The sequence below is a fragment of the Ceratotherium simum genome, chromosome 17, assembly GCF_057802395.1.
Source record: "Ceratotherium simum simum isolate JZ-2026a chromosome 17, ASM5780239v1, whole genome shotgun sequence".
NCBI lineage: Eukaryota > Metazoa > Chordata > Mammalia > Perissodactyla > Rhinocerotidae > Ceratotherium > Ceratotherium simum.
Window position 1 is genome coordinate 53,032,717 of NC_141916.1, and position 72,089 is coordinate 53,104,805.

The 72,089-nt window shown below is 37.2% G+C and overlaps 2 protein-coding genes across 4 annotated transcripts; one reads left to right on the plus strand and one right to left on the minus strand.

Annotated features, from left to right (window-relative positions):
- Window positions 1-2,488: 2,488 nt before the first annotated feature.
- On the plus strand, window positions 2,489-24,211 carry CLEC4D (C-type lectin domain family 4 member D). 3 transcript variants are annotated; one of them, XM_087442800.1, is made up of 7 exons: window positions 2,489-2,652; window positions 14,876-14,977; window positions 16,686-16,778; window positions 18,975-19,085; window positions 19,824-19,975; window positions 21,023-21,138; window positions 21,422-24,211. In XM_087442800.1, the coding sequence occupies exons 2-7, from the start codon at window positions 14,950-14,952 to the stop codon at window positions 21,567-21,569; spliced, it is 648 nt and encodes a 215-aa protein (XP_087298926.1). In that variant the 5' UTR covers window positions 2,489-2,652; window positions 14,876-14,949; the 3' UTR covers window positions 21,570-24,211. The 3 variants fall into 3 exon arrangements, with proteins under 3 accessions (XP_087298926.1, XP_087298927.1, XP_087298925.1); XM_087442801.1 differs by lacking the exon at window positions 2,489-2,652 and having other exon boundaries at window positions 14,746-14,977; window positions 16,689-16,778; XM_087442799.1 differs by lacking the exon at window positions 2,489-2,652 and having other exon boundaries at window positions 14,747-14,977.
- A 90-nt stretch (window positions 24,212-24,301) lies between these two features.
- CLEC4E (C-type lectin domain family 4 member E) lies at window positions 24,302-33,377 on the minus strand. The gene is made up of 6 exons (XM_004438826.3): window positions 32,780-33,377; window positions 31,840-31,932; window positions 30,725-30,814; window positions 29,602-29,753; window positions 28,849-28,964; window positions 24,302-27,609 (listed from the first exon to the last, which is right to left on the minus strand). The coding sequence occupies exons 1-6, from the start codon at window positions 32,814-32,816 to the stop codon at window positions 27,459-27,461; spliced, it is 639 nt and encodes a 212-aa protein (XP_004438883.1). The 5' UTR covers window positions 32,817-33,377; the 3' UTR covers window positions 24,302-27,458.
- Window positions 33,378-72,089: the final 38,712 nt, after the last annotated feature.

Below are 72,089 nucleotides of genomic sequence, written 5' to 3' on the forward strand. Positions count from 1 at the left end.
ATAATAAAACTTTTAAAATCATAAGCACATATGTCACCCTACTCAGGAGGAGAGGAAATTTGGATACACAGAGTTTAGAATAAAAAATATGACAATTTTGGACAGTGACTCTGCTGAACCCTGGCTCCACTCCTGATCAGTGACTTTTGAAATGCAATAATTCCAAGTGGAATAATTTTTACGTTGACCAGATGACCCCTGATGGCAGTGACCATTTGGTATTAATTTCTGTATCCCCAATGTTTGTCTTATAGCTGGGACTGAAAAATTTTTCTAAGTAAATGAATTATGTAAATATTTCTCCAAACTTTTGCTTTTGAATCTTGTGGAGAAACTCTTAATGTTCTCTGAAATGATCCCGATTTTATTGGCTTTCCATGAATGAGGCAAAATTTTTTTTTAAATCTAATTTTGTTTTTCTGCTTTCTGAAATTGAGATATTTCTGTAATTTAGTTGGTACTGATGAGGTCTAAAAGGGGGCATATTTAGGGTGCAAATAGCTGATTTTGTTTTTTGTTATCAATTGTAAAACAAGATTTATAAGGAAAAAGGCATAACGATTAAACTCAGAATCCTTAATTATCTAAACATTTTAATTGCCCTTGGCACAAAATGATCCAATCAGAAGATTCTGAGGTATTAATAACATAATGCCAAGGTGGGCATATATAGAAAACAATGTGTTTATCAAGATTTTTGTTTGTTTGTTTTCCTATAATTTGGTGTTTATGGTTGTAATTTAGAGGTTTTTTTTTAATTGAAGTGAATTATAAAGTTAAAATTGGACCACACTGCAATAAAATCCTAGACCACTCTGCAATAAAATCCAATAAAATAAAATTGTCATAAACTAAGGAGATGTATGATCCAGTGTTTAATTACTCCCTAAAAGACTTATGTTGTCCTTTGTCCAACTGGCTAATAATAAGAATGTGCAAAAGGTTAAGGTAAGCCTTCTTGGTTATATAATCAGTCTCTTCTTTTATAGGAAAATAAATTCTGAATATATAAATATGATATATGTTTATTGAATAATGAAAATAATTTTCTGCTTTATAATTTGTATATAAAACAATCATTATCTCCATAGTGCTTGTGAAGTGGGGGTGAAGTCAATTCCATTGTGGGTAGGAAATGGTAGCAGAGCCTCCAGCGTGTTAAGGGTGTTTCCCCAAACCGCTGCTTACCATAACAACTACATCTCCAGACACAAACACAATTTTTAATATTCATTCATGTTCAGTTGCTTCTTGTTACTTTTGGCCCACCTATCTAAGCTTTTGAGATTTTGATTCCTGACTCTGGTCATAGGAGGATTAACCTCTCCACTCCACTTTATGTCATCTCAAAAATATATCTATATCTAAGTGAGTGAGCTGATTATAACTTGTACTCATTTTCTAAGAAGATTTTTGCATAAGGAGAAACACTGGGATGAGATAGGGAGTTTAAGGCTATTCTCCCCAGTTCTCCACTATTTCATTTCTTTTGGGATTTGTCCCCAGAGAGTTTACTAATCACATTTATGATTACCTGACTCTATCCTCCTTTGGCTATACTTGGTCTAAGCTATAAAAATCAAATTCTCTCTCTCAGAGATTCTAAATATGAGCTGAGAGACATAGGGCCTGTGTTTTAGGAATCAACCTTGTTGATAGCAGAGCCCTAGGTTTAAGATCCAAATACGCTTGTGGCTGAGATTCTGCAAGCTACCTTGATTCAAACTCTTGGGGGAGGCTAGTTGTTCAGCAACCTCTTGGATTCTGTGAAATGCATGAACAGCCTTCTTATAAAGTTTTTTCTTTAGCAGGGTTTTTTTTTTTTTTTTTGGTGAGGAAGATTAGCCCTGAGCTAACATCCATTGCCAATCCTCCTCTTTTTGCTGAGGAAGATTGGCCTTGAGCTAACATCTGTGCCCATCTTCCTCTGTTTTATGTGGGACGCCTGCCACAGCATGGCTTGATGAGCAGTGCATAGGTCCATGCCTGGGATCTGAACTTGCAAACCCCAGGCTGCTGAAGCAGGGTGCTTGAACTCAACCACTACGCCACCGCCACTGGGCGGGCCCCTCTTTAGCAGTTTTAAGTGGGCTTATTTTTATTATTTGCAAATGAAAAGACTTACCACAATACACAGGTCATATGGAAAACAAGAAGCAGGACAATGACAACCTGAGAAGGATTAGAATGGAATCTAAAAATATATTGGTTTGGGGGAATAGCTACAACCTTAAAAGGAAAGTTAAGTATGTCCTTGACTATAAAAGCAATACAGATGTAAGTGTCTAATCTCTTGTTTCCCAAGGATTTCATCTTCTGTATATAAACCCAGTCAGTTGCCCAGAAGTATGGATGCTGTCTACCCTACTTGAAGAAAGTTCTTTGGTTAACGTCCTCTACTACAGTCTGGCCTCTAAGATGCGTCAGCAGCACTTACGAGAATAAAGGCAATTCTTTACTGTTGGTCTAGACACATTCACTTGTAAACATTTCTGGTTTACTCTGGCCTGTCTGACCTCTGAGAAGCATATAACCCCAGATGAGTATTTTTCACTTGCTCCACCAAAACAGGAAGCTGTGGGTCCCCACTGAGTCACTGGATTGCTGCTAGTTGTCATCCTGTTTGCCTGTGCTGGTTTCATCACCATCATGGTTAGTATACATCTTTCCTTTCTCTACTTCTTGCGCAGATTCCTTTTTTAGTGTACTCCAGTCATGATTTCCGTACTCGATATGTTCTTATTCCCTGTTAGTCTATGTTTTTAGTTCATCTGCCAGCTAGTGTTTATTTTGTCAGTTGCTTTTTACTTGATAAAATGTCCTTCTTTTCTCTGAGAACTATCACCTAGTGGTTAAGAGTATGGGCTTGAGTGCCGTGTTACCTAGATCTGAATTCCAGTTCTAGCACACTCTCTATGAGTGCTCAGGCAAGTTTTTAACTTTTCAAAGACTTGGATATGTTATTTGTAAAGGGGGGAAAAATGATAGTACTTACCTCATTTTATGAAGATTAAGCAAGTTAATTTCTGTTCAGTGCTTAGAATAGTGCCTGGCTTCTCAACAAATGTTAACTATTATTGCTTTAGAGGTATGTTTTTCATAATGCTCCCAGGTTATAGCTAGCATCAATTGGCACTCATTTTCTCCCAGGTGTATTGCTTAGGTTACTTGTATTATTTGTATTAACTTTTTTAGACCAAGGGGTATTGGGGGTGGGGCGGAAGACACACTAATGATCCAACAAAAGATGTGGATAATAAATCAAAGACAACCTGTAAGACCACCTTGTTAGGAATCAGTCTACAAAGCATCCATACTTGTCGGCCACTCACTTCTCCAGCATCTTCCAGCTGTATTCACCAATGTTAACCTACTGCAAACTCAGCCTGGCTTAGTCTTTGAGTTGAGCTGAGAAATCAGAAAGGATGTCAACTCCCCTCATTTGTAGGGCTGAAATTAATTTTGCTGCGGATAGACTTGATATCTACAGTGTGAAGTATTTGCATTGCCTATGAATTTTGAAATTCTTTACCCTATCATCATACTACCCCCCAAATACATCCATTTTTGACCCATTTAATATGATTAGGCTTCTGCCTCAGTTTTTCTGTCGATGACTCTGGTTTCTTGCTGAGTTTTGGACCCTAGGTTGAAACTGTTCAACTGACGCTCAATCCTATCCTTTCTGATCCCCTCCTCTGGCTGTTCTCTGTACCTAAAATCATCTAGTATGAAGACTGTCAGTGCTGTTACTCATCTGATTTCAAGCATGACCAATGGCTTGACCATTCTCCTGTGGCTGAGTCCTGACTCCAGAGTTTGACTTCCTCAGAGACTGACAATATGTTCAACCATGGCTGAGTTAGAAATGCTTTCTGGACGTTGTATAATTGATTGTTCATTCTTATCCCTGTGCTTTAATGCACTCAAAGGGTGCATTTTGCCATTGTAATTCTCTATTCACTTGTACTGACTTATATACTTTTGCCAATATTGGTAGTATGCAATAATAAAAAAGAATGCAAACTCTGAAATCATAAATGTCTATTGTCAAATAAAATGTGCACAAGAAGACAATTCAAACAGATAAAAGAGTTCATGACGAAAAGCAAGAATCTCTCACGTCATTGTTCCCTATCCTAACTCTATTGTGCAGAGGTAAATTGTTTTAGCTGTTTTTTGTTTTTTTTTAAGTTCTGGTCATTTCTTTCCCATGACTCTAAATAATGCTTGTATCTCTATTTCTGAACATTACAATCCCGTACTTCTTGCTCCACTAATTCTTTTTTACTCCCTCCTCTATTTTTACCTCTTCTGAATTTTATTATTTTTTTTGTGAGGAAGATCAGCCCTGAGCTAACATCCATGCCAATCCTCCTCTTTTTGCTGAGGAAGACAGGCTCTGAGTTAACATCTATTGCCAATCCTCCTCCTTTTTTTCCCTTTTTCTCCCCAAAGCCCCAGTAGATAGTTGTTTGTCATAGTTGCACATCCTTCTAGTTGTTGTATGTGGGACGTGGCCTCAGCATGGCCAGACAAGCGGTGTGTCGGTGCGTGCCCGGGATCCGAACCCGGGACGCCAGCAGCGGAGCGCGAGCACTTAACCACTAAGCCACGGGGCCGGCCCCGCCTCTTCTGAATTTTGATAATTAAATGATGATGATTATTACTTTTAGTTATTAATTTATTGATTACTTTTGTAACTGTAAATAATATTTTGTTCATTCATTTTTTTATATCTCTATTAAAATGAGGATGGCTGCCTCTGCACTCCCTTCACCTTTCTGCTCACTTTTACTTCCTACCTTTTGTCAGCCACACTTTTAATTTTACCTTGTCAAGGCTTTTGACACTTACATTCTCTACAACAGCCATGATCAGGTGCCCAGTTTTGTGGAAAGACTAACTCTAGCCAACGAACTTTTACATGACCATGACTCTTTGGGGCCAAGAAATTGTTGAAGATTATGTTTCCTTCTCTGTGGGTCCCATGTTTCAATTCTGATTTGTTAAGAGGAGATTGGTCCTATTACTAAGGTCAAACGGATTCTATTTTCTTAGATTCCATAAATTGTTTTAATTCAAACCACATTTTAATTTGCTTTCTAATTAGACCCTATTCTCTCATATAGCTTTTTTTCCCTGATATTGTTAATTATCTTTTCTTAAATAATCTGTTTCTGTTATATCCTTATTCTTCAATCCTTTCAATTTGTCTATTACATGGTGTTCAGCTTTAATCTGGTTTTCTCGAAGCCTTCCTTCTGCTGCTCCATACTGTACTCACTGCTCTCTAGGCCTGCTCACGGTTGTCAGACTCCCCATCCTGGCTCTCCAGGTTTGTAGCTACTGTTTCTTGTATCCTGCACCTTTCTCTTTGTTGCAGTGGGTATAACTCTTTGTCTACAAACTTGGGTGTGCAAAAAAATTCACATTTTTTTTAAGTAAAAAAAATATCTGATTCTAAGACTATTATGCCAGCCTGGTAGGAAAGCCCATCTCAGTCAACCTGGGGCTCCTTTCTCCTCATTGCAATTGCAGGAGAATCCAGGAAGCTTATGTGTTGTCTAGTGAAAGGAGGAAGGACTCTTAATCTTCAGTGCCTCAGGGTCACCAGTCATTGTCCCATCATTCAAGTCTATGTGGGATCTGGGAGGTGGATGGCATCAGATTTCCTGTGACGACAGTCCAGCTTCTCTAGGGGAACTGAACAGTTTTTCTTCTCTGAAGTCTATCCACTTTTGGGGACCTGTCAGGGTGCAGAGTACAAGTTCTTAGTATAATTGGAATGTGACAACTTTTGTTCACATCTAAGTCTTTGGAAAGCTCTCCTCTATCTCTTTATCTGCCCTCTAGCCTAATCAGCCCAAGAATCTCCATCTTCTGGAAAACAAAGGGGAGAAAGGGATACTGTTTGTTACAAGGAATTTTTCTTCTTGGCCCTGTGCCACAGGCCTTCTCTGAGGTGAGGAAACACAGGCCTGGTGGCCTATGAAAGTGTAATTTCATTTATTTCAAGTACCCAGTTACATTGGTAAGAAGTCAAATATCAATTTCATTTCTTTCTTTTGAGGAGATCTGTATTTTTTCTCTCGGGAAGAGTTTAGCATCCTTTCTTGATGCTCGGTCTTTTAAAATATTTTGAGTCTGTGAGCAATGGTTTGTCATTTTTATGTACTAACTTTTTCTAACATTATCTTAGAACAAAGATTGAAACGAATATCTTGTAAAATACTGAGACTCTCACATTTGAAAGGAACCCTGTTTCACCTAATTAGTGAGTCATTTACTAACTATGCAATCTTGAGCATTGTATTCCCTCTTTCTAAGTCTCCCAGCAGGTGGTAGGACATGGTGGGACATAGGGGGACAACTTCTACTTATCTTCTAGGTCATCCCTTCCTCCAGGAGGACTTCTTTCCTCCCTCTGCATCCCTACTCTATCCCCAGACTGGGTTATGTTCTCCCATTTTTCTTCACTATTACTTAGTAATTACTTCTGGGTAACCCTCATCAGTTATATAAGTATTCATTGAAAAATCAATTTTCCCTAATACAATATCAGCACCAAGAGGGCAGGTAATTTTTACCTATTTTGCCCACCGCCTTTTGCATAGTGCCTGGAAAAGTCCTGGCACATAAATAGGTACATTGTGGAATTGGTGCAAGACCATGTTCCCTGCTATTTTCCCACAACCTACATAGTCCTTTGCATATGATAGATGCTCACTAAATATTTGTGACTAATTAGTGATTAGTTTTTGTTTCCATCTCCTTCCTGGCCCTGGTTTCTTCATCAGGAATTTCCCTGTTATGTTTATTGTCTATATACATTACTCAGGTTCTATCATTAGGACAAGTCCCAAAACTCTGAAGGCAAAATTTGTTTCTTTGCTAAATTTTGACATAAGATTTCAGGCTGAAATGTTTCTTGCACTTCAAAGCAATAATTCACCTGTAAGATACTGTGGGAGAATCTTTGACAACGGCCATTAAAGGGAAAATGGCAAAAAACAGAAACTCATGGTGTGAAAGAGATTGCACAGCCAAAAAGAATGGGCAGCTTAGAATTTTTTTAACTAACAGACTTTGCAATGCATTGTGAGATTTTGAATAGCAGACTATCCATCTCTCTGGCAAACTTCTCTGGCTTACTTTCCATAGACTCATCTCCATTTCCGGGCTTGGTTGCTGCAAATTAGTTTGCGTATTTGGAAGAGTTGTCTGACCAATGTCTTAATGAATTTAGTAGGCTGATTTGATTTTCATGTCAATTTTTAAAAGGACATTTGTTTTTTTTTGTTCTTGTTTTTACTTCAAAGAAATAATATATTTTTTATCATGTAGGCATTTATTGCTATTAACTTCCTTCTTAGGACTGCTTTTGCTGCATCTTACAAGTTTTTGTATGCTGTGTTTCCATTTTCATTTGTCTCAAGGTATATTTTGATTTCTCTTTTTATTTCTTTTTTAACTCATTGATTATTCAGTAGCATGTTGTTTAATCAGCACATAATTCTGAACTTTCCAGTTTTCTTCTTGTAATTAATTTCTAGTTTCATACCGTTGTGGTCAAAAAAGATGCTTGATATGATTTCAATCTTCTTAGATTTATTAAGACTTGTTTTGTGGCCTAACATATATATGATCTAGCCTGGAGAATGTTCCATGCACCCTTGAGAAGCATGCATATTTTGTTGTTGGATGGAATGTTCTGTAAATATCTGTGAAGTCCATCTGGTCTAATATGTAGTTTAAGGCCAATGTTTCCGTATTGATTTTCTGTCTGGATGATCTATCCGTTGTTGAAAGTGGAGTACTGAAGTCCCCTAGTATAATCGTATCACTGTCTATTTCTCCCTTCAGGTCTATTGATATTTGCTTTATATATTTATGTGCTCCTATATTGGTTGCATAAATATTTGTAAATGTTATATTTTCTTGTTGGATTGACCAGATTCCCATTATTCAGATAATGACATTCTTTGTATTACAGTCTTTATCTTAAAGTCTAGTTTGTCTTATATAAGTATAGCTACCCCTGCTCTCTTGTAGTTTCCATTTGTGTAGAATATCTTTTTCCATCAATTTACTTTCAGTTTGTGTGTGTTCTTGAAGCTGAATTGAGTCTCTTATGGGGAGACTCAATTGGGTCTTGTTTTTTTAATCCATTTAGCCACTCCATGTCTTTTGATTAGAGAATTTAGTCCATTTTATTTAAAGTAATTATTGAGGGCCGGCCCCGTGGCTTAGCGGTTAAGTGCGTGCGCTCCGCTGCCGGCGGCCCGGGTTCGGATCCCGGGTGCGCACCGAGGCACCACTCCTCCAGCCATGCTGAGGCCGCGTCCCACATACAGCAACTAGAAGGATGTGCAGCTATGACAGACAACTATGTACTGGGGCTTTGGGGGAAAAATAAATAAATAAAATCTTTAAAGTAATTATTGATAGGTATGGACTTACTATTGCCATTTTGTTCACTGTTTTCCGGCTGTTTTGTAATTCCTTTGTTCCTTTGTGATCTGATGATTTTCTGTTTGGGTATGCTTAGATTCCTTTCTCTTTATCTTTTGTGTATCTACTATAGGTTTGTGCTTTGTGATTACCATGAGGCTTATATAAAACAACTTATACTTAGAACAGTCTATTTTAAGCTGATAACAACTGAAATTTGAACACATACTAAAGCTCTACATTTTTACCTGCCTCCCCACATTTTATGTTTTTGATGTCACAATTTACATCTGTTTACCTTTTTTATTCATTAAGAAATTATTGTAGTTATAGTTACTTTTAGTACTTTTGTCTTTTAACCTTCATACTAGATTTATAAGTGATTTACCCACCACCATTACAACATTAGAGTATTCTGAATTTAACTATATATTTACCTTTACCAGTGAGATTTATACATTCATATGTTTTCACGTTACTAATTAGTGTCCTTTCATTTTAGCTTGAAGAAGTTCTTTTAACCCTTCTTGTAAGTCCAGTCTGGTGATGTTGAACACCTTCAGTTTTTTCTTGTTTCGAAAACTCTTTATCTTTCCTTTAATTCTGAAGGGCAAGTTTCTAGGTAGGGTATTCTTGGTTGGCAGTTGTTCTCTTCCAGTGCTTTGAATATATCATGCCCCTCCCTTCTGACCTGCAAAGTTTCTGCTGAAAAATCTGCCGATAGTCTTATGGGGGTTCCCTTGTATGTCACAAGTTGTTTTTCTCTTGCCACTTTTAAGATTCACTCCTTGTCTTTAACTTTTGACAATTTAATTATAACGTGTATTGGTGGGAGTCTGTTTGGATTCATCTTGTGCAGAACTTTTTGGGCTTCCTGGATCTGATGTCAGTTTCCTTTCCAGATTAGGGAAATTTTCAGCCATTATTTATTCAAATGAGCTTTCTACCCCAATCTCTCTTTCTTCACCTTCTGGGACCCCTACAAAGGACAACTGTTGGTATCCTATAACTGCTTTAAACTATCTTCACACTTTTCATTCTTTTTTCTTTTTGCTCCTCTGATTGGATGAATTCCACTGCCCTGTCTTTGATTTCACTGAGCCTTTCTTCCACTTGATCTAGTCTGCTGTTGAGCCCCTATACTGAATTTTTTAGTTCAGTTATTGTATTATTCACCTCTGTGACTTCTGTTTGGTACTTTCTTATATTTTCTATCTCTTTGTGGAAATTCTCACTGTGTTCATGCATTGTTCTCTTGACCTTAGTAAGCATCTTTATGACCATTATTTTGAACTCTTTATTAGGTAAATCACTTATCTCCATTTCATTATGGTCTATTTCTGGAGATTTATCTTGTTCTTTTGTTTAGAATATATTTGTCTATTTTTAATTTTCCTTGATCTCTGTGTTGGTTTTGGTGCATTAGATGAAACAGCCTCTTCTCCCAGTATAAAAGGAATGGCCTTGTAGGAGATGAACCTTATTGTTCAGCTCAGCCTTAGCTCTTGGTTGTCTCTCAAACTTTTGTGATTAACCAAGCCACCTTCTTTGTTCTTAGTGGTTCCCAGTAGTTGAGGGTGTGCAAAGACCTGATAGTATCCCAAAGAGGAGGATCTCCACACCTAGAAGTGGGCTGATTACAAGTCTGACCCTCAGACAGCAACTTTTAAAGTATGCAAGCAGACCTTTTTCATGGAAAGACTGGGAGCATTTCTGTCTGCTGTCTTTGCATTGAGCCCTAGGAAGATAGCCAGTTAAGAACTGTTTCTGTGTTTGCTATAGTCTTGTGGGTCTCATGGACGCAAGCCCCACTGGATTTCAGGGGTAGGTGTTTTGGGGGTCTATCCCTCAAGTGAAGTCTCAAAAGTTGAAGTGCTAGATGTTGGGTTCAAACCCTTTCCTCTTCAGTGTGTAGCTGGGAGTTGGACGTTCCCTCCTGATTGCACATCGCTGTGCCAGGGCTGGGGTTTATGGAGAGAGTGTGTCTTAGCCTTTCTGAACCATTTTGATATGGGTTTTTTCCTCATTTGCCTGATGTATAGGAGTCCTTCAGCTAGTTTCTGGATTTCTTTCAGAGGGAGTTGTTCTTTGTCTAGCTGTAGATTCATCGTGTCCATGGGAGGAGGTAAGTTCAGGAGCCTCCTGTGTCTCCATCTTGGACTGGAACCTGATAATTATTTTCATTTATAAACTTCACTTGTGATATTAGTCCATTTTAGTCTGTACTTTTCATATGATTTATTTTTTTGCCACCAGATGTGTCTCCCAGAAATATTGTACTTCTACTATCTTGCTTGGCTACTGTTACATAACTTATTAGCTTCATCTGTTAGCAATATTCCAAAACCATGTATTCCTCATTTCATCAATATCAGTAAGTTCATATTGGGGTTTTATTCTAAGATATAAGTGAGTCCATATTCTTAGCTCTTTTGCTTAGTATATCTGACTAATTCATAATTTTGCATTGCCTTGTGAACCCTATTTCTACTCAGTTATTTTGTTTGAACTCTTGGCTTCCCTTTCCACTTGGTTATTAAATGTAACAACTGATGTATATTAGTCTTTCCTGTTGTTGATGCAGAATTGACTTTTTCCCAGGATTACTTCTCTTATCATTTCTGGTGTCTATTATTTAGTTTTACAAGACAAAACAAGGAAATACCTATGCTTGGAAATGTATATACTCTTACTGGAAAAAACAAACACTCACATGTATTAATGTACATATTATAATAATTTCTTTTTTTTTTTTAAGGTTTCTGCTGAGAAATCTGCTGAAAGCCTGATAAGGGTTCCTTTGTAGGTTATTTTCTTCTGCTGTGCTGCCCTTAATATTTTTTGTCATATTATCTGCCTTGGAGAAGGTCTTTTTGCATTGATGCAATTAGGACTTCTATTTGCTTCATGTACTTGTAAGTCCCATTCCTTCCCCACGTTTGGGAATTTCTCAGCTATTATTTCTTTGAACAAGCTCTCTGTTCCTTTTTCCCTCTCTTCTCCCTCTGGGATACCTATAATTCTTATGTTACTTCTCCTAATTGAGTCAGATATTTCATGAATAATTTCTTCATTTTTAAAAAATCTTAGTTCTCTCTCCTCTTCCACTGGAAGCATTTGTAGATTTTTGTCTTCTAGGTCACTACTTCTTTCCTCCATAAAGTCTGCTCTATCTTTTATGCTTTCTACATTATTTTTTATCTCATTAATTGTGTTCTTCATATCTAGAATTTCTGTATGGTTTTTTTTAAGGGCTTCAATCTCTTTGGTAAAGTATTCCTTCTGTTCATTAATATCTCTCCTGAGCTCATTGAACTGTCTTTCTGCATTTTATTGTAATTCATTGAGTTTCTTTATGACAGCTATTTTGAATTCTCTGTCATTTGGATTGTAATCTTCTGTGACTTCAGGTTTTGTTTCTGGAGAGTTGTTATTTTCCTTCTGTTCTGCAATGTTATGGTAGTTCTTCATGGTGTTTGATGAATTGATCCTCTGCTGGCACATTTGCGGTAGTGTCTGGTCACAGATTCCACCTACCAGCACTGCGGAGGCAGGGGCTGTGTTTTCTGTTCTCACCTCATTTCCTCATAGTTGTGCCACTCTACATTTGGGTGGGCTGGCCACAGCCACTCAGCAGGTTGTGCTTATGTGGGCAGGTCCGATGTACTCAGCGGGCAAGTTGCACTTGCATGGGTGGGGTCACTGTGCTTGGCAGGAAGGTCATGCTAGCATGGGCAGGGCGCCTTTGCATGGGCTGGGTGCTGCATTTGGTGGGTGGGTCTGGCTGGGCTGCTGCACTTGCCAGGCAGGGTGCCTTTGTGGGCCAAGTGCTGCACTTGGTGGGTGAGGCACCTTCGTGTGAGCTGAGCTGCCACCATTCATGTGGATGGGGCCGCCGCAGTAGGTGGATGCCCCTGAGGGCTGGGCTACCACTCTGAAAGCATTTCCACGCAGGCCAGGCTGCCCCACCTCCACCCATAGTCCTGCCGGCTGCTGTGTGAGGATCTGTGACCTGGATTGCTGCTGCTGGGGAGGGGCAGGGGTCCACTCCCTTAGTTCTATTGCTTCCCAGGGGTCCAGTCCACCCACCTTCAGGTGTATACCTGTGTGGATCTCTCAGGCATCCTGTTGTGTTGTTTAGGGAATCCTCTGTTGGTTAATGAATGTCGATTTAGTTGTAACTTAGAGGGGAGAGACAAAGGGAACAACTCAGTCTGCCATGGTGCTGATGTCCCCCCATAATAATTTCTTTGTTTGCTAAAATCAATTAAAAATAAACAAGCCCACTAATATTTATTCATAGTTTATATTTGAATATATTTATATTCAAAATTTATATTTTGAATCATTGCGAATTTATGGATTTTTATATATTCAAATAGTTCTAATTAATCATCATAATAAAAATAAATTATATTTATGCCAAAATTATTTAAACTTGTCCCTGCAAATGTTAACCTTCAAAAACAGAAACCAGTTTAAGAGGCCAGGTGTTTATTTGGGATCAAAGAACTACAATTCAGGGAGAACAGATTCAGGTAGAAACTCAAATAGTGTCCCTCTAGGGAGTAAAAGTCAGGGGCTTTTAAAGGCAAAGAGGGGAGGTTGTAGTACAAAGAATTTTAGTCAGAGTTGGAGGCAGCGAGCCAATCTTGGCTAGACACTGATTGACTATTGATTCTATCTTCAGCAAGTCCAGAATCCTCAGTCTTTGTCATCAGAATGTCCATTCTCCTGCTGACTTCTCAAACAATTGCTTGTAAAACAATTGCTGTTTTGGCCCAGTCCAAAGGTTTGGCCCAGTCCAACGTTCCAGACAGCAAGGCAGTTTCTCTGGAAAGGCAGCTCTGACTCCATTTTAAAATTGTTCCACTGTAGTTAATTTTGACACATGTTAACCACTTTACTTTTTAGTACATTTTATTTTTGATAAAGATTGTGTATTTACCACAGAATTTCACATTTCCTCTACCTTTGCCTTAATAAGTCTGTTTTATCTAGGAAGATCTTAGGGTTTAATCAACAGCTCCACCACCTCTTCCTCAACTCCAAAACAAGGTTAATAGAGCTTTTCTCATTGTTCATGTTATCTTTTTGCAGTCTTAGCTATATCTTGAACACAGCTTCTCATTCAGCTCAGAGAACTTTTTAGAGCAGAGTTTCATGTTTTTGAAATCACGCTTGTTTTCTGGGAACACAGAATATGTCAGATCTAGTTTATATTTTTTCCTGTTCTAAGCAGGATTCATATTCTTCTAGGAGTCCTAGATCTTTTTAATAAAGAATAAATATTACTTTAGGCAAAGATCTAGTTTCTACGGTTGCTTATGAGAGGTTGTGGATAAGTGCTATTGATGTGAGAATACTTTTGGTTGTGACAGTGTTGGAAAATATACGTGTTGTCAAATTTATAATTTTACTTCCACTCCCAATTTAATATAGCAAATTAGTATTTCATTCAAGATCACTATACACACACACATACTTAAAGTAATATTGTAGTTTAAGGAAGAATTCACGGAAAGGGCCATATTCTGGGAGCTAGAGTTTAAGAAGAATCTCTAAACTGCTAGGTACTTGTCTTGTCATCTCAGGCTACTATAACAAAATACCATAGACTGAGTGGCTTAAACAACAGACATTTGTTTCTCACAGTTCTGGAGGCTGAGAAGTCTGAGATCAGAGTGCCAATACAGTGGTGGTGGTGGGGACAACAAAGACATTCAGTGCATGAGAGTACTGCAAATGAAGTCAGGGACTCTGATGGTGTCTTTATCACAGAATGTTACATTTTCTTTTCCTCTGACTTGACAAGACTGTTTTTCTCTCATCTGGGAAGATTTTGGTATTTAATCAACAGCTCCACCACCTCTTCCTCAACTCTAAAACAGAGGTTCTTGTGTCTTTACATACGATGTACATACTCTGTGTATATTAATAGCTTTTGTTCACTGTTCACGTTGTCTTTTGCCATCTTGCACACAACTTACTCAACTTGGAGAACTTTCTAAGGTGGAGCTTACCTCAAGCATATAACTGCCTTTGAAAATATAATATCCAGGAAAAAAGAAAGATGAAGGAATATTTATTAAATTTTTATTAGGTATAGTGATTATTCTTTTAAGGCATTGCTATATTTTTTGTTTGAATGAATAAAAAAATTGAGACATTCCACAAGACACACTGACCTAGTGACCTCAGCATACTTAACGGAAATTTCTACTAACTACTTTTGGGCATTGCTTTCTCAATTTCCTTTTTTCTTTGCTCCATCTCCCAGAGTGAATCAAAGGAAACCTCTGTCTTTAAAAACACTTCTTCTTTTGGTTAAGTCTTTTACATTGAGAACTTTCTAATCTCACCAGAGTAGGTAAGATTGATGTTCAATCTCAAGTATTTCTCATGATTCCTTTATTCACAGAAATATACTCTGGGGAAAAAAATAAGAGGCTTCTGGTCCTCCCAATCACTGGACAACAAGAGAGTTAACACACAATGGGGCAAGAAGAACCTCAAAGTAAACGTGAGTACCTTCTCTCCTTTCAACTTGAAAGAGGCAGATAGAAACTAAGATTTAAATATATGAGTTGATGGTAGTTGTAGTTGTGAAGATTGACGACGATAATGACGGGGAGGAGGAGGTGGAAGGAAATGAGGATGATTTTGGTGAAGAGGAAGGCCCTAGATAGATTCAAATAAATTGGGTAACAGCAACTTCTTTATAAAATGTAAATTGGGCCAAGAGAGGAGATAAAGTATATATAAGAGAAATAAGATGGAAAGAAATAGAGTAATTTGGGAAGATTCTTTTAAAGGGAAGAGAGAGAAGGAAGATATAGAAAACACACTGACTAAGGCTCACAGTGTGCCTGAGGCTTAAACTTTATTCCATTTTGTGTTTTACTTAATTGACACAAATGGATTTGTATTATGAGAACATTAAATAACATTTTTGGGAAATGGAAAGAACAAATGCAAAAATACGTAATTTTAAAATTAAAGTTTTGCTTCATCCCTCATCACTCTTCCATGGCAAACTTCAATGGGACCACAATGTACGATGGTCCAAAAAAACACATTTTTATGTAAAAATATGTCTTGGAGATTTTTTATGTCAGTAAATACTGATATACATGATTATTTTAATTGCTATATTGATTTCAATCATATGGATTCAGCATAATTTAGAATTTCTACTATTGATAATACACATGCAAGCCTTGCAGGACATTTGGTCCTGTTCAAAACATCCATAACACATTTGGTCCATACCAAAAAGTCCTTGATATTTACTCCTGTCCAAAACCATTTGGACCAAATATGCTCATAGATGTCTTGGACAGGACCAAATGTCAAGGACGTTTTGGCATGGGCCAAACGTCTTCTGGATGTTTTGAACAGGACCAAATATCTGCTAATCCATGCAAGTATTAGTTTATAGTGTTTTTTTCTATTTCTAAAAGTACTTCAGTGAATATTCTTTTATATAAATAAGTTCAGTTATTTCTATAAGATAGATTCCTACAACTGAAATTCTTGTGACAAACGTAATGCATTAAAAATTGATAAATGCTGTTAAATTGATCTAACAGGTTTTCTAATTTACAGTTCAACAGCAGCAATTATTTCCTCACCAAGAGTGCTTATTTCCCCTCAGCCTTGCCAACACTACATATTTTCAATATACTTTTTAATATCTGATATGTGAAAAATCATACCATAATATTTTAGATTACATTTCCCTGATTAAGCATACTTTTATTTATTTAATGGCCAGTCATAATGTCAGCAAATTACATTTTCAGCAAATTTCCTGCTCAAATTTTTGCTCAGTTTTCTAATTGATTTTTATAATTCTGTATACAGCCTGGATATTAATACTGTAACAAGATTTTTCTTTCATGAGTTCCTTGTGTTTTAACATTATTTGTTATATAGAAATTTTAATTTTTATATACCCAAACTATCAATTTTTTAATGAATTTTGGGGTTATGTGTCTTGCTTATAAAAAGCCCTTTGATTCCAAGAAAAAAAACTGTTTACGTTTTTCTTATTTATTTATTTATCAGTAAGCTCTAAAATTAATTTATTCAAGGGAAATCTTTAAGCACTCTTCTAGATCTAAAATATTTTGGGTGATCTCATATTTACCTGCTTCTTGGTAGAATTAGCTTCTCTAGATCTTGTGGCTGAGAAGGGGATAACCTATTTATCTTTCTCTTTGTCTTAGTAGAAGGAGGCTGCCATTCCCAGCTGATCCCTTGGGCCATTGCCATTGTTTTCATCTCAGTTCTCAGTGTCTGTTTTATTACAAGTTGTTTGGGTAAGTTATCAGCAAAAGTAGAACCCTCCTTGAATAACTTTCCCAAACAAATTTCATAAAGTTGCTCTAAACCGTTTATTATCTTGATTTTCCCCAGCATATCAATCTATAATGCCTTCAGTGTCTTAGATTAAAATTAAGAGCTACATAATTAACCTTCTGTTCTTTGCTGGTGCTGCCTTGTGTCAGGGAATGAAAGAGAATTCAGACCCTTTTCTATACATGTGAAGGTTGTTGACCGTAGTAAATCATTCCCCATTTTGGCTGAGATTACAAAGGACTGCATTTTATGAGTAAAGAGTAACCAACAAAAGACCAACTTTCTTGTGGACTGCAGTCTGGCTTTGAAAAGAACAGTTGGAAGACTTGTTCTCTCTGATATTGAAGCCTTGTATAAAGTTACTGTAATTAAAGTAATATAATGTAGGTGCAAGTATGGATAAATAGACCAGAGGAAAAGAATAGAGAGTTTAGCACATATGAACTCTTTACATAACACAGAAGGGGATATTGCGGAGTTATAGGAAAAGAATAGTTTTGTTCAATTAATGTGGTAGAGACTATTGATTATCTATATTTAAAAAAGTAAATTGGTCTCTTGTCTTATATCACGTACAAAAACCAATCTGAGGTGGATTATTGGCCAAAATGTGAAAAGGAAGTCAGTAACGCTTTTTAGAAGATAAATGGAGAATATCTTCATGACCTTCAGGCAGGGAATGATTTCTTAAACAAGTCACAAAATGTGCTACCCAATAAAGAGAGCATTGAAAAATTATACTATATTAAAGTAAGAATTACTATACAACAAAAGATACCACTAAGAGTGAAAACAGAAAGCCACAGGAGATGTTTGTGTGCATACAATTAATAAAAGATTAGTGTACAGAATATATAAACAACTCTTTCAAATCAATAGGAAAAATATCGACAATACAACAGAAAAATGGGGCAAGTCTTGAATAGGCACTATAGAAAAGAGAAAATGAAATGTCTAATAAACGTATAAAAAAGAGTCAACCTCATTAGTTTTCAGAGAAATGCAAAATCAATTCACAACGAGATACCTTGCAAACATACCAGGATGGCAACAATTAAAAACTCTGGCGGTACCAAATATTGATGATGCCGTGAAATAAGTGGACTTGAATGAATTACTGCTGGTGGGAGTGTAAAGCAGCACGACCACTTTGGAAAAGTTTGCCACTATCACAGTTGACAATATGCATATCCTATTGCCAGCAATCCCACTCCTAGGCATATACCCTACAAAAATGCATGCTTATGTGCCCTGGGATGCATGGTCAAAATTGCTCACAGCAGCACAGCCCACAATAGCCAAACACCGGAAACAATGCAAATAACTACCAGAAGAATAGAGAAATACATTTTAGTGCATTAAAACAATAGATCACTTTACGGCAATAAAAAGGGGTGCTTATATTTGCATGTAACAACATGGAAAAATTTCAGTTTTCGGCTCAATGCTGAGCCGAAGACAGAACCAAAAGAATACATATTGTATGATTCCATTTACATAAAGTTCAAAAGCAGGCAAATCTGATCTATATGGTTTAGGGATATGTTATTAAGTGGTAAAATTGTGGAACAAAGCACAAAGTGATTACTTTAGAAGCCATGACACAGTTACCTTAAGAGAGAGGGACTGGGCTGCGTTTGGAATGTGAAGGCCACCTGGGGTGTTGGCAATGTTCTGTTTCTGGAGCTGGGTAGTTGTCACCTGAAGTGGTCACTTTACTATAATTTGATAAACTGGACATTTATGTTTTCCCTTTTACATTTGGTTATATTTAAAGGTAAAAATATTTAAAAGATAAATGTAAAAGGCTCATAAAACTTTGCAGAACTATCCCAGTGTTCACCAAAAATCTCCACTCTAACACAGATTCTGATTAAAAAAAAGTTCTTAAAAGCACATGCACATAAACCCTCACAAAGCACAAACACTCCCATAAAGCACAAAATGGACAAAATGATAATAAAAGTATTAATTTTCAAACATTGCTTTCAATTAATTCACCTGGAGCTGGAACAAAGGAACTGTGTAAGTAAGAAAAGAGAATGTAGGGGTCTTAACTATTAGGGTAGAAGAAAAGATAGAGAGGTTGGCCCTCATTTCCCTAATTAAGTGGTTATACAGGAAAAGGAAACTAACTTTTTTTTTCTCCTTGACAGTGTCTCATCGAAACTTTGTACGTTGCAGAAGAAGCATGAGTGGGTTCCAGTTACCAGAGCAGCACACAAAGCTGACGTGCATCAGAGAGAAATCAGAACTGAAAGATACAGGTAGCAGAGAGCATAAGAGAATTTCTTCCTTATTTCCATTTTTATTCAAATTCATAATTTGATTTAAAGAATATCAGTAGTAAACCAGCAGAGATCAAAATAACATAAGATGAGAATCCGGCACAAAAGTGAACATCAGTAAATTGAGATGGAATTGCTTCTCATGATTGTAATCAGTTTTATAACTGGAGAACGTAACAATACATTTACGGGCCATTTTTGACATCCAAAACATAACGTTAATTTAATTCCATTTTCTTTTGATTTAGACATATCATAAGGACTGTTTCCTCCTAGAATATATAGTGTCTTTATCTTTTTAATTATTTTGGAATTTATAAAGTCAAATTCTCCCCAAATAAGGGAGAACGGAGAAATGCCTGAGAGTTTTAGCAGGTTCTTTGCCCCCTTCAGATAAAATATCCTGCCAAAGGCTTTGCTATGGGTATACTTTAAATATGAAAGTAAATAGATGTAGGGACATTGAAAAATATCATGTTTTCTAAGAGAATACCCTGTAATTTTCTCACAGTCATTATGTGATTCAGATACTTTTGTTTAGAAGCTATTTAAAAATGTGACTTTCAGAATCTTTAAAAGGAGGAACAGAATGATTTTGGTAATCCTTGTATTATTCCCATAAATGTTAATTAGATATTAGGTAGTAGAATAGTCATGCAATCTGTTACAGATGAAATGCTCCTTTGTAGCTAATTTTCATTTCAATTTTCACATGAGAGAGCGCCTGGAATTGCTGTCCTGTTGGCTGGAGATCTTTCCAGTCCAACTGCTATCTTCCTCTTAATGACAACAAGACCTGGGCTGAGGGGGAAAGGAATTGCACAGGGATGGGGGCTCATCTGGCCACCATCAGCACAGAAGCTGAGCAGGTAGGTTGGGAGGCTCACAACAGTTTCTCTGTGGGTTTGAATCTCTTTCCTAAGAAAGAAATTTCCCTGCTCTGCCTCTGAGCCTTTACTTCATCTATTCCATCTTCCTGGAAAGCATCCTCTTCCTCTTTCATTTTTCTTCATATGGCCAACTTCCTTTGTTTTTCCAGATTTGATTCATGTTATTTCTTCCAGAAAACTACCCTGACCACCTTCCCTCCTCCATCTTCCCTATTCTAAGTTGGAGGTACTTTCGTGGTACTCTGTGCAGTGGACTGCAATTGTCTGCTCGCTGCTCTGTCTCTTCCACCGACTCCTACTTTGCAGAGGGCTGGGGCCATGCCTTACTCATCTTTGCACCTCCAATGTCCTGTGCCGTGCTAGGCAAACTGGATAGGTCTTGATAAATGTTTGGTGAGTAAGTGAATAAAGGAATGGTTAATCAGGACTGAAATAGCTTCTCAGGATCAAGCATAGGAAAAATAATTCAGATGTATGGTTATAATTCTAAATTAAAAAAATCTTAAGGTAAATGCAATTCTTTAAAAACTGAAATTTATTTCCTCACATAATATCTTTCCATATATGTACCATTACTCTGATTCTACTCTTTTCTTCATCAGCATGGTTTCCTGGAGGATTCTGTTTTCACGGCCTTGCAATCTACGGGTTCACTCTTTGAATAAAACGGAATTTAATGAAATACACAAAGAAGGCAATTTAAAAAAAAAAAGTTCCTAAAAATCAGATCCTATTAAGCACTGTGCTAAGTGGTTTGCAAATACGATCTCACTTAATCTTCACAGTAACTTTATGAAGAAGTGGAGGTGTCCCTTTTGGAGATGAGAACTGGGGTTTGGTGAGATTAAAGCACTTACTAACATTACACAGTAAACAGCAGAGGTAGGATATGAAATCACGTCTGTCTGATGCCAATGCTTTTCTGCTTAACTATAATCTATTTGATCTCTTCCCTCTTTTTCTAATATAACAGCTACCATATAATAAATGCAAATATATTTATAATAATTTACATTTTTTATGCAGAACTTTATTATTCAATATTTGGATAGACGATTTTCATATTTCCTGGGACTTACGAATGAGAACCCTGAGGGCCAGTGGCATTGGGTGGACAAGACACCATTTAACCCACATGTAGCGTGAGTATATTGACTGGGTGAAAGAGCTTTACAGGGAAAGGCGAGAAGAAGGTAGCAAGCAGGATTCATTTCGGGATGGAATATAACAGTATAAAAATGCTTATTTAGAACAGAGCAGTATGTATTGAGTAACCTCTATACTAGTCTACTACTATATGTTTATTGGATAGCGCAGCTGTAAGATTTTCATCAGGGGCATTTCCTCTGCATTGTCCCCTGACCTCCACACACACTTGCACGCACACACACACACACACACATAATTTTTTCTTTTTCATTTCAGATTCTGGCATGAGGGTGAACCCAACAACTATCAGAAAGAAAACTGTGTTATCCTTGTAAATGCTCAAGACAAATGGGCCTGGAATGATTTTCCTTGTAATGCTGCGAGAAGAAGGGTTTGTAAGATACCTGGAACAGCATTCAACTAGAAACCTATGAAGGCGTCCTTGTGTTGAGGACAGAGAAGAACCAATGAGACTAGGGCAGCATGTACGTGCATCATTGGAATAGAGAAAACATGCTGGGTCATAGAACATTTTCAGTCATGATGGCCTTATTTATTTTTGTTCATTTCATTCAAGATAATGTGTTTTTGTCTGGTGTTTTAGTGGAAAGAATCATCTTTTCTGTGAAAATCAGTTTTCATTAACTTTGCTTGCTTGGTTTTTTAATTTTATTTATTTTTTTCCCCCAAAGCCCCAGTAGATAGTTGTATGTCATAGCTGCACTTCCTTCTAGTTGCTGTATGTGGGACGTGGCCTCAGCATGGCCGGAGAAGCAGTGCGTCGGTGTGCGCCTGGGGTTCCAAACCCAGGCCGCCAGCAGTGGAGTGCGCGCACTCAACCGCTAAGCCACAGGGCCGGCCCTAACTTTGCTTTCTTGATAGTTTTTCAAAGTATTTACTTTTTGATTGGTGTGCATTGGCTACATATCTAACAGAATGGCTTAAATGGTGTAATCTCTTAGTCATTTTTTCCTCTGCTCAGATTCTTAGCACTTAAAATTCAAAGGCAGGATATTCCAACTGGTAGTGGTATACTATTTTTTTTTAACCCAAATATCACAAATATTTTGTCTCAAGTTGAACTTAATGTCTTTTTGAGTGGAAAAGTCTCTTATGGGCTACCTTAACCAAACTCCTTCAATTTGTATAGCCGAGGAAACAAAACCCTCAGGGAGCAAATGAGCTCACCTTCACGTCGCTAGTTCATGACAGAAACAGGACTATGACCCAGATCTACCTTCATGAGAGGTGAAACGTATTCCCTTTGGTATTATGGAAAAGTTACTGGGGCTGACTTGGCCTCTTGGCTAACAGATAAAAGTTCTTAATTATTCGAAGTAACATTGTATTAGTGTTTCTATATTTTTAATCTGAATCAGAAAGAATCATATTTTCAACCCATTGATGTAAATTGTTAACATGTTTCTTTAGAGCTATAAAGCTATAGTTCAAACTAACAAGGAAGTCATTGTTTTAACAACATGAAATTATGATTTTGTGATATATGCAGTACTAACTATGAAGCGGTCACATCCAATGTCAACACAATATGTTGGTCTTTCTTAAAATTCTCAATTAGCTGATGTTTCCTGGATCTAAGTTAAAAAAAAATTCAAGCAACAGCTTTTTAACTTAAATTCCTTACCACTATTTTTAAAAACAGTATTTATTATGTAAATAATTAGTGATTTTCTGAGTTTGGAATATTAACATTTGATAGATTAAGTGTGTGTGTGTGTGTATATGTGTCTGTGTTTAAGCTGATACTTTTAAGTGAAGTGGTGCTAGGTGATTTTAATTGTGTTTGCCATATTCACTAAATTACATAGCACAAAATCTTTGTAGATTTGTTGAAAATAACAATAACTTGTTGAAATAACTTTATGTAAATGCTAATAAGCTTTGTAGAGATAATATTATCCATTTTTAATTTGTATAAAACTGTATATAGATAGAGATTCAGTTGTCAATGAAATGTGACCTCTTTGTGATGTTATACATCTATGTCTCCATCTCTATCTCTAATCTGCTTCTCCCAATGCTGCCCATTTTTCACTAACTCCATGGTGACCACCACAGACCAAGGTACCATCTCTCTTACGTAGACTACTGCAATGGCCTTCTGATTGGTCTCCCTGTTTCCACCCTTAGTTCTTCAGTCTATTCTCAACCTGCATGGCCCCTCTCCTATTCTTCACAATTTCTTTAAGACAGCTGAGAGTAATTTCATAAAAATAAATACTAATTTTTTAGTACATTGTGGTAGTCCTAGAAGTTTGAAACAGAAAAAGTTTAAATACTGTTTCCATCTTTGAAAAAGAAATGTATATATATGTTAGAAAGACAAACAGTAAAAACATTTATTAAAGTATAAGATAAATCTCCCTTCCACCCTGAACTCCATCCAGTCCCCTAAATGCGTCTTCAGAGTAACTATGATTATCAGTTTCTTTTATGTATTTCAATATATGTTTACATGTATTATATATAAACACGTATAAATATATAACCCTCAATTTTTACACTAATGGAAACATTGCCTACATAATCTTAAACATTTTACATTTTTTAATTTAACAATATAATTTAGAAAATCTTTCATACCTTGTTCCTTATAAGTAAATAGTGTTTCATTGTATTGGTGTATTACAATTTGAAGTAACCTTAAAATGACAAAATATTTCCTTTATGTAATAAAAATCAACAAAATAATGGCTGTGAAACAAACTACAAGAGCAATCCCAGTTCAGATCAGAAAAGGAAGACAGAGTTCCAAGAACATTTCTTTTCCCCATGAAAATATAAGACTAATAAAATGCGCTTAATGCATTGAGAGGTGATGTATAATTCCGGAGAGTTAAGGGATGAATTATTAATTAGTGCATACAAAACTAGATAAATATGAAAAATGATGCCAATATTAGCTACATGAAAAGAAAAATGTGTTTAAGAATACACAATCATGATATAGTACATGATTCAACTGTGAATAATATTTACATATTCATAAAAATGTAAATGTTGAATATTGTTTTAACAATAAATTATGATTTAGTGATATCAGAAGGATGGGAATTTTGTGTGTGTGTGAGAGGGAGATTCTTGTTTCATTTCATTTCATGTGGAGAAATTATTGAATTATCTAAAATTGAAAAAAATCAAAGCGTTATAGTTTAAAGTGTTTTTAGAAACTATTAGAAATAGAAGCCAATCTATTTAGTAACATGGAACTCAACAGAAGAAGGAACATCTAAAGAGTTGACTATGGTTGCCTCTTGGACATGGGAATCAGGAGTTGGCTAAAAACAGCTATTTTTAGTTATAATCCTTGTAGAAGAATTGTTTTTTTTTTAAGGAATGTACATGTATGTACATTGTATGCAAATTTTTGATGTAATTAATCATATTGACTTTTAAAAAGAGATGCTTAAGCATCATTTAATAGAATCAATAAACCATTTAGTGTAAAATATTTAACAAATAAGAAATAAAAACAATTTTCTACAGAGGGTCTACTCCAAACCTACAGCAATCATTACACTTAAAAGTAAACCATTAGAAGCATTTTCTTTAAAGTCAAGAACAAAACAAGGATGCCCACTACAGCAGCTTCTATCTAAACATATATTGGTAGTCCTAGCTAGCTTAGTATGATCAGAAGAACTGGAAAGGGAAAAAACAAAACCATCATTATTTGCAGACCAGAACCGTGCAAAGGAAATACAACGCAAGTCAAAAATATGAGCCATATATGCTTACATTTTCCAGTAACTACATCAAAAAAGTAAAAATAAATTATTATTGTAATAATTCATTTTATTTAAACCAATATATCCAAAATATTATCATTTTAACACGTAATCAATATAAAACTATGAGTGACATATTTCACTTTTTTTTCAAAATAAGTCCTCGAAAATGTGGTGTATTTATTTTACAGTTCCCAGCATACCTCAAGGAGGACTAGTGTTCAGTGTGCAGTAGCTATGGTACTAGATACCTCAGTATACAGACAACATAATTATCTACAAAGAAAATGTAAGGGAATCTACAGCCAAAGCGTTAAAAAATAACAGCAGAGTTCAGCAATGTTTCTGGATAAATTATCCATATACAAAGATCAACAATATTCCTGTATAATACCTGCAAAATATAGAAAATGTATTTCTATATCAAATATTACATTTGCCATAGCAATACAACTGTAAGACACCCAAGAATAAACTCAACCAAATGTGCAAGTTCTATGGAGAAAACGATGAAACTTGGTTGCAAGACCTGTAAGCCAGCCTGCTAGGGATCGTCTGTGTGCTCCACCCTGCGCCGCTTCTACGCGGCCTCTCTTACGCGGTGCTCCTACTTGGACTCAGACGCCAGCGCTCCTCACGTTAGCTCAGGCTTTGACACTTCAGGCAGTCTGCGCCTCCGCCGGGATGTACACACATATATGCGTACATATATATGCATATATATATTTTTTCATATATATGTATAAATATTTATCTTCCACCTCCTTGTCTTTCCATCCTTTTATCTAATTTTTGAAGTCAAAAAAAGTTTTCTGGAGTGATGTTCATGATAATTATTTCTGCAACTTGATATTTAGATGTTTTTCACTTTCATCTTTATGCAGTCGTACTCTTTAGAAATGTTTGATAATGAATATGTACCATTTTTACAAAATGTAGCAGAGTGATTTTTCTTTTAAAAAAATTAGGGGCCCAAATGCTAAAATTTAAATCTTAACAGTGGTTTATTTTGGGAACATGGTCTAGGGAATATGGGTGATTACTTACTCTTTTATTTTTTGTAACTTTCTGGGTTTTCTGGTGCCTAAATATTTGTGTAGCCGCATTTATAAAATATTATATTTTAAAACAGTTTCAACTGGATAATTTACTTCTCAAACAAGAATTTTCCAGATAAATAATTTAGGTTCCAATGATCTTTAACCACTAAGCCCTTAGCAATTGTTTCTTTTCTTGCCAAACTTTGAAGACCAAGTTAATTGTATAACTTAAATGATAAATATATGGTGAAATAATACACACTAACATTTTCATGTCTTTTAATAATGAAATAAAACTCAAAATAATCAAATTATAGCCACCTGCAAGGAAACAAAGATGAAAAAAGCAAGTTTATATTTTTCAGTGTTTCCTCATTGATGTTTATGATTTGAAAAAAGGGAATTAGAAAGTTGAAGATATACTTATTGGATTACTTTTAGGTTGAATGACTTTTGATTTAAAGGTGTATTGATTTCAAAACCACAGATTGTCACTTATGTCTGGGGGAAATAAACATTTGTAAGGAAAGCTAATATATTATATTTACTTGTTTAGTTGAATTTTCCCATTCAATAATTACACATTAATTCCAATGTATGAATTTTGAGCGTCTCTTTATGGTACAGTCTGCAAGAAACATGGTTATAAAGCTGCCAAGTTATTTACATATTCTTGTATAACCTTATCAGTATTGATAGAATATTATGCAATAAATGAATAGTCTTGAGACAGGAAAATGTCAAGCTGAATGTCTCCTTAGAATAATTTGACTGTTCGACTCCGGATCTAGCTGAGCAATAGACACAAATTCAGGTGAGATCCAGTTAGTCAATGGCAGAGACTAGAGAGAAAAGGGAGTTCCTGCAATGAGTGGACTGGATCTCAGTCGATTTGGAGCTAAAAGTTAGCATAGCCTTTCCCTAAGAAGGTGCAATAAAGGCCTTTGGCAAGAAAATTTACATCAGTCTTTCGAGCAGAAATAAGTTCCATGGCTTGAGGAAGTTTCTTGCTCATTGTAGAGAAGAACATAGTGAGGATATATGCTTGGGCAGGGGATAAAAACAGTATGAAATCAAGATGAGAAGACAGATTTTTCAGGAGCTAGAAAGAAGAGGAATTGACACAGAGCCTGAATTTAGGCAGTTGTTCAAAGGCACTTTCCAAAATCTCCTTTGCTGGACTCCGTACTTGTTCTATGTCCTTGTAGTTTCATATACTCACAAATGAAGCAAATGTACCAAAAAAAGCATTTCTTTCTTCTAGCATTTGCTGGAGAATTGCTTGGTAAATTCTGAGAAGTCCTGAGACTAATGTAAAGAAAAATGCACTTCAGTTAGTATAATGAATTATGACATTCAGAACTACTCATTTTTATTTATATCAGAGCAACAAACACTTGTGAAGTCCTTAGGAAGTGCAGTGTACACTTTTCTTGTGTTGGAGGCGAGGCTGTGTTCATGCTCTTGTTCCTCCTCATTTATACATTTAAGTTCTGCCTTCCGTTCTTAGAGGTTTTTCTTTGTTCAAGTTTTAATTTCTGGCATTTCACAAATCCGAAACTGACGGAAGAAACAGGGCACATCATTCCAATTTTGCCTTGAGTTTGAAGAGTCTCTTATGGTGGCACAGTCCTCTACTGTAGCTAAGTTGTTGGGCTCCCCTATATCCCAGAAGCTGAAAGAGAGCAACACGGGAGATTTTAAATCTCAGCTACAGGAGGTAAAGTGACCTAATATGTTAGGTGAATTACATTTGTGTTATTTAACTTCACACCAACTTTGTGAGGTAGATATTATTATTATTATTATTATTAATTTTGTTGAAGAAGATTTGCCCTGAGCTAACATCTGTGCCCATTTTCCTCTGTTTTGTATGTGGGTTGCCACCACAGCATGGCTGATGAGTGGTGTAAGTCCGCGCCTGGGATCCAAACCTGTGAACCCCGGGCCACTGAAGCAGAGCACATCTAACTTAATCACTGTGCCATGAAGTGGGCCCTGTGAGATAAGTAGTATAATTTCCATTTTATTGATGAAAGAAAAGAATCTCAGAAAAGCTCAATCATTTGTGTGAGTCATAGAGTTTATGAGTAGTGCAGCCGCACTGGCTCTTTCTGACTTTCTATTTTGTCGTGCTCCCTCATAGCTTTAGACCCAGAATGAGAAGTTATTGGAAGGATTGATATCCTGATAGATTTGTTCCCTTTGCATTCATACCCTGTGTCATGTTTTGTTCCCTTTATTCTACACAGAGTTTGTATTAACTTAGGTGCATACTTGAATGGTGTTACAGTGCTATAGTGAAGCAACTTTCTAAAGTATCAGAGCATCTGGGCTATACTCTCAGAACTGATTTAACCTCCTTGGCCTTTAGTTTCCTCAAACACTAAGTGAAAGTTAATAATATCAGTGTATCTCAGAAAGGTGTAATTTAGGTAAAATGAAATAATGAATGAGATAAAAACTTGGAAAACTCCAAAATGCTGTGCTCTAATGATGTAAGGCCATTATTAAGGAGAAAAGAGATGTTATGAAGGGAGTTCCTGCTTTCACTCCATAAGAATCTGCTATCTTTCCCAAATCACTATTTTTGTCTCATTCACTACAGTTTGAGGGCATAAGACTCTGAATTTCACTCTCCGTCTCTGCTGCATTTCTAATGAAATTAGTCTTCAATTTTAATCCTCTTCTCATCTTCATCTGTTATTTCCTCTTTATTCTTGAGATAGCCTTAGGAAATGAGAGAAGTAGATCCTCATTCTTTTCTTTTCTCTCTTCTTGTGTCTAATATCACCAAGGATGGACCTGAATATATCTCATGGAACAGAAGGAGGTTCTGAGAACTCCCCTCAACAGTGGTCTAACTTTAGGATTTGGGGTAGTGGTACAATTCTCCTACAAGAAGAAAAATTACCTCAGCGACTCTGTGAGAGGTGTGCCATCGACCCATTGCCATTGACCCTCGATCACCTGGTCAGTCAGTCCAATATAAAACTCTTTCTCTCTAGGTTTCTCGCGGAAAAGGAATTCCTATGGAAGATACACAATCAAAAAATATATCAGTGATTTCAATTCTGAACAAATGTTGAAGCTAATTGTTATTAAAAGAGATAAAGTAGAATCTGGACTAAAGATGATAGATCAAGGCCCTGAAATTGTAACGTCATGGAGGATTATCTCTTGATTTTTTATTGTGACAGAAATATACATAATATAAAATTAAACCAACAAAAAAGAACCTTCAGCAGAGAAGGAGATTCTCAATAACTCATTCAAAATTTATCTACTGTTATATGTAGCAAAATATACTGTATATATCTAGCACAAACCAGTACTAATAGTAGCTTAAAGATAATAGACTTTCTTTCCTTTGTTCATATGACATGTTTGTAAATATAATGGTCATTCTAAAATGAACTCCCAATCCTTTTTTTCCTGCCTAATAAAGGACCTGAACATGGAAATTCCATTTTTCTTGGACTCTTCTGGTAATGAAAATAAATTAGAGTAGGTGTTGACTTACAGAAATAGTAGAAACAGCATACATTTTAGTACATTCATTTAACAAGTAGTAATGCGGGCCAAACACTGTACACGTGTATGAAGAAAGGGATAGATCCTGTGAAGAATGTTACATTGATGCTGGAGGAAGCTATACTCCAACTACCTGCTCCTCCTGGGTGTTGATAACCACCAGATGAGCTCCCACATTTGAGCAGTTTTTTAAACTTGCTGTCCAGGACATGACGTTAGTAGAAAAGAAGTAGCAGCTAGATTGAAAATGTACCCAGTTCAATGGACAGCAATTCTTGACTGAACCTAGGAGGAGAAGTTTCTGTGAGTGTCCCATATGAACTAAGTAAGAAAACGGAAACCTTCATCTGGACCCATAAAGTCCACAGTCAGAAGCCTTGGAACGCTTTGGTCATGTCCCACATCTTACTATCTAAGACTTTAGATAACTCTTATGTCAGTAAACACAAACAGCAATTTTCTTGTCTTTTGAGACATAATCCTTATTTTCTAGATGTCGGTGCCGGTAAATGTAACCATATATACAATCTATCTTAGGTAGCTATTGATATAGAACCCTATTATCTGTTCTTAGACTGCCAAGGTCGGAGAAAGTTATGCATTTTATCTGAGTGACCTCTAAGCAACCATCTCTCATGTTGCCCAAAACAATGACCCTCAAGAAAATCTTCAGACTGGTTGTGCAGATGGGCTAAATTTCTTAGAATTACAGAATTTAAGACTTTGAAGTTTATTAAAAATAAATAGTCTAATCTCTCTCAATTTAATGGTGAGGAAATTGTAGCCCAGAGAAAATAGTCATTTTCTGGTGTCAGGTAGCATTTTGCTAAGTCTTGGAACAGGACTGTATATAAGAGTATAGGGAGTGTATTTCTGAGGTATTTCCAAATTCCCTACTCTATACATTTTTTTTTCTCTTTCATCTCATTTTGGAAGCAGGCAATAAATTAAAAAAAACAAAAGTGTATTCCCGGGATAAACTTCTACTTCTAGATTCACTGTTCAGACAGATACCTCAGATTTATTCTAAAAGTTTGCTATAATGTCCCCAAGATGTCCTGCCCTGAAGCTAATTGCATTTCCAAAGTTCTGTTCCTGTCCTCTTCCTAACTTCTCATCATTCTCTTACAGCACAGGCAAGATTGTACATTTTGTTTTTGAAACACAAGACCTAATCCGACTACTTTACTTATCCCAAAATCAATCCAGAAGCCAGATATGTAAATTTTGATGTTCAAATTTGAGGACTATTATACCTGATCCACCATTATAGCAGGAGAGCTCCATGAAATCCTCCTGTAGCTGGAACTTTTTCTCATCACAGGATTGAAAGATGTGATATGTCACTGTAAGGAAAGGGGCACAGTTAATGTTCATTACTCTTTTGATAAAAAATAAATTTTATCATTTTTGTACTTATAACAAAAGAGACAATAATTATCATAATATTTTCTTACTATTACATTTCCTTTCGTATAGATTCACTTACTCAAAGAAAGAAGAGGGCATTCACATTTCAGGATTTTCCTGATTTATGAGGATGAATGTACTTTATTTCAGGCCCAAAGGCCCAGAGAAAACAAATGTATTTGTACTCTGTCTTATGCCGAGTCTAACTCTTTCTACTCTGCCTTCCAAAAAGTGATTTGTCATGTCTCTGGCTAGGACCTGTGAAAGATGACATGAATGGAGCCATATTAAAATAGAGCCAGAGCAGCCATTTTAGAGGAATTGCCTTGCGTGTCTTGTTTTCTTTACCTTCCAAACTGGACCAAACTACCAAAATTCCAAGAAGTCAGTAGGGACAAGACTATTCTGTTTGAAAGGACTGGTGAAAGTGGACTTTTCTGATGACTGAATTGCTAACCCAGTTAACAAAGTATAAGTCTAGCCTTACCTCATCTAGCACTAATGAACTCTTCATTAATAAAACTTACCTCATCTTCCTCTCTTTTCCCCAGAAAATCCCTGAGCACCTCTCCTGTAATCGAGACACTATTTGGGTTTCTACCTGAATCTGTGCTCCTTGGATTGCAATTCTTTGATCCCAAATAAATGCTTTGCCTCTTAAACTGGTTTCTGTTTTTGTAGGTTAACAGACTTCATAGGGAGGGTTACACATAATGTTATGAGTACACTGGGAGAGGACTCAGGGCTACCAAGGAGATGAAAAATGTCTATCATGAAAAGTGTGTTAGAGATCACTGAAATTTGGTAAAAGTTTTGTACTAGTTGGGGTTTCTGGCTTGAGGAATAACCTGGAGATGTATGAGGAAAAAAGTGAATAGAAGAGAAGAGAATCCACAAGCAGCAAGGAAGAATTTACTCCTAATATTCACCAGGGAGATTGAATTTGACCTTCAGAACTCACCAACACATCTGGTGATAAAACAGGCACTGAGTAGTAGGATGGAAACCCCAGCAACAGTCCATAAGAACACTTGGGAAGAGAAGTATCCTTTTTCTGTAGGAAGAAAGACACAAACTTGGTCAATATTTCTTAAGCAAGATACAAAAGAGATATGAGATTCTTATTCAAACTTACTTATTTCCTTCCATTTGATTTGTCTATATTAAGTAATTCTAAAATTTCAGCATGCATCAGAATCATTTAGAGGGCTTGTTAAAACACAGATTATGTGGCCTCAGCCTCAGAGAGCTGCTATGAAACCAACAAATTCCCAGTTGCTGCTGATCTGGGGATCAGACTTTTAGAACCACTGGAGTAATCTTTTACTAATTTTATGACTCTGATTCATGAACTCAGACAGATGTGCCATTTTCCCTTTCTAAGTCATCCAATTAAAAAAATACTTTCATAATTTCTAAGATTTTTTTTTCTTCTTTCTCTATCTTTCTCTCTGCTTTTCTCTCTCTCACCATCTCTGTTTCTCTTGTCTCTCTCCTGCTCTCTTCTTTTCAGTGTCTAGTTTTCCAAGCCCTTTGTAGATCAATTAGATAAAACACTGACAATCATCTGGTAGTTCCTCTCCTCCTCCCTCCCAATACACATTTTACAGACGAGGAGAGTGAGCCCCAGAGAAATGAAGTGACTTGCCCAGCAGGGCACAGGGAACTATAGAAAGAGTGGGAACAGCGCTCTGGTAGCTCTCTCGAACTCCATCTCCAGCAATTTTTCCAGTGTAACATATAGTCTTCTAACCATTCTCTTTTATTTTTCTTTCTTTCATTCTCTACCTCTCTTATTTCACTTTACTGGTTACTTTTCTATCATCCTGTCCTTCAACATATTTATCACTTCTTTCAAAAAAAAAAATCTGTGAAAGAAAAGGGAGAGCTGCAAATTTTACCTGTGCATTGTGATGCAGGTGATTTGGATGAATTCATTCTTTCTCTTTCCTCCTCTCTCTCTCTCTCTCCTTCTCTCTTCAATTTCTGGATCCAGGAGTGTCTTGTTGGTAAGATTCAAGGAAAATGAATCTTGAAGGTTGAATACTTTATCTGTATTTTAGGAAGCTCAACTCTAAGACATAAAAATATTGTTAACTTGTTCTGTGGCTGTGTGTTAGGTCAGAATTTCTTTTCTTGCATAAGGAGGACAAGGGAATTTACTGGGCAACAAATCAGTCTCCACTCCAGGAAGCAACAAAATGGGGAAGTGATGAAATGTTAACAGAAATAGACTTACTGTTGGGAAATGTGATGGGCTTAAAAAATATTGTTTTATTTTGGTGGATAAAATGTCTCTTCTTTCTTCCAGACCTAACTCATCCCTCAGTTTTTCCTTGACACTTCTGGAACCTACCTCTGCACTCCCAATTTCACTTTCAATCTTCAATATCACACATATTCATTAACTGAAAAGGAGACAAACTCCAAATCGCCCACAACACTTAGCACAGAGCTGGGTGTATAGTGTATGTATTTATACCTTAGCAATGTGAAGGGATAAATTTCATCTTTTCATCTTTTATGTTTTTTCTTCCTCATGATCTAATTGCTCTGTAGATTTTACAACCCCTGCTTGTGCATGTACCTCCCAGCTGCGATAAGATGATAACTTTGTTCTTTTGAGTTCCTTAGGAATGTGATGACCCCTGAACAGAGAGTCTATGCTGATAGCCATCATCAATGAAAAATGAAATATCTGTTGTGGTGACTCCCAGCCTGTAATACACGAGGGTCAACATTCCTAAACCCCTCCCCTATTACCCACTGGCCTATATAAGTGCTGTAAGATTTTGTGCCCCCTTCAGACGGTTTTTTTGGACATTAGTCGGCCATCTTCCCTCTTGCTAGCAAGCTGTAATAAAAAGTCCTTTCTTTCCTACCACCTTGCCTCTTGACTATTGGCATGTCTTGCAGCAGGCAGATGAACCCCCTTTTGGGTGGTAACACTCCTTCATTTGCAGGTCTTGAACATTCTATTATTGCAGAATTATATCCGTTTTATCAAAGTGCTGACTACTAGGCTGTTTCACAGGTCCACGTCAGTTGAACAGCCTCATGTAGTATGACTATTTTAAAACTCAGCTCAATTCCTTACATCATAACACAGCTTCTGAAGCCTTAGAGACTCAGTAGATACCATGATTCTATTGTTCTGAATTATTTGGGTATTTTTGTTTTATATTGTAACTTACACTAGGAGAAATAAATTTGAGTGTCAGAAGAAGCAATTTCAATTAGATGTTATAATGCTTCTCAATCAAAACTGCAATGAGATATCACCTCACTCTCATCAGAATGGCTATTATTAAAAAGACAAGAAATAACAGTGTTGGAGAGGAAATGGAGAAAAGGAACCTTTGTACACTGCTGGTAGGAATGTAAATTGTTGTAGCCACTATGGAAAACAGTATGGAGATTGCTCAGAAAATTAAAAATAAAAATACCATATGATCCACCTATTCCACTTCTGGGTATTTGTCCAAAGAACATGAAAACACTAATTTGAAAAGATAATATACACCAGTATGTTCATTGCAGCATTATTCACAGTAGCCAAGACTTGGAAGCAACTCAAGTGCCCATCAATGGACAAACGGATAAAGATGTGGTATATATATATATATACGATGAAATACCACTCAGCCATAAAAAGATGAAATCTTGCCATTTCTGACAACAAGAATAGACTTTGAGTGTATTATGCTAAGCAAAATAAGTCAGACAGAGAAGGACAATTACTGTATGACTTCACTCATATGTGGAAGATACAAACAAATAAACACATAGATACAGAGACCAGATTGGTGGTTGCCAGAGGGGGAGAGAATGGAGAGTGGGTGAAAGGGGTAAAGGGGCACTTGTGTACAGTGATGATTGGCAACTAGACTTTTGGTAGTCAACACAATGCAGTCTATACAGAAGTTGAAATATAATGATGTACACCTGAAATTTATATAATGTTATAAACAATGTGACCTCATTAATAAAAAAAACAAAAAAAAAGATATAATATTTCTCTGAAAGCTTAGTTAGATATAGTAATATTCCATCTCCTTCCTTAAAAATACTTAAGAATAAGTTCAAACTGGTCTCAGTTGATTTGAATTCAAAAGTGCCAAGAGGAGTTAGTAATATAAATATATGACCTGGTAATCCCCACACCCAATGACTCATAGGTTTTCTGTGTGTTAGAATATATTCCTGTTCTCAAAGGGACTTTTCATTGTTTCAATACATTGGTCAGTTTCTTCTGCATTCTCCATTTTACAGTTATGTAGATTTATTAAAGAATGTCTAAAAATTATACATGTACATGTTATAAAATATACACTTTTTTTTAAAAGATTTTATTTATTTATTTATTTTTCCCCCAAAGCCCCAGTAGATAGTTGTATGTCATAGCTGCACATCCTTCTAGTTGCTGTATGTGGAACGCGGCCTCAGCATGGCCGGAGAAGTGGTGTGTCGGTGCGCACCCGGGATCTGAACCCGGGCCGCCAGCAGCGGAGCGCACGCACTTAACCGCTAAGCCACTGGGTCGGCCCTATACACATATTTAATATGTGTATTATCAGCAAATGGCTTTTGGCCAGTAAAAAGAAAGAAATTATCTAGTGGATAAATTATATGAATTATTAAATGATGAATCATAATGACCACAGTCAATTATTTATAAATTATGGTCAATCATTGATAATCAACATTAACAATAATAAACAATTATACATTAATAATTTTATGAATATGCAATTAGCTAGATATTAATAATTAATAAATTAATACTATTTACCAGGCAAACTATGTATATCTTTTTATCCTTTGCTTTATCACTTTTTCCCAAATTATAAAAATAATATTTTTATGGTTAACGATATGACAAGAATGTGACAAGTAAAAAACTTCCCATCTATCCTTAGCACGCTCTTCTAAAGTCAACTACACTTAATGATTTCTTGTATATAATTTGAGATATTTTTAACATTATATAAACGCAGTTTGTATAATATATTTTTTATTCATTTTTATGCACATAACATCATACTGTGCGTACTTTTATGTTTTGAAAATTACCTTTATATTCATCAATGTATTTGGACATCTATCTTCTTAATTCTTTTTTTATGCTTGTCCTAGCATTTCTTGTCTTTTTTGTTGTTGAGGTAACGTTAGTTTATAACATTATATAAATTTCAGGTGTACACCGTTATATTTCTATTTCTGTATAGACTACATGATGTTCACCACCCAAAGACTAATTACCATCTGTTGCCATACGCATGTGCCCTTTTACTCATTTTTCCTTCCCCTACCCCCTTCCCTCTGGTAACCCCCATCCAATCTCTATATCAGTGTGTTTGTTTGTTTGTTGTTGTTGGAGTTGTTTTTATCTTCCACTTAAGAGTGAAATCCTATAGTATTTGATTTTCTGTCTGACATATTTTGCTTAGCATAATACCCTCAAGGTCTATCTCTGATGTCACAAAAGGCAACATTTCATCTTTTTTTATAGCTGAGTAGTATTTCATTGTATATGTACACCACACCTTCTTTGTCCCTTCGTCCATCGATGGGCACTTAGGTTGTTTCCAAGTCTTGGCTATTGTGAATTATGCTGCAATGAACATGGTACAATATCTTTTGATTTGGTGTTTTCATGTTCTTTAAATAAATACCGGGTAGTGGAATAGCTGGATGATATGGTAGTTCTCCTCTTAATTTTTTGAGGCATCTCCATACTGGTTTCCATAGTGGCTGCACCGGTTTGCATTCCCACCAGCAGTGTATGAGGGTCCCTTTTTCTCCACATCCTCCCCAACACTTGTTATTTTTTTGTCTTGTTAATTATAGCAATTCTGATGGGTGTGAGCTGGTATCTCATTGCAGTTTTGGTTTGCATTTCCCTAATAATTAGTGATGTTGAACATCTTTTCATGTGCCTGTTGGCTATCTGTATATCTTCTTTGGAAAAATGTCTGTTCAGATATTGCTCAATTTTTAATTGGGTTGTTTTTTTGTTGTTGAGATATATAAGTTCTTTACATTTTTTTGATATTAACACCTTATCAGATATATGGTTTGCAAATATCTTCTCCCAATTGTTAGGTTGTCTTTTCATTTTGTTTATTGTTTCCTTTACTGAGCAGAGTTGTTAGTTTGATGTAGTCCCATTTTTTAAATTAAATTAAATTAAATTTTTTTTTTACTGTTTCCCTTGCCTGATCAGACGTGGTATTTGAAAATATGCTGCTGAGACTGATGTCAAAGAGCATACTGCCTATGTTTTCTTCTAGAAGTTTTATTGTTTCAGTTCTTACATTCAAATCTTTAATCCATTTTCAGTTAATTTTTGTGCATGGTGCAAATTAATGGTCTACATTCATATTTTTGCATGTGGCTGACCAGTTTTGCCAACACCATTTATTGAAGAGACTTTCCTTTCTCCATTGTATGTTCTTGGCTCCCTTGTTGAAAATTAGCTGTCCATAGTTGTGTGAGTTTATTTCCGGGCTGTCAATTCTTTTTCATTGATCCATGTGCCATTTTTGTGCCAGTACAATCCTGTTTTGATGACTATAGCTTTGTAGTATATTTTAAAGTCAGGGACTGTGAAACCTCTGGCTTTGTTCTTTTTTCTCAAGATTCCTTTGGCTATTAGGGGTCTTTTGTTGTTCCATATAAATTTTAGGATTATTAGTTCTATTTCTGTGAAAAATGTCTTTGGAACTTTGATAAGGATTGCATTGAATCTGCAGGTTGCTTTAGGAAGTATGGAAATTTTAACTCTCTTAATTCTTCCAATCCAAGAGCCTGGAATATCTCTTCATTTCTTTGTGTCTTCTTCAATTTCTTCTTCAATGTTTTATAGTTTTCAATGTACAGGTCTTTCACCTCTTTGGTTAAATTTATTCCTAAATATTTTATTCTTTTTGCTGCAGTTTTAAATGGGATTGTATTTTTGACTTCTCTTTCTGCTACTTTGTTGTTAGTGTACAGAAATGCAACTGATTTTGTATCCTGCAACTTTACTGTATTCATTTATTATTTCTAAATTGTTTTGGTGAATTCTGTAGGATTTTCTATACATGAAATCATGTCATCTGCAAAGAGTGACAGTTTCACTTCTTCCTTTCCAATTTGGATCCTTTTTATTTCTTTTTCTTGCCTGATTGCTCTGGCGAGGACTTCCAATACTATGTTAAATAAGAATGGTGAAAGTGTGCATCCTTGTCTGGTTCCTGTTCTTAGAGGGATAGCTTTCAGTTTTTCTCTGTTGAGTATGATGTTAGCTGTGGGGTGTCATATATGGTCTTTGTTATGTTGAGGTACTTTCCTCCTATACCCATTTTGTTCAGAGTTTTTATCATAAATGGATGTTGTATCTTGTTGAATGCTTTCTCTGCATCTATGACATGATCATGTAATTTTTATTCTTCATTTTGTTAATGTGGTTTATCATGTTGATTGATTTGCAGATGTTGAACCATCCCTGCATCCCTGGAATAAATCCCACTTGATCATGGTGTATGATTTTTTTAATGTATTGTTGTATTCAATTTGTTAGTATTTTCTTGAGGATTTTTGCAACAATGTTCACCAGTGATATAGGTCTGTAATTTCCTTTTTTTGTTTTGTCCTTGTCTGGTTTTGTGTTCAGGGTAATGTTGGCTTCGTAGAATGAGTTAAGAAGTTTCCCCTCCCCTTCAGTTTTTTGGAAGAGTTTGAGAAGGATAAGTATTAAGTCTTCTTGGATTATTTGGTAGAATTCACCAGGGAAGCCATCTGGTCTGGGGCTTTTATTTTTTGGGAGGTTTTTGATTACTGTTTTGATCTCCATACTGGTGATTGCTCTATTCAAATTCTCTATTTCTTCTTGGTTCAGTTTTGGAAGGTTGTATGATTCTAAGAATTTATCCATTTCTTCTAGATTATCCAATCTGTTGGCATATAGTTTTTTGTAGTATTCTCTTATAGTCTTTCATATTTCTGTGGTGTCCATTTTAATTTCTCCTCTTTCTTTTCTGATTGTACTTATTTGAGCCTTCTTTGTTTTTTTCTTGGTGAGTTTAGCTAAAAGTTTTCTAATTTTGTTTGCTCTTTCAAAGAACCAGTTCTCAGTTTCATTGACTTTTTTCTATTGTTTCTTTAGTCTGAACTTCATTTATTTCTGTTCTGATATTTACTATTTCCTTCCTTTTACTGATTTGGGGCTTTGTTTGTTCTTCTTTTTCCAGTTCCCTTAGGTGCACTGTTAGATTGTTTATTTGAGATTTTTCTTGTTTATTGAGATAGGCCTGTATTGCTATAAACTTCTCTCTTGGTACTGCTTTTGCTGTATCCCATAAATTTTTGCATGTTGCATTTTCATTTTCATTTGTCTCCAGGTATTTTTGGATTTCTCCTTTGATTTCTTCATTGACTTTATAGTTATTCAGTAGCATTTTTTTAAATCTCCACCTATTTGTGGCTTTTCCAATTTCCTTCCTGTACTTGATTTCTAGTTTCATATCTTTGTGGTCAGAAAAGATGGCTGGTATTATTTCAATCTTCTTAAATTTATTGAGACTTGTTTTGTGGCCTAATATGTGATCTATCCTGGAGAATATTCCATATGCATTCAAAAAGATTGTGTATTCTTTGGTTTTTGGATGGAAAGTTCTGCATATATCTACTAAGACCATCTGGTCTAATATGTCATTTAAGGCCAATGTTTCCTTACTGATCTTCTGTTTGGATGACCTCTCCTTTGGTGTAAGTGGAGTGTTAAAGTCCCCTACTGTTATTGTGTTTCTGTCTATATCTCCTTTTATGTCTGTTAATAATTGCTTTACATATTTGGGTGCTCCTATGTTAGGTGCATAGATATTTACAAGTGTTATATCCTCTTGTTGGATTGTTCCCTTGATCAATATGTAGTGCCCTTCTTTGTCTCTTGTTACAGTTTTTGTTTTAAAGTCTTTTTCTCTGATATAAGTATTGCTACTTCAGCTTTCTTTTCATTGTCATTTGCATGGAGTGTCTTTTTCCATCCCTTTACTTTCAGTTTGTGAGTACATTTAGGTCTGAAGTGTGTCTCTTGTACGCAGGATATATATGGATCTTGTTTTTATATCCAATCAGACACCCTATGCCTTTTGATTGGAGCATTTAGTCCATTGACATTTAAAGTAGCTATTGACAAGTATGTACATATTGCCATTTTGTGACTTTTTTTCTGGGTGTTTTAGTAGTCCTTCTCTGTTCCTATCTTCTTCTCTTTCTCTCTTACATTGTGGTGTCATGGCTTTCCTTAGTATTATGTTTGGGTTCCATTTTCATAATATTTTTGTGTATTTATTATAGGTTTCTGGTTTGTGATTACCATGAGGTTCATATATAATAACCTACATAAATAGCAATCTATATTAAGTTGATGGTCTCTTAACGTTTGACCTCTTGCTAAAAGCTGTACTCTTTAACTCCCCGCTTCCCACATTTTCTGTTTTTAATATCATATTTAACCTGTTTTTTATGCATGTATATCCATTACCATCTCATCATAGAAATAGATAATGATGTTAGTACTTTGTCTTTTCACCTTCATATTAGCTTCATCGGTAGTTGATCTGCTATCTTCACTATATATATGTCTTTACCGGTGATTTTATTGTTTTGTTTTAATAATTTTCTTATTCCTTTTTGTGGTCTCTTCTTTTCCACTTAAATAAGTCCCTTTAGCATTTCTTGTAAGGCTGGGTCTCTTCTTTTCCATTTAAATAAGTCCCTTTAGCATTTCTTGTAAGGCTGGCTTATTGGTGATAAACTCCTTTTTTTTTTTTTTTGCTTGTCCAGAAAACTCTTTGTCTTTCCTTCCATTCTGAAAGATAACCTTGCTGGGTAGAGGGTTCTTGGCTCTAGGTTTTTTCCTTTCAGCACTTTAAATATATCATGCCACTACTTTCTATCCTGTAAGGTTTCTGCTGAGAAGTCAGCTGATAGCCTCATGGGATTTCCTTTGTGTGTAATGTGTTGTCCTTCTCTTGCAGCATTTATGATTCTCTCTTTATCGTTAATTCTTGACTTTTTAACTATAACGTGTCTTGATGTGGGCCTCTTTGGGTTCATCTTGTTTGGTGCCTCCTGTACCTGGATGTCTGTTTCGTTCCTGAGGTTAGGAAACTTTTTGGCTATTATTTCTTTGAATAGATTTTCTGCCCCTATGTCCCTCTCTTTTCCTTCTGGGACACCTATAATATGGATGTTAGTGCACTTGATGTTCTCCTGGAGGTTGCTTAGATTGTCCCCATTCTTTAATTCTTTTTTCTTTTTTCTGTTCAGCTTGGGTGATTTCCTCTAGTCTTTCATCCAGCTCACTGATCCTTTCTTCTGTATCATCTACTCTGCTATTGTTTCCCTCTGGTGAATTTTTCATTTCTGTTATTGTTTTCTTCAGTTATGATTGGTTCTCTTATACATTTTCTGATTTTTGTTGAAGTTCTCACTGTATTCATCCATTCTTCTCCCAAGATTAGTGAGCATTCTTACAACTATTAATTTGTACTCTTTATCAGGTAGAGTGTTTATCTCCATTTCATTTAGTTATTTTTCTGAGGATTTGTTCTGTTCCCTTATTGATAATGTATTCCTTTGTCTCCTCATTTTGCCTCTTTCTTTTTGCTTATATCTATGTATTGGGTAGATCAACTATGTCTCCCAATCTTGGAGAAGTGACCTTATGTAAGAGAAGCTTTATAAGGCCCAGCAGTATGCTTCCTTCTTGTCACCAGTTCCAAATGTTCCAGGAGTGTCTCCTGTGTGGGCTACATGCTTCCATCTGTTGTGGTAGGGTTGCTCTTATTGCAGTTGCATGGGGATGTTAGGCTGTCCCCCTGGCTGGCTGGTTGTAATGCTCAACTTTGTGTGGCTGCTCTGGCCCCTTCAGTCACTTTATCAGGCACAGGGAGCCCCAGTAGTGTTGGCTGCAAGGTCTAATAGCACATACCTGCTGCAGTTTTTCTGTTAAGTGAGTAGGCCCCCAGCATGGCTGATTGCCGGGCTCAGCAGCTTACAATTGCTATAGGTCTTTGTCCTGCAAGGTTGTTGTCAACTCTATCAGGAGAGCAGCTGGGTGGACCTTGCCCCAGGTGTGGCAGCACACAATTGTTTCAGGTGTTGGAAGGTGGGGCCAATCCCCTATGTGGCTGTTTGTGAAGCACAAATCTGCTTCAGTTGACAAGCCCCACTTCCCACAGGCCCACACATCCCATCAACACAGTCCTGCCCCCTGTGCACACCAAGACCCACTGAAGTGGACCCACTTGTCTTGCTGCAGAGACCCCATACACTCTGTCAATGCAAGCCTGCCCCTCATGCAAACCCTGCCCTGGAGAGGCAGACCCACTCACCTGGCTGCAGAGGTCCCACACACCCTGCCTGTGTGGGCCCACAAGTTGCCTGAAGGCTTGCTGTTAGGTGGGGCTAGTCCCTAGGATGGGCTGCCTGCCCTGGCTGAGCTGGATTAAATCAGTGCTTTAGTGGGTGGGGCAGACCCCTGGCCTAATGGGCCAGGGGAAGAACTCCAATGGTGTCTGCCAGCATCTGTGTTAGCACGCCAGTACTAGGTCACAATAATGGATGCTGCCAATGTCTCAGTCCCTGTTGTAGCTGATAACAGCTGCCTCCTGCATCACTGAGATGTGCCCAGAGCCTGTCAAGTGAGTCTCTTTTAACCAAAGGACTGTGCACCTTTCTTTCTGGTGATTTTAAGATACTTTCCAAAATGAATGAATTTGCATGAGGGCCCTTTAATAGCAGGCTTTTCATTCTCTTATGCTTGATATCTTTTCTGGGGGTATTCTCCATTGTTGTTAACAGGCAGCAAAGCCAGATATTATGACGCTTATCTCAGTTGTGCTGAGTTCAAAAGCTGCTTACTGTGGCAAAGCTCTCCCACTCAGATCCCCCACTCCTCCAGGGAAAGCTTTGTACCTTAAGATTTCTCCCGGCCATGAAGCACCGTGGCTGGAATGCGGCTTTTTCCTCTCCAGAAAGGAATTTCTGCCTCTTCCACCTCAGTCAGCACTGTCTCTTTTTGTGGGGGTTCTTTTTATCCAGTTTCTGCTTCTCCAAGAGGTAGTTGTTCCAAGGGTATTTGTAAATTTGTTGTGTCCATAGGAGGAGGTGAGTTCAGAGTTGTCCTATGCTGCCATCTTCCCAGCAATCCTCTGTAGAATTTTATTCTTGATAATACATATAGATTTATATTTCATCACACTGAAAGGAGTTTGAACATATATATCACGTAAAGAGATTCTTTGATTGAATTTGTATGACAAATGCTTGATTATATTTAAGCAAGTATCCAAATATTAGCAATAAATCCAAATGAATGCTAAGGTTGCATTATTGACATTGATTAAATAAGATGATCACCTATGTGATTATGCGAAAAATGATCACAAACAAGTTGAGGGATTCTAGAAATAACTTACAGGTAGACATTCAGCTACTCGGCCTTCAATAGCTAGAGGCTAAAGCCTCTGTGAAAATGCAGATTCTGGCTGATAAAGTAGTCTAGAGCCACAGGTATGTCTCCTAACTTTGTATACTTGTTTGATTATAGTGACAGGCTAAGAGTAGGATTGCCTCACTAAAAGGTACACATGTTTAAAATTTATAATAGATAGCAATACATTGCCATCTAATAATATTGTACCTAATTACATTCTTATCTAATAGTATATAACATGCAAGTTTCCCTAAACCCTTACTAACACTGGACTCATCGAACTTTAAAATATCTAACCTGAGAGGCAGAAAATGGTATCTCAATCTTTTTTTTGCATTTCATTAATTATGAATGAAGTCAATAATCTTTGAGCTTAATTTGTTTGTCTTTATTTTCTTAGAAACTGTTCATATCTTTAGATTGTTTTTGGGAGGGTATGCTGCATCTCTTTCTTAGTGATTTGTAAAAGTACTTTGCATATTTAGGAATTATCCATATATTATTCATATATGTGGCAAATATTTTCCACAGTTTGTTGTGTTTTGGCTTTATTTATTTACTTAGTGGTGGTAGAAAAGCTTTTACATTTTAATATAATAAAATTTGTTAAGATCTCCTTTATGATTTCTTTATGTTGTGCTGAGCTTAGAAAGGATTTCTGCATTCCAAGATGATTAATTGTTCACCAATATTATAAAATGATACTGAAATTCATTTTATGTAAGAAGTGATATAGGACTCCAACTTTGCTGTTTTATAAGTAGTTATTGAATTTCTACACATATAATTGAAATATATACCGATTTTGTATATCAAATTCTCACTTAGATATTTACATTACTACTGGACTATTCCTTCACTAGATTCAAAAAATTAAGTTATTATTGTAGTATTTTGTTTAAAAATATTTGGTAGGACATATACGCTTTCATTGCTTTTATTTTCCACAGTTTTGCTCTGCTACACAGGTTTATCAGAAAAATTTAATGTCATGTTTCAAGAAAATATTTTAAAATAGAAATACATTGAATTTATAAATTAATTTAGGGAGAACTGATACTTTTATAATATACAACTCTGTGTGAATATTGTCCATTTGCATTTTCAGATCTAATCTCCACCTTCTCCACCTTGTTCTGTGCCCTGAGTGGCTGACTTTTATCGAGAGCATCAGTACGTTTCCTTGCTCTCTGGCTTCCTGGTTAGGATTGACCACGGGAAACATCTTTAGGAGATTAGAAAGGGGCTGTATTTTTTCACTGAAAGGTACAGATCCAAGCCAAGTCTCTGGCCTACAACTATAAATCCTCTCTCCAGATTTAGCGGTGATGGCAGTCCTTGCTCTTCAGGTCTTAGGGTGTATGGATAATGCGTCTCTAGCTGTTGCTAGATCCAGGATGCTTCATCATCTTTTTTGGTTTCCTTAACCCTGCCCACACATTTGTAAATAGTCCTTTCATTAAACTCTTGTCACTCCTTTAAATATACCATCTCTTTCTGCAGAAACTCTGACTTATATAAGTACATTTGGGATTTGTACAGAGTATAGGAACTCTTTACACAGTTCATTCTGTATCATAGACTGATTAGAAAACATAAATGAGAATCAAGTACAAGTCATTTTAAGACAATAGCCAGGATCTATTAGAAAATTGGTATGCAGGCATGAAGTCGAGTATCAGAAGTCACTACTGAGCTATGATGACATTGAGTTTGAAAGTAGTATCACAAAATACACATCTTCCTTGACTTATGATGGGGTTATGCCATGAAAAACCCATTATAAGTTGAAAATATCATAAGTCAAAAGCATTTAATACACCTAACCTACTGAATATCATAGCTTAGCCTAGCCTACCTTAAACATGCTCAGAACACTTAGCGTTAGCCTACAGTTGGGCAAAATCATCTAACACAAAGCCTGTTTTATAATAAAGTGTTGAATATCTCATGTAATTTTTTGACTACTGTACTGAATGTGAAAAACAGAATGGTTGTATGTGTACAGAATGATTGTAAGTGTATCGGTTGTCTATGCTTGTGATCGTGTGGCTGACTGTGGCTGCCACTTGCTGCTGCTGCCCAGCATCATGGGAGAGTATTGTACCACATATTCCTAGCCCAGGAAAAGATCAAAATTTCATATTTGAAGTATGGTTTCTACCGAATGCATATTTCTTTTGCGCCATTGTACAGTTGAAAAATTGTAAGTCAAATCATTGTGAGTCAGGGACCATCTGCCCTTTAAATTTTCTGGGAAAATCTAGACAGGATGAATGCTGGCTTGTTAAATTTTGCCAGTGAGGGCTGGCCCCGTGGCTTAGCGGTTAAGTGCGTGTGCTCCACTACTGTTGGCCTGGGTCCGGATCCTGGGCACACACCGATGCACTGCTTCTCCCATGGCCTCATGCTGAGACCACGTCCCACATACAGCAACTAGAAGGATGTGCAGCTGTGACATACAACTATCTACTGGGGCTTCGGGGAAAAAAATTTTTGCCAATGAGTTAAAATTCTGAGTCCTAAGAGAACACCTGATGGCTTGCATTGTGGAGGTGAGGCAGAGTTAAGAATGATTTTAGATTTCTGGCTTGTCCAGGTACAAGGAAGATTATGCACTTTGCTGACATGAGGAAGACAAGGAAGAAACAGATTTGTAAAGAATGAATTAAGAGTTCATTTTAGGATTTTATAAATTTGGCAAGTGTATTTGTTGTGAAAAATGAAATATCAAGTAAGTAACTGGATATTGGAATTTGGAGTTCAAAGGAGAGTTATTCATTAGAGATATAAGTTTGGGGGAGTTATAAAAATTAAAATGGCATGTGTTTGCATGGAAGTAGATGAGATAACCAGGCAAAAAGTAGAAAAGGATACAAGGAGATGATGTATTAGGAAGTACTGAGGAACCCAAAATTTAAAATTTGCTTTGAAGTGGAGGAGTCAGCAAAGGAGACAGACAAGGAGAGACCTGTGAGATAGGAAGAAAAGCAGAAGAGATTGGTGATATGAAAACCAAAAGAGGAAACTGTTTCAAGAATGAAAGAGAGATCAGCTATGTCAAATGCTGCTGAAAGGTAACATGAAGACATAGGTGTTTCTATTGATTTGACAACATGGCAGTCATTGGTGACCTTGAAAGGAAGCCATTTTCATAGAAAAGAAGAGGCAAAATTTTGCCTAAAAATGGTTCAAAAGAGAATGGGAAATGAAGATAGCAAGTGACAACAACTATGTGGAGACTTTTGTTATAGAAAGAGGTATCAGAGAAATAGGATAGTGTCAATACATATATGTGGATAGAAGGGGGAATTTTGTTGTTGTTGTTATTGGTGATGTTTTTGATGGTAAAAGTAGAGCAATTTTTTACACTTATGGGAATGATCTCAGAGGGATGGAGAGACTGAAGTTGTAGGAAAGAGAGGGAAACTGATATATTTACGTCCCAGAGGAGAAAGTGAAATAAAAAACACAAATAGAGGGATCGGAGTTTGTAACCAGACAGAAGAGAAAGACGATACATAGCTGTTTAAGTTTGGTGGTAACAAGATAATGGAATTTTTCCACTCTTTGTTTTTAAAGAATTATGAGGCAAGGTTAATAGCAGAAGGTGAGGATAAAGGAGATTTGACCTAGTAAACTCCAAAATGAGAAAAGGAGCTTATTAGAAAATGTAGTAAAATTACCAGGCATTTTAATCAGAAGGCCAGTTTGAGGTTATGAATGCAAAATGAAAATGGCTAAAATTTGTAGTTTTCTCTTATAAAGGTCAATTGCCTGGGTGGAGGCACATAGAAAGTAGAGAGTAGGGCATTCTAAGGTTAGCATTTTCTAGGCATGTTTTCTTTCATGTATTCATCAATGGTAAATATTTGCATAAAAATTCTTTTGCTTTTAGGAATATATCCTCTTTCAGATGTCTTTTACATTCCTTCCTCCCATTGTCTCCTCTCTCTCCCTCTCTTCCTTTTCTTTTCTTTTTAATTTCTTTTCTTTCCTTCCTTCCTTCCTTTGTTCCTTCCCTCCTTTCCATCTTTTTTCTTTTGTTCTCTCTCTCTATCTTGGAATATTTTTATAGGTATTTGGCTGGTAATTTATTTTTCATTTTACTTATATTTGATGTGGGCAGCTCTACCTGGAACTTGTTTTTGTCCAACTATAGCATAGGTAATTTCTCCTTGACTCTCTATCCACCTATTGTGAGAACTATTTGTTTTCCTCTCAGAGCTTTAATGTGAGATTTGATAATATTTGACTTGTGATCTATGTGCTTTTCTGTTTCTAGTGGAAGACAAGAGAACTGGTGCTATGGGCATTTGTGATTGGTATATTTTCTCTCTGCTCTATTTACTATAATTTATTAAAATTCCTGTAACCTGGTATCATTCTAACACACCAGGGAGTAACCCCATATGTGTGTGTGTGTGAGAGAGAGAAAGAGAAAGAGAGAGAGTGACAGAGAGAGACAGAGACAGAGACAGAGAAAGAGACATAGAGAAATATTTGTAACTGTGGGCCCTCCAGGACCAGTTCAAGTGACCCCATCTCTTATCAACAGAGTGATTAAGAATTGTCTTTCAGAAAATCTGCAAAGTCATGTAGCCAGGGAGTGTATAAAAGAAGAAATTGTGACCTGAAATGACCTTGGAACTAAAGATCCTCCTCCTCACGGAACCCAAGAACTGGGAACGACCAGAACTTGAAAGTCAGACTCGTATCAGAATTGAGGGGTCCCTCATTCAGGAAGATCGGGTGTTAAAATTCCTTCCTCACCTCATCAAAAATGTTTAGAACCCCTTCATAAACATTCAGAACTCTGTCATAAATATTTAAAACCTTACCAAAAATGCTTGAAGCCCCCCGACCAAAACCTGTCCCACTAGCATTTCCGCGTGCCAGTCTGTTCTCCCCAACCTCTTAAATTTCACCCCAAATCCTGAATCAGGGAGACAGATCTCAGGGCACGTCCCCCCTGTCTCCCTGCAGATTGATCTCATAGAACAAAGCTGATTTCTCCTCCAAAGGCTGATGCCATAATTAGTTGGCTTTTCTATGCGCATTGGGCAGAGAACCCCAATTTTGTGTGGTAACAGATTGAGATAGAGAGAAAGCATAAGTCTTTGGATTTTCTCCCATTACAGGCTACACTTCAATCATCTGGAGTTATCTATTTCTCCTGAGCATCCCTTCCATTCCACTCATAGTAAAAGGAGAAGATAGATGAGGAGTTTGGTCCACAGCGGGGAAGAAGATTTAAGTTTAACTTTGTGAGTTTTCAAAGTGGGTTCCATGATTTCTGTCTTCTTTTTTTCCTTCGGGCTTTCTGTGATAAATCCTGTTTTTCACAGTTAGATATGAATAGCTTTGGAAAATCACGATCAATCTCATTTCTTTCTCCCAGTCGAGGTGACAACATGTCATATTCCAACATATATATTCTGCCCCTTTTGCGCCACTGAACTGAGAAGGTGATATTATTTTAAAGGCTTATTTAACAATTTTTTCTCGCATTCTTTCCATCACCTATGTTTGCTTCTTTCTATAGAGTGGCATGAGTGATATTATTCTAGAATTTTGCCTACTTATCCTTTTCCTGGTATTGAGAGGTGATAGCTTTGGAGGGGAAATGTGCAGGGAATGAGATTTGAAAATTGCTTTCTTTCAATCTGCTGTCACCCTGTCTCTGGCTGATGTGACACTTTTCAAAATTGTAGGAGTGCCCATTACACTTTGTGAAAACAACTTTTATTGTTTTTTTCCCAGCTTTATTGAGATATAATTGACATATAACATTGTGTAAGTTTAAGGTGTACAATGTGATGATTTGATACATGTATATATTGCAAACTCTTTTTACCACAATAAAGTTAACACATACTTTACCTCACATAATTACCATTTTGTTGTTGTTGTTATGGTGAGAATGTTAAAACTCTTCTCATAGCAACTTTCAAGTATATAATACAGTATTGTTAACTGTAGTCACCAGGCTGTACATTAGATCCCCAGACTTATTCATCTTATAACTGGAAGTTTGTACTTTTTGACCAACATCTCCCCATTTCCCCTACCCTTCAGCCCCTGGCAACCACCATTCCACTCTGTTTCCATGAGTTCAGTGTTTTTAGATTCTGCATATAAGTGAGATCATACAGTATTTGTCTTTCTCTGTGACTTATTTCACTTTGCAAAATACCCTTAGTGTCCATCCATGGTGTCACAAATGGCAAGATTTCCTTCTTTTTCATGGCTGAATAATATTCCATTGTCTGTGTGTGTGTGTGTGTGTGTGTGTGTGTGTGTGTGTATGTACACGACATTTTTCTTTATCTATTCATCTGATGTAGGTTGTTTCAGTGTCTTGGTTATTGTGAATAATGCTGCAATAAAAATAGGAGTGCAGATATCTCTTCAATGGAGTGATTTCATCTCCTTTGGATATATACCCAGAAGTGGGAGTACTGGCTCATATGGTAGTACTATTTTTAATTTTTTAGGAACCTCCATACTGTTTTCCATAGTGGCTGTACCAATTTACATTCCCACCAAAAGTACATCAGGTTTCCCTTTTCCCACATGCTCACAGCATTTGTTGTCTCTTGTTTTTTGGACAATAGCTGTTCTAACAGGTGTGAGGTGATATCTCATTGTTGTTTTGATTTGCATTTCCTGGACGATTAGTGATGTTGAGCACCTTTTCATGTACTTGTCGGCCATTTGTATATCTTCTTTCGAAAAATCTCTATTCAAGTCCTCTGCCTATTTTTTAATTTGTTTATTTGTTTTTTTGCTATTGAGTTGTGTGAGTTCCTTACAATTTTGGATGTTAACTCCTTATTGGACATATGGTCTGCAAATATATTCTCTGATTCTGTAGGTTGCCTTTTTATTTTGTTTATTGCTACTTTTGCTATGCAGAAGCCTTTTAGTTTGATGCAGTCCCACTTGTTTATTTTTGTTTTTGTTGCTTGTACTTTGGTTGTCACCTTCAAGGTATCATTACCAAGACCAATGTCAAGAAGCTTCTTCCCTATGTTTTCTTCTAGGAGTATTACAATTTCAAGTCTTACATTAAAGTCCTTAATATATTTAATTTAAACTTAATCTACTTATATTTAACTTAATCTAGTTAATTTCTGTGAGTGGTATAAGGGTCTGATTGCGTTCTTCTGTGTGTGATATCCAGTTTTCCCAATATCATTTATTAAAGATATTATTTTATTTTTATTCTCTTAAATCTGTTCCATTGGTCTATGTGTCTGTTTTTATTCTAGTACCATACTGTTTTCGTATAGCTTTGTAATGTACTTTGAAATCAGGAAGCATGATGCCTTTATCTTTGTTCTTCTTTTTCAGGATTGCTTTAGCTATCTAGGGTCTTATGTGGTACATATGAATTTTAAGTTTTTTTCCTATTCTATGAAAAATGCCATTGACATTTTGAAAGAAACTGCACTAAATCTGTAGATGGCTTTGGGTATTATGGACATTTTACTGATATTAATTCCTCTGATCCATAAACATGAGCTATCTCTCCATTTATTTCTGTTTTCTTCAATTTACTTCATCAATGTCTTAGAGTTCTCAGTGCATAGATTTTTCACTTCCTCGGTGAAATTTATCCCTAAGCATTTTATTGTTTTTGATTCTATGGTAAATGAGACTGTTTTCCTTATTTCTTTTTCAGATAGTTCATTTTTAATGTATAAACTAAACTTCTTTTTATATGTTGATTTTGTATCCTGAAATTTTTCTTAATTCGTTTATTAGTTCTAACATTTTTTGGTGGAGTCTTTAGGTTTTTCTATGTACAATATCATGTCATCAGTAAGCAGTTATATCCTCTTGATAAATTGTACTTCTTCCTCTCTGATTTGAAAGCCTTTTCTTCTCTTGCCTGATTGCTGTGGCTAGGATATTCAGTACTAAATTGAATTGGAGTGGTAAGAGTGGGCACTCTTGTTTTTTCCTGATTTTATAGGAAAGGGTTTGAACCTTTACTGTTAAGCATGACCTTGGCTGTGGGTTTGTCATATATGGCCTTTATTATGTTGAAGTACATTCCTTCTATACCCAACTTGTTGTTCATTTTTATCATGAAAGGGTGTTGAATTTTGTCAAATGACTTTTCTACATCTATTGAGATGATGATACAATTTTTGTTTTTCATTCTGTTAATGTGGTGTATTGTATTTATTGATTTACATATGTTGAACTGTCCTTGCTTCCTAGGGATAAATCCCTCTTGGTTATGATATATGATCCTTTTAATGTGCCATTAAAATCCATTTGGTAGTATTTTGTTGAAATTATTGTATCTATATTCATCAGGGATATTGGCCTGTAGTTTTCTTATAGTGTCCTTATCTGGCTTTGGTATCAGTGTAATGCTGTCCTCATAAGATGAATTTGGGAGTGTGTCCTCCTCTTCAATTTTTTTGGAAGACTTTGAGAGAATTGGCATAATTCCTCTTTAAATATTTGATAGAATTCACCTGTGAAGCTATCTGGTCCTGCAATTTTCTTTTTGGGAGATTTGTGATGATTGATTCAATCTCCATAGTCTTATTGGTGTGTTCATATTTTCTATTTCTTCATGATTCAGACATGGTATATTGTATGTTTCTAGGAACTTATCCATTTTTCCTAGGCTGTCCAATATGTTGGCATACAATTGTTCATAGTATTCTCTTCTGATCCTTTGTATTTCTGTGGTATCAATTGTAATGTCCTTTCTTTCATTTCTAATTTTATTTATTTGATCATCTCTCTCCTTCTCTTGGTAAGTCTAGCTAGAGATTTCTCAGTATTATTTATCTTCTCAAAAACCAACTCTTAAGGTTTATTGATCTTTCTCTTGTTTTTCTATTCTCTATTTCATTTATTTCTGCTCTGATCTTTGTGATCTCCTTCCTTCTGCTACTTTGTGCTTAGTTGGTTCTTGTTTTTCTAGTTCCTTGAGGTATAAAGTTAGGTTGTTTATTTGAGATATCTCTTTTTTTTCTTTATATAGACATTTATTGCTCTAAACCACCTTCTTAGCACTGCTTTTGCTGCATCCTATAAGTTTTGGTATGTTGTGTTTCCATTTTGTTTGTTTCAAGATATTTTTTAATTTTCCTTTTTTTTTTTTGTAAGGAAGATTGGCCCTGACCTAACATCTGCCAATCCTTCTCTTTTTGCTGAGGAAGACTGGTCCTGGGCTAACATCCATGCCCATCTTCCTCCACTTTATATGGGATGCCACCACAGCATGGCTTGCCAAGCGGTGTGTCAATGAGTGCCCAGGATCTGTACTGGCGAACCCTGGGCCACCACAGCGGAGCGTGTGCACTAACTGCTTGTGGCACTGGGCTGGCCCCTTAATTTTCCTTTTGATTTCATTTTTGACCCATTGGTTGTTTGGGAGTGTGTTGTTTAATTTTCATGCATTTGTGAATTTTCTGGTTTCCTTCTGTTATTGATTTCTATTTTATACTGTTATGGTTGGAAAAGATACTTGGTATATTTCAATCTATTTATATTTGCTGAGACTTGTTTTGTGACCTATCATATGATGTATACTGGAGAATGTTCCTTGTGTGCTTGTAAAGAATGTGTATTCTTCTGCAGCTGGATGGAATATTCTGTTTTTGTTGTTGTTGTTCTTCTTAGGTCCATTTGGTCTAAAGTGTAGTTAAACTCCAATATTTTCTTATTGATTTTCTGTCTGGATGATCTATCCATTGTTGAAAGTTGTATATTGAAGTCCTTTAATATTTTGTATTGTTGTCTATTACTCTCTTCAGATGTGTTAGTATTTGTTTACTATATATAGGTGTTCTGATGTTGGGTGCCTATATATTTACAACTGTTATATCCTCTTGATAAATTGACTTTTTATCATTATATAATGACATTTTTGTCTCTTATTACAGTTTTTGAATAAATATTTATTTTGTTTGATATAAGTATTAGTCTCTTTAGTTTCCATTTGCACGAAATGTGTTTTTCTATCCCTTCACTCTGAGCCTCTGTGTGTCCTGAAGGCTGAAGTGAGTCTCTGTAGGCAACATATAGTTGGGACTTGTTCTTTTACTCATTTGGCCACTCTGTGCCTTTTAATAGGAGAATTTAATCTATTACATTTAATTATTAATAGGCAAGGTCTTACTATTGCAATCTTGTTAATTATCTTCTGGCTGTTTTGTAGTTCTTTTGTCCCTTTCTTCCTCTCTTGCTGTCTTCCTTTGTGAAGTAGTGTACTTTGTGAAGTAGTATACTTTGATTCACTTGTCTTTATTTTGTGTGTACTATTATAGGTTTGTGTTCTGTGTTACCCGGAGACTTACTTGAAATATCTTACAGATATAACAGTATTTTATATGCCGTATGATTCATCAGCTCAGATCACCGAAGTCCACATTATCAACAATTGTGTGGTCTTTGGTAAGCACTGTCGGTGGGTCTACAGAGACTGCAAAGGCTACTTGCATCCTCAGTGGCACCTCCAGGTTGAGCAGCATGGGCCAGGACTGGCAGCTGTGGTGGCTGGAGCCAGTGGTGTGCACACACTCAGCTACGGGTGCCACCTGTAGGTGCCTGTGTAGTGTCAGGGGCTGGTTCTAAACACACATGTAGTAGTGGGGGCCAGGGCTAATAGCAAAGGCTGGTTGTACTGGCAACTGCAGGTAAACAGCTGCAGGGGCCTTGGCTGTTGGTGTGCATTCTTGTGGCTGCAGATTCTCACCACAGGCTCACGGCAGTGGTTTCTGGCGATGGGGGTTAGGCCGTGGACATGTGGGTGCACAGCTAGAAGGCCTAGCTCCAGGTGAGCCCAGTGGTGCACCCAGTGACAAAAGACAGGGTCATATTTGGGCCCCCCAGCAACTGAGGAGGCCATGACTATCAGCATGCCCTCCTGTGGCTATATGATCTCTTCATGGGCATGCACATGGCCATGGAGGTCAGTGAGAGGTTGGCCTAGGGGCATGCAGATGCATAGATGCAGGGGCCAGCTGTAGATGAGCCTAGTGGTGCAGGCCAGTGAAAGGTGACGGGGCCAGATATGGGCCTTCAAGCAGCTATAGGGGCCCTGGTTGACTTTTATTGTTGCTGTTGTTGTTAATTGCCACTTGATTTTTATGTTTTAGAGTGTTCGCTTTTCATTTGTTTTAAATTGCAAAATTATTCGTTATGTTAGAATTTCGAGAGAAGAAAGTTTTAAAATTTGTCTTTACATCATTTAATCATATAAATCTCTTAAATAGCTGTCCCTGTTCAGATTAATTTTGAGGCATGGGATCTTTTCCAATAGAGTGTTATAATCAACATTAACAGAAAGCTACAGTAAAAGATATTTTAAAAATAAATTAGTGTGTACAACATCCTACTGCAATTGTTTCCAAACTCTGGAACATGTTTCTAAGGAGTAAAACAGGCTTTTACAATAATATTTAATCAACGCCTGTGAACAGTCTGATTCAGTTATTTCTTAAGGCAGAATATGGTTTTAAATGGCTTCTGAAGTCTTTTCCTTTCACTTTGGTTATATTGTCTCAAGACAATAAAATTTGTTGTGAATTTCAACTTGTAGAAAGACATGTTGATGTGTAAATTAGAGAGTGTTTCATACTTCTCAGGAATTCTAGTTTCCCCAGGTCTGTTCTGCTGTCAATGAACAGATGAAATCTTTGGAAATTTCAGAGGCTAAGAGCAAAGATTTAGAATGTCTCAAGGAAAAAAAGAGTTCAGAGTTTTTAAGGAGTGTAGAAATGGCTATATTTAGTTAAGTTAGGATGGATATGTAGGGGAGGAAGATAATTCTTCTACCCACTCTGGGTCCTTCTGGCTGGGCTATGAATTAAATTGACAAGAGACTAAATAACAGGAGAAAATCAAACAAAGCTTTATAAGATTTATACATGGGAGGAACCCAGGAAAAATAAGTACCTTGCCAGAATGGCTGAGCTGCCAGCCTAAATATCACCTTCAGCTAAAGACAAAGGAGAATATTGGGGGTAGTGGTTTGGGACTTTAAGGGGGAGGAAGGCAATTTACATGGAGATGGAAATGTAAGTGGGCCAACTACAAGACAATGTGACCTGAGAGACACATTTTACATTATATTACAGTTATCTTATGGTATTAGCTCCTTCCTGGAACAGGTCCTTCTATTTTAAATACTTTTAGGCAGTTGGGGGTGAGGTCAAAGTTTCTTTCAGAGTCTTTTCTTCTTAAAACTAATCAAGCCAAAGGGACATATTTTGGGGTGTCCAATTCTGATCCCCACAGATACAAGGAATTATTAATTTATAACTGTGTGCTTGAGATTCTCACATATTGAGGTATATGGCATAACTATTCCAGTTCAAAACTAATTCAGCTTGAACAAAAACCTGACTTATGGCCTATCAAACATACATTGTACATCCGCTTAACCACTAAAGTAAAGAATGCACTCTCTTAAGATAAGAATGCATACTTCCCCTCCTACGCCCTGTTGGTAACACCTTATTAGTAGCACTCTATTGGTGACGCCCAGATTAGTCCCTTTCCTGACACCACAGTCATGTTGGCCTGCTGATTTGCAACTGAATACCTTTTGAAATTTTGATGAAAATGTATCCTGGTTGTGTTTAATGTATGTTCTTTGTTCTAAAAGATATGACTGTACCGAAAACCATGCTTCTCCAGAACACATTCTGAGGCCTTCCCCGGTTATAATCCTCACTCTGGCTCAAGTAAATTCACCTTATTTCTCTTATCTATAGAATGTTTATTAGTTATTTGGGGTCGACATAAGTAATCATTGTCTAAGGTATTTAGAATATGTAAAATATTTCCCCATAGAAATATATATGTCTTCAAATAAAACAACTTATTTTTTTTTAATTTTTGATTATTGCAGTAACATTGGTTTATAACATTGTAAAAATTTCAGATGTACATCATTATACTTCTATTTCTGCATAGATTACATCATGTTCACCACCCAAATACTAATTACAACCCGTCACCACACACATGTACCAAATTATCCCTTTCACCCTCCTCCCTCCCCCCTTCCCCTCTGGTAACCACCAATCCAATCTCTGTCCCTATGTGTTTGTTTATTGTTGTTGTTATCTACTACTTGATGAAGGAAATCATACGGTATTTGACCTTCTCCCTCTGACTTATTTCACTTTGCATTATACCCTCAATGTCCATCCATGTTGTCACAAATGGCTGGATTTCATCATTTCCTATGGCTGAGTAGTATTCCATTGTGTATATATACCACAGCTTCTTTATCCATTCATCCCTTGATGGGCACTTAGGTTGCTTCCAAGTCTTGGCTATTGTGAATAACGCTGCAAGGAACACAAGGGTGCATGTACCTTTGCAAATTGGTGTTTTCAAGTTCTTTGGATAAATACCCAACAGTGGAATAGCTGGATCATATGGTAGTTCTATCCTTGATTTTTTGAGGAATCTCCATACTGTTTTCCATAGTGGCTGCACCAGTTTGTACTCCCACCAGCAGTGTGTGAGAGTTCCCTTCTCTCCACATCCTCTCCAACACATGTTGTTTCCTGTCTTGTTAATTATAGCCATTCTGATGGGCGTGAGGTGATATCTCATTGTAGTTTTGATTTGCATTTCCCTGATAGTTAGTGATGTTTAACATCTTTTCATGTGTGTGTTGGCCATCTGTATATCTTCTTTGGAGAAATGTCTGTTCAGGTCTTTTGCCCGTTTTTTTTGTGTGTGATTTTTATTGTTCATTTTGTTAATGTGGTGTATGACATAATGTGTTGATTGATTTGTAGATGTTGAACCATCCCTACATCCCTGGAATCCCACTTTGTCATGGTGTATGATCTTTTTAATGTATTGTTCTATTGCATTTGCTACTATTTTGTTGAGGATTTTTGCATCAATGATACAAAAATTGGCCTGTAATTTTCATCAGTGATATTGGCCTGTAATTTTCTTTTTTTGTGTGTTGTCTTTGGTTTTGCTATCAGGGTAATGTTGGCCTCATACCATGAGTTAGGAAGCTTCTCCTCCTCTTCAAATTTTTGGAAGAGTCTGAGAAGGATGGATATTAAATCTTCCTTGAATGTTTGGTAGAATTCACCAGGGAAGCCATCTGGTCCTGGACTTTTATTTTTTGAGAGATTTTTTTTTTAATTGATGTTTTAATGGTTTCTAACATTGTGAAATTTTCGGTTGTACATTTTTGTTTGTTCATCACCATATATATGACTCCCTTCACCCCTTGTGCCCACCCCCACTGCCCCTGGTAACCACAGTCCAGTTTTCTCTGTCCATGTGTTGGTTTATATTCCACATATGAGTGAGATCATAGAGTGTTTGTCTTTCTCTTTCTGGCTTATTTCACTTAACATAATACGCTCCAGGCCCATCCATGTTGTTGCAAATGGGATGATTTTGTCTTTTTTTATGGCTGAGTAGTATTCCATTATATATATACCACATTTTCTTAATCCAATCGTCAGTCGAGGGACACTTAGGTTGCTTTCACTTCTTGGCTATGGTGAATAATGCTGCAATGAACATAGGGGTGCATAAGCCTCTTTGGATTGTTGATTTCAGGTTCGTTGGATAGATTCCCAGTAGTGGGATGGCTGGATCATAGGGCATCTCTATTTTTAATTCTTTGAGGAATCTCCATACCATTTTCCAAAGAGGCTGCACCAATTTGCATTCCCACCAGCTGTGTATGAGGGTTCCTGTTTCTCCACATCCTCTCCAACATTTGTTGTTTTTTGTCTTGGTGATTATAGCCATTCTAACGGGCATGAGGTGGTATCTTAGTGTTGTTTTGATTTGCATTTCCCTGATGATTAGTGATGTTGAGCATCTTTTCATGTGCCTATTGACCATCTGTATATCTTCCTTGGAGAAGTGTCTGTTCATTTCCTCTGCCCATTTTTTGATCGGGTTTTTTGTTTTTTTGTTGTTCAGTTGTGTGAGTTCTTTATATATTACGAGATCAACCCCTTGTCAGATGTATGTTTTGCAAATATTCTCTCCCAGCTGGTTGGTTGTCTGTTCATCTTGATTCTGGTTTCATTTGTCTTATAAAAGCTCTTTAATCTGATAAAGTCCCACTTGTTTATTTTTTCTTTAGTTTCCCTAGTCTGGGTAGACATGTCATCTGAAAAGATTCCTTTAAAACCAATGTCAAATAGTGTGTTGCCTATATTTTCTTCTATGAGTTTTATAGTTTCAGGTCTCACCTTCAGGTCTTTGATCCATTTTGAGTTAATTTTTGTGAATGGCGATAGCACATGGTCCTCTTTCATTCTTTTGCATGTGGCTGTCCAGTTTTCCCAACACCATTTATTGAAGAGACTTTCCTTTCTCCATTGCATGTTCTTAGCACCTTTGTCGAAAATTAGCTGTCCGTATATGTGTGGTTTTATTTCTGGTCTTTCATTTCTGTTCCATTGATCTGTGTGTCTGTTTTTGTACCAGTACCATGCTGTTTTGATTACTATTGCTTTGTAGTATGTTTTGAAGTCAGGGATTGTGATGCCTCCTGCTTTGTTCTTTTTTTTTTAGGATTTCTTTAGCTATTCGGGGTCTTTTGTTGCCCCATATAAATTTTAGTATTCTTTTTTCTATTTCTGTGAAGAATGTCTCTGGGATTCTGATTGGGATCGCATTGACTCTGTAGATTGTTTTAGGTAATATAGACATTTTAACTATGTTTATTCTTCCAATCCACGTGCATGGGATATCTTTCCATTTCTTTATGTCATCATGGATTTCTTTCAATAATGTCTTGTAGTTCTCATTGTATAGGTCCTTCACCTCCTTGGTAAGATTTATTCCTAGGTATTTTATTCTTTTTGATGCAATTGTAAATGGTATTATCTTTTTGAGCTCTCTTTCTGTTAGTTCATTATTAGCATATAGAAATGCAACTGATTTTTGTAGATTGATTTTTGTACCCTGCAACTTTGCTGTAGTTGTTGATTGTTTCTAATAGTTTTCCAACAGATTCTTTAGGGTTTTCTATGTATACAATCATGTCATCTGCAAATAGTGAGAGTTTCACTTCTTTGTTACCTATTTGGATTCCTTTTATTCCTTTTTCTTGCCTAATTGCTCTGGCCAAAACCTCCAGTACTATGTTGAACAGGCGTGGTGAGAGTGGGCAGCCCTGCCTAGTTCCTGTTCTCAGAGGAATGGCTTTCAGTCTTTCCCCGTTGAGTATGATGTTGGCTGTGGGTATGTCATATATGGCCTTTATTATGTTGAGGTACTTTCCTTCTATTCCCATTTTATTGAGAGTTTTTATCATAAATGGATGTTGTATCTTGTCAAATGCCTTCTCTGCGTCTATTGAGATGATCATGTGGTTTTTATTCTTTGTTTTGTTGATGTGATGTATCAAGTTGATTGATTTGCGGATGTTGAACCATCCCTGCGTCCTGGTATAAATCCCACTTGATCATGGTGTATGATCTTTTTAATGTATTGTTGTATTCGGTTTGCCAATATTTTGTTGAGGATTTTTGCATCAATGTTCATCAGCGATATTGGCCTGTAATTTTCTTTCTTTGTATTGACTTTGTCTGGTTTTGGTATCAGGGTGATGTTGGCCTCGTAGAATGATTTAGGAAGTGTTCCATCTTCCTCTATTTTTTGGAATAGTTTGAGAAGGATGGGTATTAAATCTTCTTTGAATGTTTGGTAAAATTCACTGGAGAAGCCATCTGGTCCTGGACTTTTATTTTTTGGGAGGTTTTTGATTACTATTTCAATCTCTTTACTTGTTATTGGTCTATTCAGATTCTCCATTTCTTCTTGGTTCAGTTTTGGGAGGTTGTATGAGTCTAAGAATTTATCCATTTCTTCTAGATTGTCCAATTTGTTCGCATATAATTTCTCATAGTAGTCTCTTATAATCCTCTGTATTTCCATGGTATCTGTTGTAATTTCTCCTCTTTCATTTCTAATTTTATTTACTTGAGCCTTTTCTCTTTTTTTCTTAGTAAGCCTGGCTAAGGGTTTGTCGATTTTGTTTATCTTCTCGAAGAACCAACTCTTTGTTTCATTAATCCTTTCTACTGTTTTTTTGGTCTCAATTTCATTTATTTCTGCTTTGATTTTTATTATTTCTCTCCTTCTGCTGGCTTTGGGCTTTGTTTGTTCTTCTTTTTCTAGTTCTGTTAAGTGTAATTCAAGGTTGCCTATTAGGGCTTTTTCTTGTTTGTTAAGGTGGGCTTGTATCGCTATGAGTTTCCCTCTCAGGACCGCTTTTGCTGCATCCCATATGGTTTGATATGGCATATTATCATTTTCATTTGTTTCCAGATAGTTTTTTATTTCTCCTTTAATTTCATCAATGATCCATTGGTTGTTCAGTAGCATGTTGTTTAATCTCCACATTTTTGTCACTTTCCCAGTTTTTTTTTTCATGGTCCATTTCCAGTTTCATAGCCTTATGGTCTGAAAAGATGTTTGTTATGATTTCAATCTTCTTAAATTTATTGAGGCTTGCTTTGTTTCCCAACATATGGTCTATCCTAGAGAATGTTCCATGCACGCTTGAGAAGAAAGTGTAGTCAGCTGTTTTTGGATGAAGTGCTCTGTATATGTCTACTAGGTCCATCTCGTCCAGTTTTTCATTTAAGTCTACTTTTTCTTTATTGACTTTTTGTCTGGATGATCTATCCATTGCTGTAAGTGGGGTGCTAAAATCCCCTACTATTATTGTGTTGTTGTTGATTTCTCCTTTTAGGTTTATTAATAGTTGCTTTATGTACATTGGTGCTCCTATGTTGGGTGCATATATATTTATAAGTGATATATCTTCTTGATGGAGTGTCCCTTTTATCATTATATATTTCCCTTCTTTGTCTTTCTTAACCTGTTTTATCTTGAAGTCTACTTTGTCTGATATGAGTATGGCAACACCTGCTTTCTTTTGTCTGCCATTAGCTTGGAGTATTGTCTTCCATCCCTTCACTCTGAGCCTGTGCTTGTCTTTAGTGCTAAGATGTGTTTCCTGAAGGCAGCATATTGTTGGGTCTTGCTTTTTAATCCATCCTGCCACTTTGTATCTTTTGATTGGAGAGTTCAGTCCATTTACACTTAGGGTAATTATTGATATATGAGGGCTTAATGTTGCTGTTTTGTCACTTATTTTCTTGTTCTTTTGCATTTCCTTTGTTTCTTGTCCCATTTGTTTTGGACTGCCAATTCAGTTTGGTTGTTCTGTCTTATGACTCTTCTAGTTTTCTCTTTGTTTATCATATGTGGTTTTGTTTTGATTATTTGTTTAGTGGTTACTTTGAGGTTTGGGCAAAAAATCTTGTGTATGAGATAGTCCATTATCTGATGTCCTCCTATTTCCTTATACTAAGTCAATTCAGTCACTTTCCTCTTCCCCTTCTAAGTTGTTCCTGTTATACCTTATTCTATCTTGTGTTGTGGGTGTGTGTTTACAGTGATGAGGTTAAATTTATTTTTGGTGAATTTCTTCCTTTGATCTTTGAATTTAGTATTTAAGTGGTTTATAACCTATTCCGGTAAAGATCTACTATTTTTCTTAGTTTGTCTACCTACTTTTCTCCTTGCTCCAAGCTTTGTGTTCCCTTTCTCTTCTTTTTTCAGGCCTGAGGGCCTTCTTGAGTATTTCTTGTAGTGGGGGTCTCATGGCCATGAACTCCCTTAGCTTTTGTTTATCTGGGAGAGTTACTATTTCTCCATCATATTTGAAGGATATTTTTGCTGGATAGAGTATTCTTGGCTGAAAGTTTTTGTCTTTCAGTATTTTGAATATATCACTCCAGTCTCTTCTAGCCTGTAAAGTTTCTGTTGAGAAATCCACTGAGAGCCTGATGGGAGTTCCTTTGTACGTTATTTTTTGTTTTTGTCTAGCTGCCCTTAATATTGTTTCTTTGTTGTTGACCCTGGCTAGCCTTACCACTAGGTGTCGTGGTGAAGCCCTTTGTCTGTTAATATATATAGGTGTCCTGTTGGCTTCGCTTACTGTTATTTCCTGCTCCTTCTGCAGATTTGGGAAATTCTCAGCTGTTATTTCCTTGAATAGGCTCTCTGTTCCTCTTTCCCTCTCCTCTCCCTCAGGAATACCTATAATTCTTATGTTACATTTTCTAATAGTGTCAGATATTTCTCGGAGTCTTTCTTCATTTCTTTTTAGTCTTAGATCTCTCTCCTCTTCCATCTGGAGTATATCTGTATTCCTATCCTCTAAAGTACTAATTCTTTCCTCCATATTGTCAGCTCTGTTCTTTAAAGATTCCAGATTCTCCTTTATCTCCTCCATTGTGTTCTTCATCTCCATCAGCACTGATTGGTTTTTCTTTATGATTTCAATCTCTTTTGTGAAGAAACTCCTAATCTCATTGAATTGTTTGTCTGTGTTGTCTCATATTTCATTGAGTGTTTTTATGATAGCTATTTTGAAATCTATGTCATTTAGTTTATGGATTTCTGTGTCTTTGGGGTTGATTTCTGGGTGCTTGTCATTTTGTTTCTGGTCTGGTGATTTCATATATTTTTGCATTTTGGTTCCTGTGTTGGTTTTGTTTTTCCTCATCCTGGAAATCTCTGCTTGCAATTTCCACCTGCCGCCACTGTCTGGTGGTAAAGGGCTGTGTAGTCAAAGCCCCCTGCGCTCTGCCCCAGTTTTTCTGCTGCGATCCGCAGTTTTGTTTTTCTTGTTTTTTTTTTCCTGCTGCGATCCACGGGTCCAGTCGTTTGATGAGGTCTGCCACGGATCGCTTGGTCTGGTCTGTCTCGGATCACTTGGTCTGGTCTGCTGCGGAACGCTAGGTCTGGTCTGATTGGTTGAGCTGCAGAGTCCGGTTTGCGGGGAGGGGGGAGCTCTCTCTTTTGCCCTCTGGGTCCCTGACGTGGGAGGCTTCTCATTTGCCCCTCTTTATCCGCTCTCTGGGGTACTCAGATGTTGATGGTAGCCCTGTGGCTCCTCTGAGTCCTCTGTGCCGGAGATTCCCACTGGCTGAGAGAGTCCGAAGACCCACAGCTTCCCCGCCGAGGGCGGCCCCTCCCCCCTCTCTGGGAGCCGCAGACCTGGATCACTGATCTGATGGGGAGGGAGAGGAGTTTTCCTTACCTCTCCCCACTTCCTCCGGGGGCCCAGCACGTTCCACTCTCAGATGTGCGGCAGTGTGGATCTTTCCCATCTAGCTTTTCACTGTCTGGGATTCCGTTGTTGGTCTGTGACTGTTCATTTTGTTGTATCTTGTCGGGGGAAGAGTTCACTGGAAAGCTCACTCCGCCATGATGCTGACATCACCCTCTCTTTTGCCCATTTTTTAATTGGGTTCTTAGTTTTTTTGTTGTTGAGATGCATGTGGTCTTTATATATTTTGGAGATTAAGCCCTTATCAGATGTATGGTTTGCAAATATCTTCTCCCAATTGTTAGGTTGTCTTTTCGTTTTGTTGATGGTTTCCTTTGCTGTGCAGAGCTTTTTAGTTTGATGTAGTCCCATTTGTTTATTTTTTCTATTGTTTCTCTTGCCCGGTCAGACATGGTGTTTGAAAAGATGTTGCTAAGACCGATGTTGAAGAGCGTACTGCCTATGTTTTCTTCTAGAAGTTTCACAGTTTCAGGTCTTACATTCAAGTCTTTAATCCATTTGGAGTTAATTTTTGTGTATGGTGTAAGGTAAGGGTCTACTTTCATTTTTTTGCATGTGGCTATCCAGTTTTCCCAACACCATTTATTGAAGAAACTTTCTTTTCCCCATTGAATGTTCTGGGCTTCTTTGTCAAAGATTAGCTGTCCATAGATGTGTGGGTTTATTTCTGGGCTTTCGATTCTATTCCATTGATCTGTGTGTCTGTTTTTGTGCCAGTACCATGCTGTTTTGGTTACTATAGCTTTGTAGTATATTTTGAAATCAGGGAGTGTGATACCTCCAGCTTTGTTCTTTTTTCTCAGGATTCCTTTAGCTATTCAGGGTCTTTTGTTGCTCCATATAAATTTTAGGATTCTTTGTTCTATTTCTGTGAAAAATGTTGTTGGAACTTTGATAGGGATTGCATTGAATCTATAGATGGCTTTAGGAAGTATGGACATCTTAACTATGTTAATTCTTCCAATCCAAGAGCACGGAATATCTTTCCATTTCTTTGTGGCTTTTTCAATTTCTTTCAGAAATATTTTATAGTTTTCGGTGTAGAGGTCTTTCACCTCTTTGGTTAAGTTTATTCCTAGATATTTTATTCTTTTTGTTGCAATTGTAAATGGGATGATATTCTTAATTTCTCTTTCTGCTTCTTCATTGTTAGTGTACAGAAATGCAACTGATTTTTGTATGTTGATTTTGTATCCTGCAACTTTACCATATTTGTTTATTACTTCTAAAAGTTTTCTGGTGGATTCTTTAGGGTTTTCTATATATAAAATCATGTCATCTGCAAATAGTGAGAGTTTCACCTCTTCCTTTCCAATTTGGATCCCTTTTATTTCTTTCTCTTGCCTGATTGCTCTGGCTAAGACTTCCATTACTATGTTAAATAGGAGTGGTGACAGTGGGCATCCTTGTCAAGTTCCTGTTCTTAGAGGGATAGCTTTCAGTTTTTCACCATTGAGGATGATATTAGCTGTGGGTTTGTCATATATGGTCCATATTATGTTGAGGTACTTTCCTTCTGTACCCATTTTATTCAGAGTTTTTATCATAAATGGATGCTGTATCTTGTCAAATGCTTTCTCTGCATCTATTGAGATGATCATGTGATTTTTATTCTTCATTTTATTAATGTGGTGTATTACGTTGATTGATTTGCGAAAGTTAAACCATCCCTGCATCCCTGGAATAAATCCCACTTGATCATGGTGTATAATCTTTTTAACGTATTGTTGTATGCGATTTGCTAGTATTTTGTTGAGGATTTTTGCATCGATGTTCATCAGTGATATTGGCCTGTAGTTTTCTTTTTTTGTGCTGTCCTTGTCTGGTTTTGGTATCAGGGTAATGTCAGCTTCATAGAATGAGTTAGGGAGCTGCCCCCCCTCCTCAATTTTTTGGAAGAGTTTGAGAAGGATAGGTATTAAGTCTTCTTTGAATGTTTGGTAGAATTCACCAGGGAAGCCGTGTGGTCCTGGACTTTTGTTTTTGGGGAGGTTTTTGATTACTGTTTCGATCTCCTTACTGGTGATTGGTCTATTCCAATTCTCTACTTCTTCTTGATCCAGTTTTGGAAGGTTGTATGATTCTAAGAATTTATCCATTTCTTCCAGATTGTCGAATTGGTTGGCATATAGTTTTTCATAGTATTCTCTTATAATCTTTTGTATTTCTGTGGTGTCGGTTGTAACCTCTCCTCTTTCATTTCTGATTTTACTTATTTGTGCCTTCTCTCTTTTTTTCTTGGTGCATCTAGCTAAAGGTTTGTCAATTTTGTTGATCTTTTCAAAGAACCAGCTCTTGGTTTTATTAATTTTTTGTATTGTTTTTTTGGTCTCTGTTTCATTTATTTCTGCTCTGATTTTTATTATTTCCCTTCTTCTACTGATTTTGGGCTTTGTTTGTTCTTCTTTTTCCAGTTCCTTTAGGTGCATTGTTAGATTGTTTATTTGAGATTTTTCTTGTTTGTTGAGATAGGCCTGTATCGCTATAAACTTCCCTCTTAGAACCGCTTTTGCTGTATCCCATAAATTTTGGCATGTCGTATTTTCATTTTCATGTGTCTCCAGGTACTTTTTGATTTCTTCCTTGATTTCTTCGTTAACCCAGTCGTTGTTCAGTAGCATTTTGTTTAATCTCCACGTATTTGTGGCTTTTCTGATTTTCTTCCTATAGTTGATTTCTAGTTTCATACCGTTGTGGTCAGAAAAGATGCTTGGTATTATTTCAATCTTCTTAAATTTATGGAGACTTGTTTTGTGGCCTAATAGGTGATCAATCCTGGAGAATCTTCCATGTGCATTTGAAAAGAACGTGTATTCTTCGGTTTTTGGATGGAATGCTCCGTATATATCTACTAGGTCCATCTGTTCTAGTGTGTCATTTAAGGCCAATGTTTCGTCATTGATCTTCTGTTTGGATGATCAATCCGTTGGTGTAAGTGGAGTGTTAAAGGGCCCTACTATTATTGTGTTACTGTCTATTTCTGTTTTTATGTTCTGTTAATAATTGCTTTATATATTTAGGTGCCCCTACATTGAGTGCGTAGACATTTACAAGTGTTATATCCTCTTGTTGGATTGTTCCCTTGATCATTATGCAATGCCCTACTTTGTCTCTTTTTACAGTTTTTGTTTTAAAGTCTATTTTGTCTGATATGAGTACTGCTACCCCAGCTTTCTTTTCATTGCCATTTGCGTGGAGTATCTTTTTCCATCCCTTCACTTTCAGTTTGTGAGTTTCTTTAGGTCTGAAGTGTGTCTCTTGTATGCAGCATATATATGAGTCTTGTTTTTTTATCCAGTCAGCCACCCTATGCCTTTTAATTGGAGCATTTAGTCCATTGACGTTTAAAGTAGTTATTGATAAGTATGTACTTACTGCCATTTTTTAACTTTTTTTTTCTCAGTGTTTTAGTAGTCCTTCTCTGTTCCTTTCTTCTTCTATACAGAATTGATGGTCACTTTAGTTTGACCTCTGTTTGAAAGCTGTACTCTTAACTCCCCTCCTCCCTCCTTTTATGTTTTGGATATTATATCTAACCTCTTTTTTGTGCATTTGTATCCATCATGTTCTAATCATGGAAATAGATAATTTTTCCTATTTGTGGTCTTCTCTTTTCCCCTTAAATCAGTCCCTTGAACATTTCTTGTAGCACTGGTTTCTTGGTGACAAACTCCTTTAATTTTTGCTTATCTGGGAAAATTTTGATCTCTCCTTCCATTTTGAATGGTAACATTGCTGGGTAGAGTATTCTTGGCTGTAAGTTTTTCCTTTTAGCACTTTAAATATATCGTGCCGTTCTCTTCTAGCCTGTAAGGTTTCTGCTGAGAAGTCAGCTGATAGCCTTATGGGGTTTCCTTTGTATGTAACTTGACATTCTCTTGCGGCTTTTAGGATTCTCTCTTTATCTTTAATTCTGGACATTTTGATTATGATGTGTCTTGGTGTGGGCCTCTTTGGGTTTATCTTGTTTGGGGCTCTCTGTGCCTCCTGTACCTGGATGTCTGTTTCCTTCCTTAGGTTAGGGAAATTTTCATCTATTATTTCTTGAAATAGGTTCTCTGCCCCCTTGTCTCGCTCTTCTCCTTCCAGGACACCTACAACACAGATGTTTGTGCACTTGATGTTGTCCCAGAGGACCCTTAGACTGTCCTCACTCTTTTTAATTCTTTTCTCTTTTACCTGTTCACCTTGGGTAATTTCTTCTGGTCTTTCGTCCAGCTCACAGATCCGTTCTTCTGTATCCTCTGCTCTGCTTTTGAATCCCTCTAATGAATTTTTCATTTCCAGTACTGTATTCTTCATTTCTGATTGGTTCTTTTTTATATCTTCCATTTCTTTGTTGACATTCTCACTGAGTCCATCTATTCTTCTCCCCAGATCAGTGAGCATCCTTAACACTCTTTGTTTGAACTCTCTGTCGGGTAGGTTGTTCATTTCTGTTTCACTTAGTTCCTTTTCTGGGGTTTTGTCCTGTTCCCTTAATTGGAATGTATTCTTTTTCCTCCTCATTTTGCCTCTTTCCCTGTGCTTGTGTCTACATATTAGGTAGGTCAGCTACGTCTCCTGCTCTTGGATAGGTGACCTTATGTAAGTGATGCCTTAGGAGGCTTCCAGTGTGCTTCCTTCAGTTCTCAATGTTCCAGGGGTGACCCCTATGTGGGCTACATGTGTCCTTCTGTTGTGGCCTGTTTGCTCTCCCTGTAGGCGCCCAGGGAGGCTGAGTTATGCTCCTGGCCAGCTGTTGTAATGCTCAGCTGCTTGTAGTTGTTGTGGGCCCTTCAGTCTCTTTATCAGGTGTGGGGAGCCCCAGCACAGTTGGCTGCAAGTTCTAATACCACATTTGTGTTGCAGTATTTCTTTTAAGTGAGTAGGCCCCCAGCGTGGCAGGTTGTTAGGCTCAGGGCCTTACAATTGCTGTAAGCCTCTAGCCTATTAGGTCTCTTGTCAGTTCTGTGAGGATTGTAACTGGGTGGGGCTGGCCTCAGGCACAGGAGCACCCAATTGTTTCAGGCTTTGGAAGGTGGGGCAAACACCCTATGTGGGTCTTTGAGAAGCACAAGTCTTCTGCAGCTGACAAACCCTGATGCCCACAGGTCCACACACACAGTCAACACAGTCCTGCCCCGTGTGAGTGCCCCGACCTCCCGAATTGGACCCAGTCTCTCCATGGCGGGAGCCCCACACACTCCGCCACCACCCCACACTCTCCACCCGCTCCTTGTGCACACCCTGCCCCGCTCAAGTCAGCTCAGTTGCCAGGCTGCAGAGAATCCAGTCACCAATCTATGCAGGCCCACAAGTTGCCTGAGGGCTTGTTGTTGGGTGGGGCCAGTCTCTATGGTGGGCTGCCTGCCCTGGCTGAGCTGGATTAAATCTGTGGTCTAGCGGGTGGGGCAGACCCTGGGCTAGCAGGCCTCAGGGAGAACTCCAATGGTGTCAGTGTCAGCACGCCCACACTGGGCCACAACAATGGCCACCGCCAACGTCCCAGTCCCTGGAGAGGTCTCACCCCTCACCGAGATGCACTCAGGGCCTATTAGGTGAGTCTCTTTTCACCACAGCACTGTGTACCTTTCTTTCTGGTGATTTTAGGATGCTTTCTGAAATGGGTGAGTTTGCGCAAGTGCCCTTTAAGAGCCAGTTTTAGTTTCCTTGTTAACCGGGTTTTCTGGGGGTACCCCCCAATGCTTTAGTAGCAGGCAAAGTCAGATATTATGCCACTCGTCTTGATTGTGCTGAGTCCACAAAATGCCCACAGCGGGGGTGCTCCCCGGCTCAGGGCCCTGCGCCTCCAGGGAGGCTGCGTACCTGTGGGCTGCTCCCAGCGGCTGTGAAGCTGGCGGCTTGTGAAGGCGGCGTTTTTCCTCTCCAGAAGGGAGTCTCTGCCTCTTCTACCTCAGTTAGGATTGTCCGTTGTTGCAGGAGTTCCTCTTATCCAGTTTTCAGTTCTGTCTCAGGGGTAATTTTTCCACGAGTAGTTGTAAATTGGCTGTGTCCACGGAAGGAAGTGAGTTCTGAGTCTGCTTACACTGCCATCTTGACTCCGCCTCCTACCCTATGCCTTTTAATTGGAGCATTTAGTCCATTGAAGTTTAAAGTAGTTATTGATAAGTATGTACTTACTGCCATTTTTTTACTTTTTTCCCCCCAATGTTTTAGTAGTCCTTCTCTGTTCCTTTCTTCTTTTATACAGAATTGATGGTCACTTTAGTTTGACTTCTGTCTGAAAGCTGTACTCTTTAACTCTCCTCCTCCTTCCTTTTATGTTTTGGATATCATATCTAACTCTTTTTTGTGCATTTGTATCCATTACGTTCTTATCATGGAAATAGATAATTTTTCCTATTTGTGGTCTTCTCTTTTCCCCTTAAATCAGTCCCTTTAACATATCTTGTAACACTGGTTTCTTGGTGACAACCTCCTTTAATTTTTGCTTGTCTGGGAAATTTTTGATCTCTCTTTCCATTTTGAATGATAACCTTGCTGGGTAGAGTATTCTTGGCTGTAAGTTTTTTCCTTTTAGCACTTTAAATATATCATGCCATTCTCTTCTAGCCTGTAAGGTTTCTGCTGAGAAGTCAGCTGATAGCCTTATGGGATTTCCTTTGTATGTAACTTGACATTCTCTTGCGGCTTTTAGGATCTCTCTTTGTCTTTCATTCTGGACATTTTGATTATGATGTGTCTTGGTGTGGGCCTCTTTGGGTTTGTGTTGTTTGGGGCTCTCTGTGCTTCCTGTGCGTGATGTCTGTTTCCTTCCTTAGGTTAGGGACGTTTTCATCTATTATTTCTTGAAATAGATTCTCTGCCCCCTTGTCTCACTCTACTCCTTCCGGGACACCTGTGAGCTGCTCCCCGTGGCCATGAAGCTGGCGGCTGGTGAAGGCGGCGTTTTTCCTCTCCAGAAGGGAGTCTCTGCCTCTTTTACCTCAGTTGGGATTGTCCGTTGTTGCAGGAGTTCCTCTTATCCAGTTTTCAGTTCTGTCTCAGGGGTAATTTTTCCACGAGTAGTTGTAAATTGGCTGTGTCCACGGGAGGAGGTGAGTTCCGAGTCTGCTTACCCCGCCATCTTGACTTCCCCTCCACACAACAACTTATTTAACTCATAAAAATTTTGAGATGTTTGCCAACAGACTGTCAAGGCACCTTTTGTAAGTGGAGAGAGGTACTGTGCATTTCCATAGACTCTGTGGGAAGGGAAGAGGAAAGAGAGACTTAGGTAACTGTCAACTTTTCAATCAGGTGATTGAGCAGCCAAAACCCAGAGGCGGCACACACATGATATGGCTGTGTTATTGCCAAACTATGCCTTCTGCTGTGTTGTGTCAAATTTCTCTTTCCCACTGGGTAGCAAATATTTTAATACTAACTTGACAGATTCCATAGTTTTCAGGTTTCTTTTACTTGTTAAATTTCCACTCTAGTCTAATCTATCTTAAAGCAGATTTTATATTTCTTGGTTATATTTCTTTTCACTTTTTCCCATGACTCTTCCAGCCCACTGCACTACAGGCATGGGCCCTGGCCTGAGGAATCTGTAGCAGAGAAACGAAGTATGTTCTGCTTTTTGAATATCTTTACTCTTTGGAATAGCTCCTTCCTTTCCTCTTCTGCATTTGGCCTCTCTGTTTCAGGGGACAGGGAAGAGAAACAGAGAGGAGAGAGGTCATTTTATGCTTTTGGTTAATGATTGCTGGCGAGGAAGCATTTGCTTAGGCTTATTTTGGTTTCACTGCATGGTGGTGGTGGTGCCTAATTTTCATAGGGGCAGTTTTCAGTTTCATCTCTATCACCTAGGATTACCTCAGAGAAATGGATCCACTGTTAGAAATTTGTATCCCTAGCTCAGGGTCGGAAATTCTTTTGCTTGGGAGCTCTCTGGGCAGCCATATGGCTCCTTTCTTCTTGTCCACACTTTGAGTTCCACACAGAGCCAAGGAAATCAGGGGTCCTCCTCTTCCTCCCTCTCTTCCCAGGCATGCTACATCACGAAACATTTTCCCTTGCTGGCATAGGGAAATGTGCTGCTCCAGCAGCCTCTTGCCTTAGGAAGCTACTAATTTTTATTATAAATTTATCATCAAATTATAGGGAATATATGTCAAGCTTTTCCAAGAACAATTACACCACCCTCCTCTAGAATGTAAGCTCCACAAAGGTAGAGAATTAGCTATTTTGTCTATCACTGTATTCATAGAGCAGAAAATAGCTCAGACATCATAAGCATTCAATAATTTTTCATTGAAAGAATAAGTAAATGAAATTGTGTCAAGTATTTATTTTTTTAATCTTTAATACAGGTTTGATGACATTGGCTTTTGATTAACCTGTATTTACTTTAGTCTAGTGGTTCAAAACTGGTGGTGATTTGGTCCCCCTCCCTCTGGGGACATTTGGTAACATCTGGTGACATTTTTGGTTGTTACAACTTGGAGAGGGGTGCTACTGGCACCCAGTGGGTAAAGACTAGGGATGATGCTAATCATTCTGTTATGCACAGACCAGCCCCCTAAATCAAAGAATTATCCAATCCAAAATTTCAATAGTGCCAAAGTTGAGAAACATTGTATTAATCCATTAATCAATTATT

Excerpts from the sequence above, each read along its gene's own strand:
- CLEC4D (XM_087442800.1), top strand. The coding sequence starts at position 14,950 with ATGGGGCAAGAAGAACCTCAAAGTAAAC. Across the intron at positions 16,779-18,974 it reads TTTTATTACAAGTTGTTTGG|TGTCTCATCGAAACTTTGTA; the intron begins GTAAGTTATCAG and ends TCTCCTTGACAG. Across the intron at positions 19,086-19,823 it reads ATCAGAACTGAAAGATACAG|AGAGCGCCTGGAATTGCTGT; the intron begins GTAGCAGAGAGC and ends TTTTCACATGAG.
- CLEC4E (XM_004438826.3), bottom strand. The coding sequence starts at position 32,816 with ATGAATTCATCCAAATCACCTGCATCACAATGCACAG. Across the intron at positions 31,933-32,779 it reads ACCTGCATCACAATGCACAG|AAAAAGGATACTTCTCTTCC; the intron begins GTAAAATTTGCA and ends TTCTTCCTACAG. Across the intron at positions 30,815-31,839 it reads TTTTATCACCAGATGTGTTG|TGACATATCACATCTTTCAA; the intron begins GTGAGTTCTGAA and ends CTTTCCTTACAG.